Genomic DNA, 72,089 nt, shown 5'->3' on the forward strand with positions numbered 1-72,089 from the left:
GAAGGCTATTTGGGAAATTATTTGGGAAATTTGGCCAGGTTGTTGTTGATAACTCCCCTACCTTCTGTGAAAAGACACATGGAATGTTTAACCTCAATCACCTAATGCTGGGAGATGGGTTCCCAACTTCATGTCCATCTGTGTGACATCTGGCTGTGTGACCTCCATCTGTGCGACGTCACACTTTCTGATACAATGCCTGTGAAGAACCAATCCGAGAAGCTAACCCATACTAGATAGTTCAAAGTTAAGTATGTTATTTCTGCCTCCATGCTGAAACAGAAATGCACAACAAAGATAAAGAAAGAAAACTTAGAGGTTCAGATCAATCTTCTTCTAACTGAGGTTCGAAAGCGATTGTAGATTTTGCTCAAATGTCCTGATAATTCACAAATATTAGTTGGAGACATACACTTTATCTCAAGCAATGTTGAATTTACAAAAGGGGTCAAAATGGTACATATTCTACCCAAGATAAATGATATAAATTCAGATATGTTTCAAGGTATTTGGAAAGAATACATCAAATCTGGAGCTTGAAAATATCTGTAATGTGATCAACTTTGATGATTCAATTAACAGTATTTGTATGAAAGTGACTTATTTGAATGGCCAAAAAATTCCAAACATACAATTATTAATATGGAGGAAAGTGACAATGTTCTGTGAATGATCCATGATATTATTTGATACCTGTCGACTTCCACTACCTTCGGAAGTCATAAGAATATTATATTGTGGGGATCACAGTGACAATGGCTCAAGGATTGACGACTCCTTAATTCCATTTACAACATTTTAAAGTAAAATCTTGTTGATAATTTTGTCTGTATGTTCCATGCAATCCAAACAATTGATTGGCTTTTTGTGGCATCGTTAAAAAAAAAGAAGATTTTAAATGAAATGACATATCAGAAACGGATGGTTCTACTTTTGGAGTGTCAGGAGAATAAGACAGCAATTCCACAAATTTGTTAACAAAGCCAAACATGACTGCCCAATGTTTTATTTGTCAAATCAATTTCTATCCACATATTTGCTTTATTTGTACATGTATGCAACATATCCAAGCAAGTCGTGGGATACAAACATATTTGCCAAATAAAATATTTAGGGCAATGTTCAATGTGTGCGTGTTTGTAATACATTTATTTCTGATACATAAACGACAGCAAAAGAAAGGCTTTAAGGAGAGGTGATGAACTTCAAGAAAATTATCATATTTTGCGTTTAAAGTTATTTTATTCATTATTATAAGAAATACATTACATAATGAAAACAAGTCAAGTGAATCCACTTGGATTCCGCCCAGGTTGGCACATGGAAATTATGATGTAGCATAATTATCATCTCGGGTCAAGATTTGAAATTATGCCATGGTTTTTGTAAAATTGCTACTAGTATTCACATTATGTACTTTCACCAAAACATACATCATCATAGAAACATACATAGAATTTGGGTCCTCTGGGTCATTTGGGTCATTTGGGTCCTCTGGGTCATTTGGGTCCTCTGGGTCATTTGGGTCCTCTGGGTCATTTGGGTCCTCTGGGTCATTTGGGTCATTTGGGTCATTTGGGTCCTCTGGGTCATTTGGGTCCTCTGGGTCATTTGGGTCCTCTGGGTCATTTGGGTCCTCTGGGTCATTTGGGTCCTCTGGGTCATTTGGGTCATTTGGGTCCTCTGGGTCATTTGGGTCCTCTGGGTCCTCTGGGTCATTTGGGTCCTCTGGGTCATTTGGGTCCTCTGGGTCATTTGGGTCCTCTGGGTCCTCTGGGTCATTTGGGTCCTCTGGGTCCTCTGGGTCCTCTGGGTCATTTGGGTCCTCTGGGTCATTTGGGTCCTCTGGGTCCTCTGTGTCATTTGGGTCATTTGGGTCCTCTGGGTCATTTGGGTCCTCTGGGTCATTTGGGTCCTCTGGGTCATTTGGGTCCTCTGGGTCATTTGGGTCCTCTGGGTCATTTGGGTCCTCTGGGTCATTTGGGTCCTCTGGGTCATTTGGGTCCTCTGGGTCATTTGGGTCCTCTGGGTCATTTGGGTCCTCTGGGTCATTTGGGTCCTCTGGGTCATTTGGGTCCTCTGGGTCATTTGGGTCCTCTGGGTCATTTGGGTCCTCTGGGTCATTTGGGTCCTCTGGGTCATTTGGGTCCTCTGGGTCATTTGGGTCATTTGGGTCCTCTGGGTCATTTGGGTCCTCTGGGTCATTTGGGTCCTCTGGGTCATTTGGGTCCTCTGGGTCATTTGGGTCCTCTGGGTCATTTGGGTCCTCTGGGTCATTTGGGTCCTCTGGGTCATTTGGGTCCTCTGGGTCATTTGGGTCCTCTGGGTCATTTGGGTCCTCTGGGTCATTTGGGTCCTCTGGGTCATTTGGGTCCTCTGGGTCATTTGGGTCCTCTGGGTCATTTGGGTCCTCTGGGTCATTTGGGTCCTCTGGGTCATTTGGGTCATTTGGGTCCTCTGGGTCATTTGGGTCCTCTGGGTCCTCTGGGTCATTTGGGTCCTCTGGGTCCTCTGGGTCATTTGGGTCCTCTGGGTCATTTGGGTCCTCTGGGTCCTCTGGGTCCTCTGGGTCATTTGGGTCCTCTGGGTCCTCTGGGTCCTCTGGGTCATTTGGGTCCTCTGGGTCATTTGGGTCCTCTGGGTCATTTGGGTCCTCTGGGTCATTTGGGTCATTTGGGTCCTCTGGGTCATTTGGGTCCTCTGGGTCATTTGGGTCCTCTGGGTCATTTGGGTCCTCTGGGTCATTTGGGTCCTCTGGGTCATTTGGGTCCTCTGGGTCATTTGGGTCCTCTGGGTCATTTGGGTCCTCTGGGTCATTTGGGTCCTCTGGGTCATTTGGGTCCTCTGGGTCATTTGGGTCCTCTGGGTCATTTGGGTCCTCTGGGTCATTTGGGTCATTTGGGTCCTCTGGGTCATTTGGGTCCTCTGGGTCATTTGGGTCCTCTGGGTCATTTGGGTCCTATATTCCTATCCTATAACATATATATCTCCTATAACCTATCCTATAAATATAGATTTGATGACGTCATGTTTACACATCTGAGCGACAGAAATGAGCGACAGAAATGAGCGACAGAAATGGGTGACAGAAACTAGCTTCACTTTTGAGCGCCCGAAATTCCCAGGCAAACGCTATAACGCACCAGGTTTACAACCTGTGCGTTAATAATATTCAATTGTGAATTGAGATTACCGCACAGAGGTTGATAAATCTACAGAGGGATTTAACTGATAAATTGGTTCACAAAGGGTTTTCTCTTTCAAAAATTAATGAGACTCTCTTAGAAATCCAAAAGCATCTTCTTTGTATTACATTATGAAAACTAGAACAGCACTTGGTAAAACACATACCTCCACCAGGCTCGACAGTATACATTTTATATCCCACTGATAGGCCGGGTATGCCTTCGGACGATTCGTCCTTATCACACAACAAAATCGAATTGGTTTGTTATTTTCACCTACCCAGTTCATAAGTTTTGTCATAGTCCATCCACAATTTTTTGAAATCTCATGCTATATATCGTTTTTGGCCCCATCTCAAAATGGTGAAGAATCAATTCACAAATTTAAAAAAATTCTCATGACCAAATCCAGATCGGGATCATCACCAAAATTGAATGAATTTGTCCTGTCACACACCCAACCTGTCCATCTAGTTTTGACACACAACTTGAGATATCCTGCTATATATCGTTTTTGGGCCCCATCTCTAAATGGTGAAGAATCACGTTTTAAAAAATTCTCATATCTGGATCCGGATCCAGATATTCAGCAAATCTAATGAATTTTTCTTTTTCTCCACAACCAACCTATCCACCAAATTTCGTCTGAATTTGTCCAGAAGTTTTTGAAATATCCTGCTCAAGGGAAAACAAGGAAAAAACGTCATGCAGAGCACAATATCTGCAAGATCGCACCCCCCCCCCCCCCCCACTCCAAAAAAAAAAAAGTTATGGATACATCAAATCCTCCATTTCATGAAGATTGAAATTGATGATCTTAATCGAAGCTCGAGTCAATCGGATTAAAATTTGTTTGACCTTGAGTTGACCTTTTGACCTCAAAAAATAGTTGGTTTCCCAGTTCAGTGAAGCACTATGTAATTGCTGTTCAATTTTCAAGTTAATAGGACGAAAAGTGAGGATTTTTCAGATGGAAATTGATGATTTTAAAAGTTCGACCTTGAGTTGACCTTTGACCTTTCGACTTCAAATATAGTTGTTCTCCCAATTCACTGAGGCACTATGCAATTTTCAAGTCTTTAATCTTTCCTCTTCTCCAATGGCTTGATCTCTGATCATCAATTTGGTTTCAGACCTGGACACTCCACTCTGGACATGCTGCTTCTGCTTTCTCAACAATGGATGGAGGTCCTCAATGCCAAACAGCAAATTAGAGCAGTCTCCCTTGACATATCACGTGCCTTCGATACGGTCTGGCACCCTGCTCTGCTCACCAAACTCTCCTCTTTTGGTATCCATGGAAGTCTCCACGCATGGCTGGCGGACATCCTCTCCAGTCGTAGTCAACGTGTGGCCCTGAATGGGTTTCTCTCATCTCCTCTTCCTGTTCAGGCTGGAGTTCCCCAAGGCAGTGTTCTGGGCCCTGTGCTTTTTCTGGTCTTCATCAATGATCTCTCTGACTCTCTTGAAAATCCTCTCTATCTCTTTGCTGACGACTCTACTCTCTGTCGCTCCATTCTTCATCCCTCAGATCGGCAGTCTGCAGCCTCCTCACTCTCTGCAGACCTTGACAAAATCACAGACTGGGCAAACAAGTGGAACATGTCTTTCAATCCTGACAAATCTCACATTCTTACGATGTCTCTCCGAAAAGACCGACTGGACAACCCTCCCATCCACTTTCTGAATAATCCTCTCCAAGAAGTTCTGTCACTCAAGCTTTTGGGTCTCACTATCTGCCATGATCTTTCCTGGAAAAAACACATTTCAAATCTGGCCTCCAAAGCCAGTCGCCGACTGGGCATCCTCCGTCGTGCGAAGTCCTTCCTTGGCACACCTGAGCTCCTCACCAAATACAAGGCTTTCATCCGCAGCTCAATGGAATACTGCTCTCCCCTCTGGGCTGGTGCTCCTGCCTCACACCTAGCTCGCCTTCACGCTGTTGAAACCAAAGCATTCAGAATCATTGGAATCTCCCGCGATGAAGCTAACTCCAAGGGCCTCTCACTCACTCACCGCAGGCAGGTTGGTGGTCTTTCCGTCTTCTACCGACTCCTCTCTGGCCTTGCCCCCCCAGCTCTCTCTGGGCTCTGTCCCGCAAATATTCCTACAGGTCGCACAAGATCTGCCTGCAACCCTCTTTTGGTTAAACTGCCAAAATCAAGACTCTCTGCTCACCTTCACTCCTTCATTCCTCTTTTCTCCCGCCTCTGGAACAAACTCCCTCACTCTCTTCAATCCCACTCCACCCTCCAAGTCTTTAAAACAGCTGTTCACCACCATCTCTTATCTTCCCCATCCAAAACCTTGATCTTTTCTACCCCCGCTAATTTCACCCCAATTCCACTTTTTGAAATACCAACTTTTGTCCTGGAAGTCCTTGGTGTCCTTGTGCTTTATACTTCTCCCTCCCCCCCCCCCCCCTTCCCACGCCTCCTCCCCCCGGGCCCTCTCCCTTCCACACATCTCCCTGCTCTCGGATGTTGTGTGTGTGTGCTTCCCCTTTTCTCCCCATCTTGTCTTCCGCTCCCTCTTTTTGTGTATTTTGTTTGTCTGGTGGATTTGTTTGTGAAGTTAATGTTAGCTCTTTCACGAGCCTCGATTCAGTATACAAAAAAAAAAAAAAAAAAAAGTCAATTAGATGAAAAAATGACAATTTTTGAAATTTGACCTCAAGATGACCTTTGATGGCAAAATCAATAGGCTTCTCAGTACCTCTACAGCTTGGTAAGGTTTCATGACGGTTGGTTTGGAAATGTGATGTGTAGGCGATTGAGACAGACAGACAGAGATAATAACGCACAACACCAACCAATATACTTGAAAAATCTTTGATTTTGCAAGGAACAAACAGAGAGGGTTGAAAACATAACCTCCATCCACCTTTGGTGGCATTGATGACACTGGTCAACAGCCAAATTGGTTCTGACTTATTTTCAACTGTTTCTAACTAATTTGGTGCCCACAAATCCGAATCCGACCTTAAAATTTCGCAATCACGTAACCTTGACGTAGTACATCATAAGTGTGGAAAAAATCTTTAGAACATGCGAATTTCTTGATTAAGTCTCAATAAGTCTATTTATTGTCACAAAAAATAATATGAACTTAAAGTTTTTATTCATATCACATAAAAAAATGTAAATCCCCAAAAATAATATGAACTTTAAGTTTTTAATTACATCACATTAAAAGTGCTTCTGAACTTTACTTTTGCGTTTGTAGGAGCAATCACTTTCACGCTGTGCAGTCCAACAGTAGTCGCCCATCATGTTTGGATTGAATCGGCCTTGATATCGAGTCTCCATGATGGCAATTTCCTGGTGAAACCTTTCTCCATGTTCATCAGTGACATCGCCAAGATTTTGTGGAAAGAAGTCCAGATGAGAATGGAAGAAATGTATCTTGAGTGACATTCGAGCACCGAGCGCCTGGTAACTCTTCAACATCTTGTCCACAAGCTCTTCATAATTTGGTGCTCGAACATTTCCAAGGTAATTGTTAGCAAGAACCACAAAGCTATCCCAAGCAACGCTTTCCAGCTCAGATAGTCTCGTTACAAAGTCCTGATTAGTGAGTACAAGACGAATTTCGGCTTAGCTGTGGCTGATATTCCTATGGTATACTGGTTCTCAAAAACTGGATGTGCTCGTGAAAATTGGATATCATATTCGAAATCTACAGGTTCATGTTGGTTAGAATCACCTCAAAATATACTAGAACCATAAAACTTTAAAAATTTTGTTGACCAGTGTAATTTATTTCAGGTACAAATCTCTTGGAGTTCTGACAAATATATTGTAACGATTTTGAGAAGTGTAACGGGTTTTGAGAAGTGTAACGGGTTTTGAGGAGTGTAACAATTTTGGAGGAAGGGTAACGGATGTGAAGAGTATGGTTTTGGTATGGTAACATCCTGGTAATGTAAATAATGGTCGCAGCCGTCCTCCTAATTAATTTCATAGAACATACACGCAGGTCACGATATATCTTTTAAATAGTGTATTTCCTTATTCCATGTAGGCTAAGTATGTGTTTTCCACTAGATTGACTTTGCATTGTATCAAACAAAATAAGCGTAGGCCCTTCCAATTTCCCCAAAACCTCCCTTCCATTTGCCTTCCGCATTTTGGTCGGTTTTTCTCTTCAACCACCATTGGCCACGAGGTAAGGTTGGAGAAGAAAGGCGTGGCTCCACCTCGTCAGAAGAGGGCAGGAGTGAACCGGCCCTAACAGCCAATCAACACCGTGGTGAGTGACCCGGTAGGCGTGCCCTCGGAGCCGGCGGCTTAATTCCGCCGGAGGTGATAAAAGCGACTGCAGGGGACTGCTTTACCAGTCCAGATGAGAGATGACTGGAGATGAGCTGGAGAGGAGCAACGAGGCTGCACCAAAGAGAGGCCTTGAGAGATACGCTGGGGGATGACCTGGAAGAGGAGCGCAATCCACCGCAAGCCCTACCTACCTGCCTGCAATATCCCCTGTCGTTGGAGAGACGCGCTGAACGGAGGGAGACGGCTCCACCCCAGGAAGAGGAGCAGGTGTGCCGAGCCAGCGCGTGACGGCCGCGGATACGCGACGGAGGTTTTCCCGCCAAAACCGCGAGGGGTTGAAAGCTGCTGCCTCCGACCTTGCCTTCCTCCCAAGCAATCAACCTCGAGCCATTACCTGCCTGCAAAATCCACCGTGTGAGTGTGAACGTCCTGTCCTACTCGTTTGTCTTGGGGATTAAGTAAATGAAATAGAATAAGTTAACAATGCACTGTGTGACTGCTCTTTTCCATCTATTGCTGTAAATAATATTGGTCGCTCTAAAATATTGCTTGTGTGTGTATAATAAATCTGTTCTTCCTCCAAACTCTGTCTTTCTTCTCTCTTCTTCTCTTTCGGTCGCTTTAGAGGTTTCCCAATTGAATATCTGTAGCGCGATTAGTCAACGTTCGGTTGGAATCGGGTTCTAATCGGGGAGTAACTGTTCGGACGCGGTTAAATACACCACCGCTCGGTAAAATAACATCCAAAAACCGTGTCCGTAACAATTGGTGTCGAGGAGTCGGATTCGGACCCGGGACTAAATTTGTTAGGCCCAAATTTTAAAAAAAAATTTTTGGTCAAAATTACGAGCTGCCGAAATTGTGTTGTTTTATAAAACCCGAATTTTGAGATCGCGCCATGGACAATCAAGGCGATCGGATGTCGGTGGGGGAGATAGACGGGTTAGGGGTAACCCAGGAACCAGGGGAAATGTATGTGGAAGAAAGGGAGGAGGAAAATGGCAATGTGGTTGCGGGAATTTCAGGTGCACAAATTGGCGCTCTCGCGCACGTGATTACAGCGGCGCCACATTTAGCCACGCCCATGGTCGCGGTAGTCGAACCGGAGATGCCAATGGATTTGAACCTTTTTTTTATACAAATGAAGGCCCTTATGGCCCAGAATAGTGAGCGATTGGAGGGCCGGATGGATGCTCAGAGTGAGCAATTGGGGGTAATGGGGAACCGGATGGATGCTCAGAGTGAGCAATTGGGGGTAATGGGGAACCGGATGGATGCTCAGGGTGAGCGATTGGAGGGCCAAATGGGGGTAATGAGGGACGAAGCGAGGGGTACCGGTGAGGGGTTAGACAATAATTTTAAGGAGTTAGACAAGAAATTAATGGGGTTAGAAAATAGGATGGAGGACAAATTGCGGGAAATGGGGGAACAATCCGCCCGGGAAATCGAACAGATGGGGAACCAGATGGAGGAAATACGAAGAGGGATGAGTGAGGAGGTCTCGGGGCTACGCGAGGAGGTAAAGCGAGGCGAAAAGCGTATCGAGAAAGAGGTGAGAAATAATACGGTAAAGTTACAGGGGGGAATAGAAGATCTGACGAAAGGAGTAGAACAGCTGACGGTGGGACAAAAAGAACTAGCGGACCAAGTGGAAAAGAACACTGCAATCATCGGGGGTTTAAAAGCAACACAAAAGGACATTAAAAATGAATTAATAGCGACACAAAAGGAATGTCAAATGGTACGGGAGGAACTGACAATGAGGGTGGAGGAGGTGACAGAGATAATGGAGACAAAGGACCGGCAGGTGAGGATGCACATAGAGACGGTCACGGTAGCCTTAGAGGACGAACTTGAGGAGACGCACCGAGAAATAAAAGAGGTTAAACAAAAAGTAGAGGAAGTGGAAGAAGGGGTGAGTGAAATTAAGAAGAGACGGAGGGAAACTAAGAGGGAGATAAAGGAGGAAGTCATGGAATATGTACAAGGTCTGTGTTCAAATCATGATGCAGTGCTCACTAACCAAATAAAAAGTTTGCAGGTGGCAGAGGAGGTGCGACGAGGTACGGAGGTGAGTGGCAATGTACATGATGTGAGGGGAGATTCATTCGGCTTGGGGATTGGTTTGGATCCGGGTGTTCGTGAAAGGCCGTTGGTGAAGTGTGTGACAGGTCAGGTGTGCGAAAAAAGAGGTGTGCGAGAATGTCCGACCATGGGGTGTGTGAGAAAAAAGTGCACGCCGAGGAGTGAGTGTGCCGTCAGGAGTGAGCCGGTCGAAGCGCGTGTGCGAGGGGGTACATGGAAGCGCGGTGTGGTGAGTGTTACAGAGGATGTAACGAGAAAGTGTACGTCTGTGGTGAGTGTTACGGAGGAAGTAACGAGAGAGTGTACACCTGTGGTGAGTGTTACGGAGGAAGTAACGAGAGAGTGTACACCTGTGGTGAGTGTTACGGAGGAAGTAACGAGAGAGTGTACACCTGTGGTGAGTGTTACAGAGGATGTAACGAGAAAGTGTACGTCTGTGGTGAGTGTTACAGAGGGTGTAACGGGAGAGTGTGCGCGAGAAAGGTGTGTAACGGACGGGTGCATGAGGAAAGAGTGTGCCGTCGAAAGTAAGGGTGAGTGCGCGACCGGGAGTGGAGGTGAGAGTAGTGAGAGTGACAAGGAGAGTGAGCTGGTTGTGACAGGTGAGCGAGGATGTACACCTGGGATGGAAGGATGCACACCTGGAATGGTAGAGCGTGTGTGGGAAGGCACATTTGAGTTGGTGGTGAGGCACGTGGTTGGGTGTGCGAATGAGGGCACACCTGTGATTGTCACAGAGGAGGTGACCGAGGAGGGGGCGCGAAGCGGTGTATTGGTGAGGTGTGCGAGCAACGAATGTGTGCCAAAGTGTTCGGTGGTCAGGTGTGTGACCAAGTCGGTGAGCGGAGTGAGTGTACCGAGGTGTGAAAGAAAAGGTACGAGGAGAATGGGAACGGCTGCATGTATGAGCAAGAAAGAGGTAGCGTATGCATGTAAGCCTGCAGGTGAAGCGTCGACGGTAACCGGGTTAAAGGTTAGGTCGACTTTTAGCCGGATCGGGCCCTCGGTGCGTGCCGGGCTTCGCGTGCCGCGAGAACCAGCGGAGATCCGAGCCACGGCGGGTTCGAAAGGACCGCCGTGCGCGATCCACGCTGGGCCTCGCGTGGAGCGGCCGCGTCCGGGCTCCACTAGGCGGAGCGGGCAGCCCGATAGGAAGGGTCGTCATGGCGACCACTTTCTATTGAGACGTGCCGGCAGGTCGAGATCGGGACATTGGATGGCTCCACGCCGAGGTGGTGCATGGGATCTCGGCCCGGGTAAGCCTCCGTCCCTGCCCCGAATGCGGGACGTATCCAGCCGCTGGCACAAAAGAACCCGCGTTCATTGCTCGGCTGTACGAAGCCGGGCTGTAGATGTGAATTGGCGCACCGAGAGGATGTAATAAGTAGACGGGTGATGGTGATAGTGATAGTGATTTAAAACGAAATTTAGAAAAGTGAATAGAATTGGCAGTAAATGGAAAATTTTTGAATTGTTGGATTTGGACGAGCGAAATTGGTAGTGAGAGACCCCCGATGTGGTGGGATGGCAAATCCCCCATCCCTCACAGGTGGGGGCAAATGCGCAATAGTTTATGGGGTGGCTATGACAACCGAGCCAGGGAGGGCTTGGATAATGATAGGGATCTAGAAGAGATTGACATTAGGTAACGTTAAGTTTAGTTAGTGACTGATACCTGTAGTGGGGACGCAGGTAGATTAGTGTGGATTATAATGACGTGGGAGCGCAATAGTTTAAAGGGACGACTGGGAAGCGCAAGTTTCAGAGGGGAGAAGTTAGCTGAGATGATGCCGTGTGTGTGAGGATTGAACAGGTGAGAATGGAACAGGTGTGATTGCACAGGTGTGCAACTGAACAGGTGTGTGGAGCAGTGTATGAGTGAGTAGTGGTGATTGCGTGTTGTGTTGACCAAATGGTCCAGGAAGAAAGGAGGGTGCAGGTGGCACCAGGTATGATTGCACAGGTGTGCAACGACAGGTGAATGAAAGACAGGTGTATGGAATAAATGGTATGGAGTATTGGAATGGATGGTCGTGGAGTGAGTATGGTGGAAATTGTGGAGTGGAGTGGATGGTGCGAAGGTGTGAATGGGGGAAGAGTGGACCCCCATCACGGATACCCGGGGCGGGTAGTGTAAGTGTTAGGTAGAGGGTATAGGTAAATTGTAGTTGGATATTGGCATCTGTGGTGCGGGTGACAGAATGGTATGTGGATAGGTGCGTTGGTGTTGTGGAAATGGCTGGGCGTGTAGCCTGTTAGTGTGTGTAGTTGGTTTGGGCACTCCACCACTGTAAGGATGTCGGCCAGGTGAGGCCGCAGGTGGGCTCTGGGAGCCGGTAGTAGTTGTTGTGGATGGGGCCCGAGGATCCGGAGGACGGACCCGGGTAGCCCAGTGCCAGAGGGCACCATGGGGTGACAGAGCCAGGAGAGGGGCTGTCCCCAGGTAGTTAGGTTAGGGTGAGGAGCTAGGTAAGCTCGGGTGGCAACTACAGTGGTGGAGGTGTGCAGGTGGGTAGACCTGTTGGGAGAGGTACACGTCGCAGCCCAGAAATTGTGCTAGAGCACCGGGAGATGAATCGGGGGAGTGAGACCCCAAATTGAGGAGCACCACAGTTTGGCCAATGGGAATTGGTTATTAGAACCCATAGTGTAAGTTGGCCAATGAATTGGCAGGGAAAGACCCCGGGTAGTGTAAAGTGTGTTAAAGTCATTTAGAGGATAGTTAGGATGAAGGATCTCCTCGCACCATCTGCATCCACTCACCTGAGGTGACAGGTACTCCACACCATGCCATGTTTTGATTATTTTTTATGATGCAAATGTTTGGATTGTGAGACGCATCATGACGTGGGTGTGACATTGTGCTTTGATGTTCCATCTCTGCCTCCTTATGAGGATTGATGATGAATTTGGTGATGGCAAATTTTGAAGTAGAGGGATTGTGGTGACGAATTTGGTATAAGGGAAATATGGGGAAGACGTGACAGTAGTGACGAATTTGTAAATGGGTAGATTTTGTAAATATGGGGTAAGAGCAAGGGTAGTGTAGGTGACAGGGGGGTGACGTACGGTAGGGACGAGCTTTCTCACTTCGCCCTCCGTACGCATTTCACCTTGCATTGCCTTGTTTGACGTGTACCCTTGTGACCTTACCCCTCGCTCAATTGTCTTTCTTTTGTCTCCCACATGACCTGTGCGCCATTGGGTGCCGAGGGGAGCGTGCGTGAGGTGGCCATTGTGCGCCCGAGATTCCCAGAACCAGCACGCATTGCGTTGATGTACCACTTTATGGACCGCTGTTCGGCGGCCAAGTACCACTTGATGGACCCCAGGTTCTGGGGCAGAGCACCTCTGTTGGAGACCGGCCATAGTGGCCAGGGAATCTTGCTTGCGGACCTCGGTAAGGTGGCACCTATGCCAAACAGGTGGACCATCCTTAGTTGGCCCCTGAGGCCCTAAATAATAATAAAAAACGAACACAAGTTGTGCTTTTTATTATGTCCAAATAGGCCGCATGAAGCCAGAAGACGTCAGGAAGAACATCGGCCCAGCAGACAAGGAGAAGACCACCACCAGTTGTTTTGTTGTGTTTATTATGAACCATGGTGACTGCGCACCGAGTGGTGCTTTGTGGTGCTGGTGGTGCTTTTGGGTGCTTTTGGGTGCTTTGGTGGTATTGGTACTGGTGCATCGATGCAATGCGTGCTGTCTCCTCCCTCCCAACAGGAATTTCTTTCTCTTGTTCCCTAAAAAGAAAAGAAAAAAACACACAGGTCCTGGGTTGCGTTGTAAATAAGAAATCACGTCATTGTAAATAATGCTCCCCACCGTAAATGTATAGTTTCAGAATAATTCCGTAATTCGGTTAGCTGTGGGCTTGAGTCTGTTAGACAGGATGCAATGCAATAGGGGGACATACTTATTTGTGTTTTAAAATTGTCACACTCAGGGTCAGGTTAATTGTAGAGGGAATTACACCTACATGTCACACTCAGTTAAGTCTAGTAGGCCCGAGGACGTGCCTGAAGAAAGGAGGGTGCAGTGTAACGATTTTGAGAAGTGTAACGGGTTTTGAGAAGTGTAACGGGTTTTGAGGAGTGTAACAATTTTGGAGGAAGGGTAACGGATGTGAAGAGTATGGTTTTGGTATGGTAACATCCTGGTAATGTAAATAATGGTCGCAGCCGTCCTCCTAATTAATTTCATAGAACATACACGCAGGTCACGATATATCTTTTAAATAGTGTATTTCCTTATTCCATGTAGGCTAAGTATGTGTTTTCCACTAGATTGACTTTGCATTGTATCAAACAAAATAAGCGTAGGCCCTTCCAATTTCCCCAAAACCTCCCTTCCATTTGCCTTCCGCATTTTGGTCGGTTTTTCTCTTCAACCACCATTGGCCACGAGGTAAGGTTGGAGAAGAAAGGCGTGGCTCCACCTCGTCAGAAGAGGGCAGGAGTGAACCGGCCCTAACAGCCAATCAACACCGCGGTGAGTGACCCGGTAGGCGTGCCCTCGGAGCCGGCGGCTTAATTCCGCCGGAGGTGATAAAAGCGACTGCAGGGGACTGCTTTACCAGTCCAGATGAGAGATGACTGGAGATGAGCTGGAGAGGAGCAACGAGGCTGCACCAAAGAGAGGCCTTGAGAGATACGCTGGGGGATGACCTGGAAGAGGAGCGCAATCCACCGCAAGCCCTACCTACCTGCCTGCAATATCCCCTGTCGTTGGAGAGACGCGCTGAGCGGAGGGAGACGGCTCCACCCCAGGAAGAGGAGCAGGTGTGCCGAGCCAGCGCGTGACGGCCGCGGATACGCGACGGAGGTTTTCCCGCCAAAACCGCGAGGGGTTGAAAGCTGCTGCCTCCGACCTTGCCTTCCTCCCAAGCAATCAACCTCGAGCCATTACCTGCCTGCAAAATCCACCGTGTGAGTGTGAACGTCCTGTCCTACTCGTTTGTCTTGGGGATTAAGTAAATGAAATAGAATAAGTTAACAATGCACTGTGTGACTGCTCTTTTCCATCTATTGCTGTAAATAATATTGGTCGCTCTAAAATATTGCTTGTGTGTGTATAATAAATCTGTTCTTCCTCCAAACTCTGTCTTTCTTCTCTCTTCTTCTCTTTCGGTCGCTTTAGAGGTTTCCCAATTGAATATCTGTAGCGCGATTAGTCAACGTTCGGTTGGAATCGGGTTCTAATCGGGGAGTAACTGTTCGGACGCGGTTAAATACACCACCGCTCGGTAAAATAACATCCAAAAACCGTGTCCGTAACAATATGTTTGATATCTTGTGGGGTGAAAGTGATATGGGCTCAAATATAGGCTGGGATGTAGAATGAGATGAACAAAGTGCTCTTGAGAATCTTGATGATGTTGGAGATGGTATTGTTGCTAAATGGGTCTAATGGGAAGGATGAATACACACAGAACTTTCTTATGAAGAAATAGGAAAATAACAGCACTAACAGCAGAGAATCAACAATAAGTTAAAATGGGGGACATTGGTTGAAATGAAGATATCCAAAATTTTTAACCAGGACCATAATAATAATATTTTTAACTAAAATGCAGTTATCGCATGTGTGTACGTAGTGTGTGTACAGTATGTATGTAGCTGAAATAGCAGCTCATGGTGGTGTGCATGTTTTCTCAGGAGTGGATGAGAAACTGAACCTAGAATTCAATTGTAATAAGCAATGTGCACACAAAATAATTTAATTTTAAACTAATTAAATAATGCAACTCTCACAGAACATGATTATATGAACTGTTTGAGAATAACAGTACAGTATTTAAGGCCCGTTTGTAGACAGGCCCCTTCCGCTAGTAGTAATAATAATGATATAATTAAAACAATCTATATAATAATAATAGCGTAAGGACTCGACTTTGTTATCCCTTTTACGCCGCACCCAGTGACCCGATGCCCACGGCACTAATGGATTTACGATCTACGAACCGCGCTCTTTGTTTATCATGTACAGACATACTCGAAAAATCTGAATTAGCCGACGTTGGGGCCCAAAAGCATCCGATTAACGGCGGATACGACGCCATCGTATTGGCGTCTGCTGGGTGAAGGCGCAGCAAGCCGTCCGCTGATTGGACAGTCGAAGGCGACAGCAAGCCGTTCGCTGAGTGGACAATCCAGAGCATGCATTCCGCCATTTGTGCCGGTGTCATCGATCGCGGTGTACGCTAACCTCATCAGGTGGGTTTACCATAATTTATTCCATATACTGTGATTACGACGAAGTGAAACCGATCAGCAGCCCATCAGTATCATATAAAGCAATAAATAACAAGGCTTCAGCTTCTGAAAGCTTAAAACAAAGTGTACTTCGCCGAGTGACGAAACGTAGGCGTAGGCCTAGGCCCTACCTATCCAGTTGTGTTTCCGTTGTGGCCATGATCTCAACAAATGGCGTAGGCCATGTGGCGTCGGGTAGGTCATGATCAGCCCTCCCCCCCCCCCCCCCTCTTTCGTTTCACCAACTCCTGCATCTGCCACCGTTCATGATTATCAAAGTAGGCTTTACCCTGTTCACGATAAGGTAGAAATCAGTAAGTTGTATACGAAGAGATAAAAGGATGGCATTGACTTCAAGACGGTACGTGATATTTTCAAAAGTATATCGTAGCGTTGTCATTTAAGTAGATTGCAATAAATACGTTGTTCATATACGCACTCTTCATTCTCATCTTTCTTCCTAACTCTTACTCGGACAAGGAAATCCCCTATGCCATCCATAATGGTACACTCTATCCATACACCACATCCTCCCTTCCGTGGATGTTCCACGGGTTTCGGCTAGGCGAAAGCAAGCCATCCACTGAGTGGACAATCCAGAGCATGCATTTGTGCCGGTGTCGGCGATCGTTGTTCATATACGCACTCTTCAGTCTCATCTTTCTTCCTAACTCTTACTCGGACAAGCAAATCCCCTATGCCATCCATAATGGTACACTCTATCCATACACCACATCCTCCCTTCCGTGGATGTTCCACGGGTTTCGGCTAGTAGGATAATAGTGGTGCAACTTAGGGCCTGTCTCAACTCTGAAAACCAGTTGTCCAACTGATCAAATATCTTGTTGTTGAGTATCCAAATACTTGTTGCATAAATATCCAGGTAGCAGCAATTTAGGTTGTAAGGCAACCAAGTTACACAACTGATTCATACTCAGGTGTGAACTTTGCTTAACCTCTGGAGAAGATCTATAACTAGGGCATATGAAGCTTGGATGGCAAACTATTGTTTACACCGATAACATAATGCTAGATGAAAACCATGAAGCTGAAAACGAAATGTTACATCATAAGTTATCCCTTGCCTGCCAGCTTCCCTCTGCTCTATTGTTTATGTGTTAGCCTTTCATCCATTCTTCAGTTATTTCATAAGCTTCAATTTCTGTTAAAAAAAGATACAACATGAACAGGAAAGGTAGACAGGTTTATTGGGGAAAAAAAACTGACAGGAGCAAAATTTAAACTGGGGCTTGGTAATGAACCTTCATTAAAAATTTTAAGCTCTGATGATGTTAAGGCTGAAGGGCAAACTAAAAGGCAATTGGTTATGGAGTTTACATAAACAGGGTTCGTGCTTATTAAAGATTACACAATATATGAAGACCTAAGATCTGGAGAATAATTATGTGTCATCTCTGATGTCCTCATTGTCTGTGTGAATGACTACAGGGTGTTTAACCTTCCTTTGATAATGTCGAGTAAACGTGACATATTTATCCCTTACAGTCTATCTTATTACAATATTGGTTCCTCATTGTTGTAAAATTATTTGTGTATGATGAGCATCAATTGCATTGATTAAATAAATAATTTCTAAACATATGTTTGTGATTACTGTTTTTTACCATATATTTACCAGTCTATCAGGAAAGATCACGTATGTAGCAATAATGACTTTTAAAAGTGTTGTTTTCTGCATTTGTGATGTGAAACAAATGAACAATTTTATTCATTTTGAATGTTACGATATGCGAGCAGATGGGTGGTAGGAATCGGGAATGTTGTGTAAACACTTTCTTATTATCACTGAGTGAATAATCATTAACCAAAATATCATTCTTATCTCAAACTTTTAAATATATTCAAGGCTAACCAGGTATGATATTTCCATAAATTATATTAAAAGTTCTTTCTCGTACGGCCTGTAGTTGCTATATCTCTGCATCCCTATTAGCAGCATGTAATCTTTCTAAAATCGGACAAAAAAATAAAATTATTTCCATCATTGTGTTAAATATTTATTACAGCCTTTATATTTTTTATAATCATAATCAACTCCGAAGAATTGTGATCTTTTCTAAAGTATTGTTTTTTAAAGATGTAAAGATTTTCCAACGATCTTGGTAAAGTATTATTTTCAAACAATTGTGATCTCCTGTACATTTGAAAGTTCAGCATTCTATCTTCAAGTAACTCAAATAAAATAAATGACATTTTCATATTCTCCACCATTATTCAAACCCCTTAGAATTATACAGGGCTATTTCACATTCAGGGCCCGATTTATAAGTGCATTTAAGTAATCTTTTCAGTTCAGTACAACTTAAACATTTTCCTTTGAAAACTGCCATTTAACACTAAACTACATTTATCAAAAAAAAAGAAAAGAAAAGTCGAAATCAACAAAAAACCATATTGTTGAACTTTTTAATTTTTTGGAACTTGTATCATGTGGGATAACACATTTTATTTATCAATGGCTCGTTTATTACTTTGTTGTGAGTTAAAAAGCCGATTTCTGTTATGCCTTTCACTCTCCCTACCTCATACTACAGATTTAAAAAAAACTCTCATGACAAGATAAATCTTACATCCCAATATGAATCATCTTTTGTTTTTTATTCTATGTTGTTAATTAAAAGTATGATTTTTTTTAAACGTTAAAAAAATTTGATTTTATTAATCAAGTGTCCCACAGATTCAGATCGAGATAAATGTTTTTTTAAATTTTGCACAACTATTTTTTTCCATAATATTTTTCCATTATTTATAAGTTGCTTTTTTAATTTACATTTTGATTTATATTTCATTTACAAGCTGATTTACATTTTCTGTCATGGTAGAGTTTCTTACAATAGATAAATTTTACATCATAGTAGCGAGGGTGTATTTCTCATGCCAAGTGTCAAGTGGATGGGGTGTCAAGCAGTGAGAATATTTTTGGTCTTTAGAAGCCATAATATATATGGAAGAAAAAGTATCACAGTTTTACTGCTTATTTATACACAATATAAAATATAAGTAGTTACTACATTAAAATTAGTCTTGGAAGGGGCATTTACATTTACAAACGCTGTTAGAAGTTGAAAATGAGATGCCCACCAGTTATGCAAGCCTTGTTACCCTGCGCTCGCGAAGCGAAAAGCGAGGTTAAGCAATCGGTTGCATACCTGTGCCGTATGTGTGCCGTGTGCCGTACGTGCGCCGTGTCTGCATTTTAAAAATTCATTTTCTCGGCAACCGTCGGTCCGATTGACATGAAATTTTACCGTAGCATCTGCCGGTCTGCCGGCATCTGCCGGTCAATTTTTTGCTGATAATTATGACGCCATAGGTCACGTGGTACGGACGCCATATTGGAAAAACGTTACACCTCTATATCTCCCAAACCGCTTAATGGGAAAAAAATTATAAACATGGCTCATTGTCAAGTACACCCCATGGGGAATAAGATATGTTAATGATGATGTCATAGGTGCCTCCAATATGTCGTCATAATTTGACAAGTACAACGCTTGATCTGATCAGTATGAAAAAAAAATCCTCTACAAATGTTAGTCCGATGAACACGAAATTTTCAGAATATGAGCGGCTCCTCCTGTATAATTGTTCTAATGATAATTATGAAGTCATTGGTCACGTGGTACAGGGGCCATCTTGGAAAAATCGAAAAAAGTTGCATCTCTATATCTCTGAAACCACTCCATGGAAAAAATTGAAATATTGCCCAATGTCAAGCACTCTCTTTGGGGAATAAGATATGTTAATAATGATGTCATCAGTACCGTAATAATGACATCATAATTCGATAAGTACAACGCTTGATTCGATAAGTAATGATTTTTTTTTCCTTAGCAACTGTTGGTCCGATGGACACTAAATCTTCACCATGGGAGCACCCCCTCCCGTATAATTTTTTAAATGATAATTATGACATCATAGGTCACATAGTACAGGTGCCATCTTGGAAAAATCGAAAAACTTTGCACCTCCATATCTCCGAAACCTCAACATGGAAAACAAGAAAGAGCAATCAGAGATCGCAGACCCTCGCCAGGATGTGTTTTTTTTTTCTTAAGGTTTTTGTGTAAAAACAAATATGGCGGCCGCAACACGTGACCAATGATATCATTTTTTTTTTCTCCACCAATTTATCCCCAGATGATGCTCAATAGGTTTCATCTTGATCGGATGAAGTTCTGTACTTGTCGAATTATGATGTCATAATGGAGCCACCTATGACATCATCATTAACGTATTTTATTCACCATGGAGAATTCTTTAAAATGAGCCATGTCTCAATTTTTATATGCAGCGCTTTCGGAGACATAGAGGGGCAAAGTTTTTCAAATTTTCCAAGATGGCGGCCGAACCACGTGCCGGATTACGTCATTATTTTTTTTTCTCCACCAATTTATCCCAAGATGATGCTCAATAAATTTCATCTTGATCGGATGAAGTTCTGTACTTGTCGAACTATGACGTCATAATGGAGTGACCTATGACATCATCATTAACATATTTTATTCCCCATGGAGAGTTCTTTAAAATGAGACATGTCTCAATTTTTCTATGCAGCGCTTTCGGAGATTTTTCAGTTTTTCCAAGATGGCGCCTGTACCACGTGACATATGACGTCATACTTTTGATTGAAAAATTATACAGGTGGAGTTGCACCTATGGTGAAAATTTCCTGTCAATAACCTTCTGCAATTTCGAAATAAAGGTTGATAAAAATGACATATGTCACGTGGTCTGGCAGCCACATTGGATCTAAGCAAAAATCTTTGAAAATATTCTCCTCTTAAACTGCTTAACCAATCAATGCAAATCTTTAACTAATTGATCAACTACCATGGGAAATATAGTTTGATAAAAGTGACATCATCAGTCACAGTCTGGCAGCCATATTGGATCAAAAAAACAAAACCCTTAAAAAACAGAAGAGTTGGGTTGCACCAAGTCTTTCTCAAGACTGAGCAGGGTAAGTATTCTATGAATACCATCTAGTTCTTTATGAAACTAAACAAGTAGTTGGAGGAAAAAAAAAGAGTATGTCTGAGGATGAATATACCTGGGCCCTTCGGTCAGACAACTGCAAGACAATATGTCAATCACTTACTTTCCATGCAGTGCACTGCTGCCCTCTGGAGGCATTAACCTCTTACCTTTTTAAGGTAACTTAACATTTAAAATAATTTTCAAGCCGATTTGAACCAGTTTTCGTCCGATGCCATTTGTCACATGTTGGGAGGCCAATGGAATTTCTCCATCGCTAAGTAATCACGTAGCTGGATGCTGAGGTTGTCTGGCAATGGCTGGCAGGTGAATGGAATGGTCTCATTGCTACTTAACAAGCTGCCCATTTGCAATGTGTGAGAATCCAATCATCAGCAGCAAGTCAAAACATCTGTTGCAGGCTGGCAGGTGAATGGGATTTTCCATTGTGTTTCTGCTGGGACATTTTGGCAGATAATTTGCCATATTCTTAGGTACATTGGAATCAACATAAGTAACCTATATGTTTATATTTTGGAAGGTATGTCTTTGTTGGAAGAAAATATGGTCGCTCAAAGCAGGACGTAAATTGATGAGGATGATTGATGGCATTAAATTTCCAAAATATGCCATTTGAAAAAAAAGAAAAATAAAGATTTTTGGGAAGAATCTGAAAATGACAAAGTTATTGATGATAAATGTAAGGCATAATTTACACAAAAGTTGTTTAAAATGTGAAGAACATGTTGCCATAGAAAGTGAGAAATAATATAATATTGGATGGTTAAAGAATTGAAAAAACATCTAAAGAAAGATCTGCAATAGACAAAGAGGAGTGAAAATGAAATAAAATTAGGGAAAGATAGGCAACAATGAGATGAAGAAAGGAAGATAAAACAGGTAACTATACAGATCATAATACATATCCAGATTGCATCAAAATTATTAACATGAAACACATGAAATAAAAAACGCTATATTAACAACATTGAGAGCAATTACAGCATACGTGGCATTGTTGCAACATCGCTGCTGCTTTGTCTCTCAGTGTCTGGCAACCACCATGTGCAGCAAGAACTATGAACCTTCAAATACAACCCACATGTGGCCAGACATGTTACCTTGTTGAGCCAGGACCCTCACCAGGATCTACAGTGTATGGGTAACAGTAGTTCGGCACTGCTTTTGGAGAGATTCCAACATTGCTTACGTCATTGGCACAGGGCGCTTGGTGCCCCACCTTTGCCGGTATCTCTTCAGTGGTGTCACGCCAAAGCAGATCAATTGAGGGTTTACAAGAATGTGCTGTACGTTTGGGACGCACTTGCTCTCCTGACATGGCACCAATACGTCGACTGGGTGATGCAGCAATCTTTATCTTCATGGCCGCATCCACATGGTCCACCACAGTATAGGCCCCGACACTGCCATCCTCAAAACCAATGACAATGTTGAGGTGCCTTTTGGAGATGATGAGGAATGAAGGAACCTTGTATAATGTACAAGTACCAATGCATTTTCCATCCGCAAGACGCACAACGCGCAAGCATGTGCTCAAGCCATCCTCATAGGGAGCATCACGACGCTTCCGAAAGCATGCGTATACTATGTAACGCCCATCCATAGAAAGTCGTTGCTGCCATACAGCACCACCGGCAAGCACTACACGCAGCTTTCCACTCTGTAAGTCAAGCACATTGAGTGTGTCATCACCTGTTGCTAGGATCGCCAGCTTTCCGCTCGGAGAAATCTGGAAATCCTCAAGACGCTTGTGAAGGTTCACGGGAAGCTGGACACGACGCCTCACGGCTTCGTCTGCGAGGCTCCATGTGTAAAGAACCCCTGCAGATGTGACAAGAGCGACATAATCTGGACAGTCAGGCAGCAGCTTGTAAGCCAATATGCGAGTTCCATCGTCACATGTGAACTTTTTGGAGACACTTCCAGTCCACAAGTTAATAGCAAGTAGTGCACTTTGCTGTACTCCCACCAAAAATGTGTTTGCAGCTGTAATTCGGGCCTGAGTCAAATTACAAGGAATGTTGCAGACTTTATTCCCAGTACCAAGGCGCCAAACACGTGATGCCTTTTTCTCACAGAGGGAAACAACAAAAAGATCGTTGTGAGTCACAAGTAGCTGGGAGACTCTTGGGCCAGAAATACGAAAGAGGCATTCCCCTGTAACTGTGTGCCAAACATATTGGTTCCCTCCACTATCAGCTGAGATCAGAATTTCAGCTGAGGAGGTCAACACAAATTGCTCCACATTGTGGTCATGCCGTAGTAATGACTCAATGAATCCGGAATGTATGTTCCATTTGTAGACATTCTCTGTACCGTCAATAGTAAACACGGATTCACCCCGGCTTGGAAGAAGAATAGATCTAATGGCCTTGCCAGTCTTATCAACTGCAGAAATGGCATCGATAGCCTCCAAATCCCAAATTGAAAGAACACCCTTAGAAGTAACGGTTAGTAAAAAGTCATTGACTGTTGTTTTGATGAGCTTGCATATTGTCCCCGAGTTTCCTGGCAAAGTGGCAAGGCATTGACCCGTGTCCCTGCGCCAGATGAAGATAGATGGCATGAGTTCAATAGCAGCTATAATTGACTCACAATTTCTTGAGAGCACTGCACACAAAAACCTCTCATTTCTCCTTGCTTTAAACTTATCAGTCATTGACCAGGAAAAGGTGTCCCATACTTCCATGCTCAGGTTCTTGCAGATAAGAAGTGTATGCAAATCTTTAGCCAGCTCCACACTTACTACATCTCCAGCTTCATCTGCCCGACAGTCAAACTCCTCCAACAATTGAGGGTTTGAAATCTCCTCAAGGTCCCAAACAGTTAAACTGCCACCACAGTCTACAGTGTAAAGCTCATGTGTTTGTGCTGACACCAAAATGGCATGCACATAACCAGTGGAGTTCTCAGATGTAACCGTCGCGAGCCGTTCACCACTCTCCAACAAGAAAATGGATGTCGTGTTGAGCTGCTGACCGCAGAATGCATATGTGCCATCATCGGAAAACTGTGCACATGTGACCTCATACCAACAATGACACATGCAGAGAGGCCAGCCATAGTTTAAGTCAATGACATGGACTTCAGTGCTCCGTTCCAGCCAAGCCAAAGCATGGTTAGTGGAGAGAGTGAATCCTCCAATGGACGATTGGTGGTCCTGAGCTGTCAATTTTGAACCCTTGACTTCAACCTCATACAGTAGAGTGGATGAGCAGTAGTCAAACACAAGTAGAGTGTTGCTGAGAGTTGATGCCACAAGGTATTTTTCATCGCGATTGAGCTGGACTCCAAGAACCTGGGCACCATGTGCTACAGTGTGCTTGAACGGCTGTCCAAGACCTAAGTCCCAAGTGCTCGTTGTTCCATTGTCTAACACTGAAATTACTGCATTGGGTTTGGTTGTTGGAAGCACATCCATTATACGTACAGCATTTGTAGTGAGAAGCACACGCTTTGGTTCATTTAGCTGGTCCATCGGTGAGAGAAGAGTGACAATAGAACAATATCGTAGGCCCTCTCGGTCACATACCTGCATGATGTGGCGGATCTTTGGATAGACACGCACGAAAGGCAGCATTCGCTGCTGCAGCTCCGTTGAAAGTGAATATGGGTCTTCGAGGATAGCAGGTGAGACACTGCGAAGTGTGTCAGCGAGGAAGCGCACATCCTTGTCAAGTGTCAGGGAATGTGCAGAATCCATCTCGGCAATGAGAGCATGCAGCCTACCTGACAAAACCATGGCATGCATGTAGCTGAAGTCAAGGATAACATTGTAGACAAGCTCCTCAGAGCGACCACATTTTGTTAGGTGATAAGGCAGCTCCTTGAGCTTCCGTAAATTTACAAACACCTGGCTTATCTCAAGTAAGCGACAATGGAAATCCCAAGGTTGAGAGATGACTCCACGCTCAAACTTTGGTCCACCATGGTTGTTCTTGTCTTCCTTGTGATGCCTTGAAGCGTTTCCAGACTGAGACCATGGCTCAGAAGGGCAGTAGGGTTTTGGCCGACCACCGGCCCACTGGCCCATGAAGTAGTCAGCCAACACATTGTGCATGTACTGAACTACTTCAGATTCTCCCAGATAAAGCTTAGTAGCCATATGGAGCAACTGCCGATTCGCCCAAACAAGTAAACCAGTGCTATGAACCTCTTTCTCCAGCAAATACCCCCTGAGTTCTTGTCGGAGTGTGGCAATCTTGTGATGTGGAAAACGTGCAAAAGAGTCTGTTTTTTCAGGAGCCTGGTCCCGAATAGCATGATCATCCAGTGACAACACATCTTCAAGCTCAGTCTCACTTAGTCCATCTTTGGCAAGGGTTATGTACCCAAGTGCTCTAGCCACAAACTGAACACCACATTTTTCCTCAATCCTGGCAAAAAGGTTTTCAATAGCTTCGTGGACTGTACGGCAGAGCGTTGTTTCATCTACATCCTTGTGTGATCTCCAGTTAGATATCTCCATGAAAAGTAGATTGAGGTACAAAGGAAGTGGGCACTTCAGCAAGGCTTCATTTATATAAATTTGCTGTCCTGATGTCACCTTCCGCTTAATTTGACCCAGCCTAGACTTAAGCAATTGATTGCAATTTTTTTTTGACCTGGGAACCATTTCAATGCAACTCGAGTCATCAGGTACTACTTTTTTCAAGGCCTGTAGGATTCCAAACTTGTTTGGTGGGGTAGATAGCACCAGACGCACAGATGGTGGTAGTGTTTGCGGCACCCACCACACAGTCCGGGCCCCATCTGTCTCCATCAACTGGTCTATTCCATCGAGCACGATCAACAATGGGCGCTGTGAGGTTGATGCATGAAGGAGACCGACCCATATCTCCCATAGTTCACGTACTGACTCCGGCAGTGGACCAACGAGCTTGGCATACACCCAAGCAAGTTGCTCACATATGCTCTTTAGCAAATTTCGAATAGATGAACTCTCCTCTGTATGCCCCACAAATCGAATGACCACGACGGGCTCAGAATCTGATCCCGCTGCATCCTGGTACCATTTGTATGCCTGCAACAAATTAAATGGGAAAGGGGGAGGGAAGGGAGAAGATCAGCACATGGACTTATCAAAGCCTCTTTCACAATCTCAGCAATTAAGTTTACAAAATGGGGCATCTTTCTATATACTTCATTCTTTGTAAGAAGTGATGTTAATTTTTCTGCACATTATACTTCCGGTTTTATCTGGCTTCTATTGGTGGATCACTTTGATAAAGTATTTTGGGTGGCCAATGGTAATTCCACGAAGCGTCCTGAAGTCGTATGGTTAACTTCGAAGATAAACCCATACAAGAAATCTGAATTTTGGTCAGGGAACCCGTACCAAAGACTTGCGTTTTGTAAAAGATGCAAATGGGTTGCATATGGAGAATATAAACAAATAGAGCAAGTACAGATCTTGGGAACTTGTTGAAACAGTGTACTCTTTGCATGGTACTCTGAGTGAACGTGTTGAAAAAGAAAAGGGAATATGTGTCAGGTGGTTGTAGAAAACATAACAACAGAACCTTTTTTTCCATGACGGATAACATAACCTCGATCAACACCCTGGTGATTTCATCCATTGTTGAACCTGTCCGTTGATGCAGATCGAATCTGGCATCGTTCTCTGGCCTAGCAAGGCTAGTTCTTTGTACTTCTTTGAGTCTCCTGAGATCACCAACCCCAAGAGGCTGATTGCTGAGTGTCAATAATTTCGCCAGGGATCTGCGCCACTAAATTGGAAGCTTTCTTGAACCCTTTCTGTCAGCAGCGATCCAGCATTCCCTTTAGCCACAGGTATCTTTGCCAAGATTAACTTGTGCAGTCAAATCAACTTTATCAGCTGCTGTTTAGAGTCTACAATCATTCCAAAAGGTTTTATTTCCACATTCTACTGATCCATGTTTCCCCCTCTAATGTAAGTACAAGATGTAAAGGGTGTGTTTTGTGTACATGGTCGAGGCTCGTGGAAGAGCTAGAGCAGAATGGAAGGAACAAAATTGAAAGGGGAAAACGCCAACAGTGGATGAGAACGAAGATCAAGGAGAGGGAGGAAAATATGAGGTTAACAGTATGCAGCTGTAGATGGGAGTTCGTCAGCAATGGAATCAGTAGTTACTCTTGTTGATTCGGCTCCAGAAAAAACTCAATCTTTGGCATCAATCTTTTCTTGGCGTTTTTGTGTGGATTTTTCTAGGAACTTCATTTTGACGTTGTAATATTGTTTTCACATAGCATGTTCTCCCTCAAGACTGTGGTGTTTCTCTCCATCACCTTAATACCCAACTCAAACACAATACAAGGTACCCGCTACATCCTTTGTTCAGTCCACCTCTTTTCCCAATTGTAAAATAATCTGCCTGAGTCCGTCCGGTCATATTATTCCCTTCACTCCTTTTAAATGGCAGGTCATGGCCTCTTCCTATTCCTGATCTTTTCTATTTTCACCGAATCACATCTTCAATCCATTCTTTTAAAAATTTACCCTGTTTGTCAGCTTTCTTTGTCTGCTCACGTGTCCTTTGTATACGTATCCCCCTCTTTTTCTTCCTTTACAGGAGCAAGGCTTATGGAAGAGCAAGGTAGAACTGACAGTGGGACATACATCAAGGGAATGAACGAACAGGAAAATATGAGAGGGATGAGGGGGTAAGGAGGATGGGGAAGGGGAATGACACTGAAAACAGCAAGTAAAAGGGTTGGGTTAGGAAAGGTTAATGGGGATAACAAAGATCATGGGTCAGAGTTTGAGATGACCTGAGGTGAGGGTGCACTGCTTGATTGAAGCCCTGGGGGGAAGAGCGAGACAGAGAGAGAGAGAGAGAGAGAGCAGGCCTGTCCGTGCGTCCCTACTTAATATGCTTCCTGTCTGTTCGTTCCTCGCCCTAGCTTCCATCCCTAGTCTATCATTTCTCCTGCAGTCTATTGTTGCTATGTCAACCTCTAACCCCTGTCATTCAGCTCTTCCAGAACATCGCCGTATAATAAAAATGTGTGAGGCAGACTGCTGGCAGAAGCACATGGCTGACAGAAATGCAGATGATGGAGTTCTTGAAATCATTTTTCAGCTCCTTTGTATAAACACTATTTAAGTCCCAACAATTTGATATTTTCAAACATTTAAAATTATTTCTACCTTTTCAGAAAATACCAATATTTTCAGAAAGAAATGGCCAAGATTGGGGCAGCACACACTACATATCTAACTAGAACAGTATTATTTTTAAAAAAGCCAGCTTACCGGAGACCTCAAAACCCCAGGTAACCCCAGGTAGAGCACATACTTAACATATATATATATATTTATTTTTTTTCTATTTTTTATTTATTTATCAATAACGATAGATGTTCCTCTGAGCGGACCGTCATTGTCGATAAGGTACACTTGTATCAAGTGTTATGGTCCACATCATCACTTTATGTTGAATTCCCGTTTCTACACTCTCCACAAAATTGCTCATTTGAGGTGAAGCATTTACGAACCTGTCGGAGACTGGTACCCTGATAGTAACCTTAAAAATATGTTAAAATTGTATCCAAATCAAATCGTAATACAGATTTTTGCTTTTTTAATTAGGTACTATCTCAATCCCCATCTTAAATGAGAAAACGATTTCATTAAGGGTTTTCTATACTTTACTTTAAAAAATCATAATTAACATTTTCAAAACTATTTGCTAGAACATTTATATGACAGTAATTTATGAAGACCTTTTGACTCTGCTCTATAACTGCAAATTTCCAGGCAGATTGATCATGGCAGTATAAGTTTTACGTTTTTTTAAAAGAGGGAACGAGAAGGAGATGGAGATCAAGAAAAATTCTTATAATTTTCAACTTTTCCAGCTGTTTAGGTCTGCAAAGGAACAGCACATATTTGAAGGCCTTATCACATAAGTGACATTGTATTTGTCTGCAAGTGGGTTCAAGCAGAATGTAGTTGAATTCATTGGTAAAGCCATTGGAGAAGTCCCAATTTACACAATGGGAAATTTCAACATATATAGACATACGTGAAGGTCTCCTGCGTATTTGACGTTGTAACGTAGTGACGATCCTGATCACTGTAGATCAGTGAGAAAAGAAAATCTCAATTTAGTCCATTTCAAATTTAGGCTGTAACACAAGAAAATGTGAAGAAAGTTAAGGGGTGTGGATACTTTCTGACGGCACTGTACAGTTTTGAGGGTGCCTTCTCGAGCTTCAGTCTTTGGCTAGAGTCAGTGCAGTGACTGCAGATAATCACAACAGTGAGGAAGAAGAAGGTAATTACATTTTTAATGCAGCAATTAGGTTTGGCAATGAATGAGGAAAGTTAAGCAGGAAAGTCGGTATGTGCAGTGTGCACCCACCTTTGAACCATCTCGCCTGAGTTTCAATCAAGACCAAGCTATAAACTGCCATCCTGGTGTTTTGCAGGCAGGGTGAGGGATCAATGTTTGTGCCGTCCCTCGGATGGACGTTAAACTGGGCATCAATGGGGAAGAATCTTTGTAAAATAAAAACTCTCGTATCCAGATCTGGATCTTCACCAAAATCGAATCGATTCGTTTTTGTCATACACCAAACCTGTCCACCAGGTTTCGTCCGAATCCGTCCAGAACGTATTTTGCCCTATCTCTCAATGGTGAAAAATCACTTTTAAAAATTCTCGGATCCAGATCCACATCCAGATATTCACAAAAATCGAATAATTTCATCCGTGTCATTAACCCAACCTCTCCACCAAATTGCGGCCAAAATTGTCCACAACTTTTTGAGATATCCTGTTCAAAAACAAACAGACAGGGGTGAAAACATAAACTCCATCCACCTTCAGTGTTGAAGGTAATAAAAAAAAATCTCATATCCGAAACCGATCTCGGATCTTCACCAAAATCGAATTGATTCGTCCTTGTCACACTCTCAACCTGTCCACCAAGTTTTGGCCAAATCCATCCATACCTTTTTGAGATATCGTGCTATATTATTGGTTTTAGCCCGATCTACCAATGGTGAAGAACCACTTTAAAAAATTATCTGATCCGGATCTGGATTCGAATCTTCATAAAAGTTCAATCGGTTCTTCCTTGTCACACACCCAACCTGTCCAACAACTTTCGTCCAAATCCATCCATAACTTTTTGAGATATCCTGCTATGTATCGTTTTTGGCCCTATCTACCAATGGTGAACAATCATTTAAAAAATTAAATAATTCTCATATCCGAATCCATATTCAGTTCTTCACCAAAATCGAATCCATTTGTCCTTGTCACACACGCAACCTGTCCACCAAGTTTCCTCCAAGTCCATCCACAACTTTTTGAGATATCCCGCAATGTATAGTTTTTGGCCCTATCTCCCAATGGTGAAGAATCACTTAATAAAATTAAATAATTCTCATATCCGAATCCATATTCAGATCTTCACCAAAATCGAATCGAATCGTCCTTGTCACACACCCAACCTGTCCAACAAGTTTCGTCCGAGTCCATCCACAACTTTTTGAGATATCCTATTCACAGACAACCAGACAGGGATGAAAACATAATCTCCGCCCACCTTCGGTATCGGAGGTGATAAGAAAAAGGTCGAACTCCTCCACATTCTCTTACGGAGTGTAAATGATGTAATTATCACATTCTGATGCTCTTAATGAACCCCTAAATCTCGCATTGTCAAATAGTTTGTGCCAGAATCGGTGGACAGATATGATACCCTCATCTCCTGAATTCCTTTTGATTTGATTTTTCGAATTTCGGTTTCAGTTTTATTCCTATTTTCCTATTATTTCAAAATTTAGTTCACATCACGGCAGATTACCGAGCGACGAGTAGTGCCTGTAAAGAGGGGGGAGGGGTGGGGGGGGGGGGGGGGGGAAGAAAGAGGAGATTTCGGAGAAAGACAAAAGCGCACATCTTATATCCTTGTAGGTTTGAGGAATGCTCCGGACAATTAAAGAAACAATGAAGAAAGCAGCTTTGTGTAAATTTCTTGTGTAGACAGAAAGATTTTCTCCAAGGAATTATAGCCATTACTTTCCGGTACACCAAACATATAAAATAAAATAAAAATTTAAAACAATATATAAAAATGAAATTGAAATAAATATATAAAATATTATATAAAATAAAAAGATATAAAAGAATATATTATAATATATTATTGTATATAACATTAAAATATATAAAATACTATAAAATAAAATTGATATAAATAATATATAAAATAAAAATATATAAAATATTAGGTGTACACAGCTTAAAAAACGACATTATTTTCCAGTACACCTAACATATAAAATAAACTAAAAATATAAAACAATATATAAAAATGAAATTAAAATAAATATATAAAATATTATATAAAATAAAAAAAGATATAAAATAATATATTAGAGTATATAATATTAAAATATATAAAATACTATAAAATAAAATTGATATAAATAATATATAAAATAAAAATATATAAAATATTAGGTGTACACAGCTTAAAAAACGACATTATTTTCCAGTACACCTAACATATAAAATAAACTAAAAATATAAAACAATATATAAAAATGAAATTAAAATAAATATATAAAATATTATATAAAATAAAAAAAGATATAAAATAATATATTAGAGTATATAACATTAAAATATATAAAATACTATAAAATAAAATTGATATAAATAATATATAAAATAAAAATATATAAAATATTAGGTGTACACAGCTTAAAAAACGACATTATTTTCCAGTACACCTAACATATAAAATAAACTAAAAATATAAAACAATATATAAAAATGAAATTAAAATAAATATATAAAATATTATATAAAATAAAAAAAGATATAAAATAATATATTAGAGTATATAATATTAAAATATATAAAATACTATAAAATAAAATTGATATAAATAATATATAAAATAAAAATATATAAAATATTAGGTGTACACAGCTTAAAAAACGACATTATTTTCCAGTACACCTAACATATAAAATAAACTAAAAATATAAAACAATATATAAAAATGAAATTAAAATAAATATATAAAATATTATATAAAATAAAAAAAGATATAAAATAATATATTAGAGTATATAACATTAAAATATATAAAATACTATAAAATAAAATTGATATAAATAATATATAAAATAAAAATATATAAAATATTAGGTGTACAAAGCTTAAAAAACGACATTATTTTCCAGTACACCTAACATATAAAATAAACTAAAAATATAAAACAATATATAAAAATGAAATTAAAATAAATATATAAAATATTATATAAAATAAAAAAAGATACAAAATAATATATTAGAGTATATAATATTAAAATATATAAAATACTATAAAATAAAATTGATATAAATAATATATAAAATAAAAATATATAAAATATTAGGTGTACACAGCTTAAAAAACGACATTATTTTCCAGTACACCTAACATATAAAATAAACTAAAAATATAAAACAATATATAAAAATGAAATTAAAATAAATATATAAAATATTATGTAAAATAAAAAATATATAAAATAATATATTATAATATATTATAGTATATAACATTAAAATATATAAAATACTATAAAATAAAAACTCTGTGTTGCCATTTTCTCAGATGGCTGAACAGATGTTCGTCAAACTTTCAGAGGTTCATCAGTGAGTGTCGGGGAGTGTTTTTGGGCAAAAAAAAAACGTTAAAATTTCGAGAAAAAAAAAGTTCGATTTATTTATATTTTTTATCGTTCTCCGGTGCCTGAGCCTGAGCCTTTGTAGCTATGTGAAAGGTAATATTAAATTATCCCCGATTAGTGTGTGTGTGTAATATCATTATTTTAAATATAAATTGTCCTTAGTGGGTATAAGGAAGTGTTTTAGGCACCAACAAAAAATAGAAAAAAAGAATATTGATTTATTTAAAATGCCAACAACGTTAGAACATCACGGGGCAACACCAGGTACTCCTGCTAGTCTCAAATAAAACGTTACTCGGATATTCTGCGATCTGCGACTCATGCTTTGGAATTGAAATAAACATTTCACTATGGATTCAATTGCATCAAGGATTGACGTGTAATGTGTTCACACCGGGCCCGTTACGTGCGTTATAATGTGTTGCACAAGCAGAAATTATTTAATATCGTGTTGTTTTTCATCGTTTAGTTTTTTTTATACATCGTGTTGTTTTTCCCTCGTCTTTCTTGCTACGAATCAACTTTAAATGCTCTTAAGTTGTTTTAACCATGGTAACAATGGCCAGATGAGTAAATCCATGTGTCCACTCATTCCGCATTGCAGAATCAAAATTGCCTCATTGAACGATATAAACATTTCTGGGATCATTTCTTACCTGTGCAGTCACTTCTGCCATCAGCACAGTCTTTCCACTACAAGGCCCTCCGTACACAACCAATGGAGAGCTTTTTGTCCTCCGCGTTCCTCCCACCACATAGTCCTTAATGGATCGTAGAGCATCAGCAGGATACACGTACAACGCGTGTAGGCTTCGACACAGAGATACATGATGGACAATTTCTTCATACGCTGGATCTGCGTCTGCCTCATACGCCTTGGGTACGGTAATTTCGATTAGGTCGATCATGTCCTCGTAGAACTGGCGACAAAGACCTTCCACGTACTGTTGCTCACAAGACTCTGTGTATCCAAGGCGAGCGTCACACACCGTCTTGGAGGAGTACACTCGCAACTTTGATTCGCTCACACATGTTGGAATGAAAGAGTCTCGAAGACGATGTAAACGTTGTACGGCCTGCGGGTCACGTCCCGTTTTGATGCCGCCAGGTAGGTCGAGGAAGCGTGCCATTTGTGGTATTGCAGCGAAGCGTTCGACATCTTGGATGGTCCGGATGTAGCAAACGCAGCGCTTCGCCAGTCCTGGTGTCGCTCGCTCTCCCAGCGCAAATGTGAACTCTTCCTCAAGACCTAAAAACAATGGCAACAAACAGTTACTCCTGTGAACATAATCTTACCATGCTGAACAGGATTTCTTTACGACACCAAACCTGACCTTGATCTTTTCTACCCCCGTTAATTCACCCCAGATCCACTTTTTTGAAATTCCGACTTCTTTCCTGGAAGTCCTAGCAGTGTCCATGTGTTTTATACCTCTCCCACCCTCCCTCCCCCTTCCCATGCCTCCTCCTCTCAAGCCCTCTCTCTCCCACAGATCTCCCGATGTCCCTGCTCTCAAATGTTGTACTTGTGTGCTTCCCTCTCTCTCCCACAGATCTCCCGATGTCCCTGCTCTCAAATGTTGTACTTGTGTGCTTCCCTCTCTCTCCCACAGATCTCCCGATGTCCCTGCTCTCAAATGTTGTACTTGTGTGCTTCCCTCTCTCTCCCCATATTGTCTCCCGCCCCCTTTATCTTATGTTTTATGTGTCGGTTTGACTTTTTGTGTGATTAATGTTAGCTCTTACACGAGCCTCGATCTTGTATACAAAAAAAACAAAAAAACTAGAACTCCACTCAGTCGAGAGCATACTCCCACCGTGGGTCAAGTTCGAATAGTACGATTTCACAAAAGTTTGAGTAGTTCAGTGACAACAAGACAACACAAGACAGACACTGCACAGATATAGGCCTATATTTAGAATATATAGAAGATAATGTTAAAAACAAAAAGGCAATTTCACTTACATTTTCGGATTCAGCGTTCAATTCTATATAGGTGAGTGTATTTTGAGGCATGTGTGACTTCAAATAAAATTGTAAGCCAGGAAAACGTTCGTTTCATTCCTTTGGGACACAACATGTAAAACTGGCCCAAACGTCAAAACAAAACGCGCTCATTTTAAGTCGTACAAGATAATGCGACCACTCATTCTTCTGGGAAGAATCCCGTGCACATGCTTGTCACACTTATAAGTCACCTAAGTCTTTATAAGTTCATCAAATACTGACACCGCGATTGACATTCGCTGAGGTAAATGTTGATATCTCTTCTGAGGTTAAAAAAAAAACCCCCCCAAAAAACCGTTTTAAAGCATTATACGTATCAAACGATACATTTTATGAAACGGATAAACCGAATACACTCTTTGGTGGTTTTAAAATGACAGAATATGTCTTTATTAGAAAAAAAAAACCTTGAAGACGACGCTGCTAACAAAATACACCACTCTAACGCATAACCACGAGTTTAAACTACATTTACAACAAATATGAAAACTATTTTCATATCACAATGTTAAATATAGAATATATAGAAGATAATGTTAAAAACAAATGAGCCCTATCTTCCAATGGTAAACAATTCTTCAAAAAATTCCTGGATCCGGAATAATATCCTGAGCTTCACCAAAAACTAATCAATTCTTCCTTATCCCAAGGGCAATCATCCCACCAACTTTCATCCAAATCCGTTCAGAACTTTTCCAGATATCTTGTTCACAAACACACAAACACACACACGGACAGACACGATCGAATGCATTACTCCCTGGCGGGAGTAAAAAAACAACCTACTGATGACTTTGAACAGTCTGAATAATCTAAAAGTCGAAGCACCGTTACAAATCCCATAGGACACAAGTACAAGTTCCATGTGCAATGTTAACGACCCTGCATGCAGCAAATGCAACATTGAGGTGTTACGCTTTTTGTCATTTGAGGGGAAAGGTGAATCAAACCTCTCAATCTGTATGGCTAAGCATGTACAATACCTGAAATGAAGTACTTCTGTGTCTGGTTAATCGACAGGTGGCCTTTGGTCTGACAAACGGACGCAGATGAGCGCAGCAAGGCCTTGATGTCAGCTGAGATACCCATCCATTGCTCATGATCTGCAGCCATTGCTTGGGCATCTGACTGCCCGAGTCATAACGCAAACGCAAGTGTCAGTTGAGGCTAAATTTCAAACGACTAAGTTAACTATAACAATAAATAACAAAATAAACCTGCAGCAATAATGGCCACAAAGACAAAAAAAATGATCGCCAGTATGCATGCGTATAGCTCAGGATTAATGAGAAAAATTGAATACAACAATGTGTGGAATTACATCATGATGATGAGATCATAATCCCAGATTCAAATCACAAACACTTTGATCAAATCATAATTCTCCTTTGTACATCATGTTATATAGAAGTCATCATGATAGTCTTCACTACAGCCATTTATAATATTATACATTATATTATAGTGAAGGAGCTATGCTCCAACGCGAGTCGGAAGGATTGACGCGACCAAAGACGGAAATTCGTCCGAGTTGCTTTATTGCACGTATCAAACTCGGGTACTCTGAAAAGCCCGTTTATCGGGCAGCAATATATATACACATTATGCCGGAGCGTTTGCCCTGGAAAGGTGAGGATGGGCGTGCCCGGGCGTCCTGAGCGAGTCCTGGAAAGGCGAGAGCGGGCATGCCCGGGCGTCCTGGGCGAGCCCTGGAAAGGCGAGAGCGGGCATGCCCGGGTGTCCTGGGCGAGCCCTGGAAAGACGAGTCTGGGCATGCCCGGGAAAGACGGGACCGGGCGTGCCCGGGAGGCTCGGGCGAGCCCGGGGACAGTGAGTCCGGGCATGCCCGGGAGAGGCGCGTCTGGGCCTGTCCGGGCGGCCTGGACGAGCCCGGCATGGTGATTGCTCCCTGGCCGTGTCCTTGGTAGGTGCAAGGCGATTGTGTACACCCAGCGGTAACCGCTACACACGCCCCTCCAGAATCGACTTGCACCGGCAGGGTCAATTTAAGGGGGGTCCTGATGACCCGGCCGAAGCGACCCCTGGAGGGTCGTGGGGGGGGGGGGGGCGATGTGGTGGTGGGTGGTCGAGCGGGGGGAATTGTGGATGGGGGGCGGCCCCGCCGCGGAGGAGGGGCCAACCGTGGTGGTTGGTCGACATCCACGTGTGCCGGCTTGAGGCGGTCCACTGAAATCCGGTCCGACCGGCCGCCGAAGTCGATGACGAATGACTTGTCGTCCCATCGCAGGACCCGGAAGGGCCCGTCGTACAGCGGCCGGAGTGGCCCCCGGTGTGCGTCATGACGCACAAAGACGTACTCCGCTGTGCGAAGCGCTGGGCGGACGTAGGACTGGGGGCCACCGTGGCGGGACGTTGGCACGGGGGCAAATCGTCGGGCGGCCTCCTGGAGGTCCGAGCGCTGGCGAGCTGCGGACCAGGTACTGGTAGCGTCGGGCACGAACTCGCCCGGGACGCGGAGCGGCTGGCCGTAGACGAGCTCGGCGGTGGACGCCTGGAGGTCCTCCTTGGGGGCCGTGCGGAGGCCCAAAAGGACCCACGGCAGCCGGTCGGCCCAACCGTCGTCCTGAAGGCCGGCCATGAGCGCGGCCTTCATGGAGCGGTGAAAACGCTTGCACAACCCATTGGCTTGGTGGTGGTAGGCGGTGGTAGGGTGGAGCTGGACACCCAGGTTGCGGGCGACCGCGCCCCACAGCTCGGAGGTGAACTGCGGACCGCGGTCCGAAGAGATGTCTGCCGGTGCGCCAAAACGGGCGACCCAGGTGGCGATGAAAGCCTGTGCCACGTCGGCGGTGGTGGTGGAAATGAGGGGAACGGCCTCCGGCCACCTGGTGGTCCTGTCCACCATGTTGAGCAGGTGTGTGAAACCCCACGAAGGGGGAAGGGGGCCAACCAGGTCCACGTTGACGTGGTTGAAACGCCGTTCGGGCACGGTGAAAGGTGCCAGCGGGGCCTGGGTGTGGCGGTGGACCTTGGCCCGCTGGCAGGCCGTGCAGGCGTTGGCCCAGTCGCGGACATCCCGTCGAAGGCCGTGCCAGACGAAACGCACCGACACCAGCTTCTGAGAAGCTTTCCGGCCCGGGTGAGAAAGGCCGTGGATGGAGGCGAAGATGCGGCGCTGCCAGGTAACGGGCACGATGGGGCGAGGCTGGCCTTGGGAGACGTCGCAGAGCAGGACAGTGTCCGCGAAGGGGATGTCGGCCAGGCGGAGGCCCGTGTCCGCCGCCCGGAGGGCTTGCACCGTGGTGTCGGTGGTCTGGTCGGCCGCCATGAGCGTGAAGTCCACGCCGGGGTGGACCGCGTTCGCGCTGGCCCGAGAAAGACAGTCGGCCACGGCGTTGTCTTTGCCGGCGACGTGCCGGATGTCCGTGGTAAATTCCGACACGGCGGAGAGGTGGCGCTGCTGGCGGGCCGACCACGGCACCGTGACTTTGGCCATTGCGTAAACCAATGGCTTGTGGTCGACGAAAGCCGTGAACGGGCGGCCCTCCAGGAGGTGGCGGAAATGGCGAACGGCCAGGAATAGACCGAGGAGCTCGCGGTCAAACGTGCTGTATTTTAATTCGTTCGGCCGGAGTTGCCGGCTGAAAAAAGCGAGTGGCTGCCAAACCCCGTTCACCCATTGTTCAAGGATGGCACCCACCGCGTAGTTGGAGGTGTCCGTAGTGAGGGCGATGGGAGCGTTGAGCACCGGGTGAGCCAGCAGCGTTGCATCGGCGAGGGCCCGCTTCGCGCTCGTGAATGCCGCGTCCATGGTCGCGGACCAAACGATGTCATGCTTGGCCTGCTTGCCCCGGAGGGTTTCGTAAAGGGGCCGCATGAGCTGAGCAGCGCGGGGCACGAATCGGTGATAAAAATTCACCATGCCGAGGAACTCTTGCAGGGCCTTGATGGAGCGGGGACGCGGGAACTTGGTGATGGCCTCGACCTTGGTCGGCAGCGGCACGGCCCCGGTCTTGGTGAGGCGGTGGCCCAAAAAGTCAACGGTCGTCGTGCCGAAGTGGCATTTGGCCGGGTTGACAATTAAGCCGTGCTAGCTGAGGCGTCCGAACAGCGTTCGGAGGTGGAGGAGGTGCTCGGCCCTGGACGTGCTGGTGACGAGGATGTCGTCCAGATAGACGAAAAGAAATGGCAGGTCGCGCAGCATGCCGTCCATCAAGCATTGGAACGCCTGGGCCGCGTTCTTGAGGCCAAATGGCATCCTCAAAAATTCGAACAGGCCGAACGGCGTGATGATGGCCGTTTTTGGGACGTCGGCCGGCCTGACAGGTACCTGGTGGTATCCCCGTATCAGGTCAATTTTTGAAAAAATAACCCGTCCCGCCAAACGGGCGGAAAAGTCTTGGATGTGCGGGATCGGATACCTGTCGGGGGTGGTAGCGTCGTTGAGGTGGCGGTAGTCGCCACACGGGTGCCATCCGCCCCCTGGCTTTGGCACGATGTGCAGTGGTGAGGCCCACGCGCTATCGGAGCGCCGCACGATGCTGAGGCGCTCCAACGCGTCGAACTCGGCTTTGGCCATGGCGAGCTTGGCCGGGTCGAGGCGGCGTGGTCTGGCGTAGACCGGCGGGCCCGTAGTGGGTATGTGGTGCTCGATCCCATGTCGCACTGCGACAGCCGAAAACGTCGGCCGCGTAAGGGCCGGGAATTCCGTGAGCAGGCGAGCGAACTCGTTCGCCGTCGGGAGGGCGCATGCCAGTTCGGTCGGCGCGGAGCTGCTCATCGTACATGCCAGGGAGCTGAAGGTCTCGGCGTTGACAAGGCAACGCCGTTTGACGTCAACCAGCAGCCTGTGCGCGCAGAGGAAGTCGGCGCCCAGCAAAGCCATGGGGACGCTAGCGGTCACAAAGGTCCACTGAAAGCGCTGGCTGCCGAAGCAGAGGGTGACGTTGCGCGGGCCGAAGGTGCGTATGGCCGATCCATTAGCAGCGACCAAGGAGGGGCCGCAAACGGCGTTCTGCCTGTCCTGCTCGGAGGCGGGTATGACGCTCAGTTGGGCGCCGGTGTCACAAAGGAAACGCCGCCCGGACGCTTTGTCCTTAATAAAAAGCAAGTTGCCCGAGTGGCCGGCGCTCATGGCTGGTAATGAACGCCGGCCCCGCCGTTTCCCGACTTGCTGAAAGTGCATGGGGGTCGGCATGTCCGAGCCTTGTGTCCGAACCTGGCATGGTAATGACACCACGCCTGGTCAGGTGGAGGCCCCGGCCGTCGTGTTGGGAGTGGTCGGCACAGCGTAGCGGCCGCCAGTTGCACCGGCAGTTCGGCCTCCAACCGCGCAGGGCGCTCGGGCGTCATGGGCGTCGCCTCGGACGGCGGCGGGCTCCAGGTAGCCGCTCCGATGTGCTGGCCTGCCGAGGAGATCTTGTCGGCTTCCCTGGCGAGGGCGCGGGGATCCGTGATCGACGTGCCTGCCAGGGCGAGGCGTACCTGGTTAGGCAGCTGGCGGAGGAACAGCTCTCGGAACAGAAAATCCGGAGAGTGCTCACCGAGCAACGAGAGCATGTAGTCCATTCGCTCGGACGGGCGCGTGTCGCCGAGCTCGGGCAGGTCGAGCAGGCGTCGTGCGTGTTCCGCCGGTGAGAGGGCGAAAGCGTCGAGGAGCGTCTTGATCGCGCCATACTTGTCAGCAGCTGGCGGGCGCTCGAGGAGGCTCAGGGCGCGGGCCGCGGTGGCGGAGCCGAGCGCTGCTACCACATGGTGGAAGCGGGTGTCGTCGGCGGTGATGCCTCGCAGGGCGAACTGGGAGTCCGCCTGGGCGAACCAAACAGCCACGTGAGCCTCCCAGAAGGTAGGCAGTTTAAGGGCAACTGCCGTGTCCATGTTCGGGGTCACCAATGAAGGAGCTATGCTCCAACGCGAGTCGGAAGGATTGACGCGACCAAAGACGGAAATTCGTCCGAGTTGCTTTATTGCACGTATCAAACTCGGGTACTCTGAAAAGCCCGTTTATCGGGCAGCAATATATATACACATTATGCCGGAGCGTTTGCCCGGGAAAAGCGAGACCGGGCATGCCCGGGCGTCAAGGGCAAGTCCTGGAAAGGCGAGTCTGGACCTGCCCGGGCATCCTGGGCGAGCCTTGGAAAGGCGAGGCTGGGCGTGCCCGGGTGTCCTGAGCGAGTCCTGGAAAGGCGAGAGCGGGCATGCCCGGGCGTCCTGGGCGAGCCCTGGAAAGGCGAGAGCGGGCATGCCCGGGTGCCCTGGGCGAGCCCTGGAAAGACGAGTCTGGGCATGTCCGGGAAAGACGAGACCGGGTGTGCCCGGGAGGCTCGGGCGAGCCCGGGGACAGCGAGTCCGGGCATGCCCGGGAGAGGCGCGTCTGGGCCTGTCCGGGCGGCCTGGACGAGCCCGGCATGGTGATTGCTCCCTGGCCGCGTCCTTGGTAGGTGCAAGGCGATTGTGTACACCCAGCGGTAACCGCTACAATAGTATGATATAATCCATCATGTTCGGTTAATTTAAAACCAAACCAGATGGATTATATAATCATTCAAAAATACGCAATTTGGTGTCTGTCTGTCTGTCTGACGATTTTTGACCGTGATACATTCGGTGGTTACTTATCCAATCTCAACAAAACTCGACAGGAGGACTAAGTGTCACACAATGAAGGTTGTAGCGAATTCATTTGTCCCCCCTCCCCAAGGGGGTTTTCCCCACCAATAGCGTTGCATGTTGAGGTGTATATCTGTGTTAAGATAGCTTTACCATGGCGTTTTTCAAAGGACGGTTCTACTAACAAAACTCATGATAATAGCATAATAATAATGTTATTATAAAACAATATTAACACTAATAATATCCCACCTCCTCAAAGGGGTGTTTCCTCCTTGGCCAAACGCCATATTAACATGTAGAAATAGCTAATGCCATTTTCGTGGGAGCACCTCCACCAAAAGTAAAAATATTATAAACCACAAACACGTATGATTACCTTTTTAAACAGTCCATAATGCTGTTTAACACTAAATTGAAATATATTTGGAGGAATGTGGACATCAGTCTATGCTATTCATGTTGACTAACGCACCTGATTGTAGATCTACTGTAGTCTATATACCCCACAAAGGTTCATAACACCACCCTTCCTGCTGTTTCCGTGGAGTTCTTCGAAAACGTTTTTCGTGGCGTTTTTCCAAAGCCGCTTCTCATTACAAAAGTAACAAGAGCAATGAGAGATTGCAAACCCTGGCCAGGATGTATTTTCAGTGGTTTATAAGGCTTTTGTGTTAAAGCAAATATGGCGGCCGAACCACGTGACCGATGACTTCATCATTACCTTTTTTCTAAACTAATTTATTCCTAGATTATGTTCAATAAATTTCATCTTGATCGGATGAAGTTTTGTACTTGTCCAATTATGACGTCATAATGGAGGCACCTATGACATAATCATAAACATATTTTATTCCCCATGGAGAATTGGCTAACCCCCGCTGTAGCAGGGAAAATGGCCTTAAAATGCCTGTTGTTGTATTCCCCATGGAGAGTTCTTTACAATGAGCCATGTCTCAATTTTTTCTATTCAGCGCTTTCAGAGATATAGAGGTGCAAAGTTTTTCGTTTTTTCCAAGATGGCGGCCAAACCACGGGACCTATGACGTCATAATTATCATTAAACAATTATACAGGTGGAGTTGCACCTATGGTGAAAATTTCCTGTGAATCGGACAAACGGTTGCAGAGAAAATCATGTTTATTCTGTGCGGACAAACAGACAGACAAACAGACAGACAAACAGACGGACTCAAATGAAATACCTTCTCCTCAGGCGAGGGTAACAACACTTAATGATAATGGCATAATATTAATGATATGATGAAACAATGTCCTCCCACCCCAAGAGGTTTGTGACTTAGTGATATTAACCCCCACCCCTCCCCCACCTCCGACACCCTTACGGAAGTAAATTATATTTTCGGAAATTTCGAATGGTGAGGCTCGGTCTGATCTTTTCAATGATCTGATGTAATATAAGTAATAGTAATAATATTTGGCAATAATAATAAGGATAATAACACATGATTCCCCCTGCCGCTCCCATAGTGAGCGGATGTACTAGCTTGTTGAAAATGTACTGAAAGTCTGAAAGTATTAGGATATGACGTGATGTTTGGCTATCTTTTGTGGGTAAAAATTAGATTTTTCTAAACAGAACAGCTGGAGGAGTTGCCACTTCTGTCAATAAAGTATATAGTGCCTGCATGTCAATAACATCAGATCCAAATACATAAGTGATGTCAAAGATCTAGGACCTTGAATAACCCAATCAGGAAGATCGTTGTAAGTGCATTGACTGAGCTACAGCAAATATAATCTGGGTATAATCAAGTGCAGGATATGCTCGATTTACACAGTTGTCAAAGTTTTTGAGCAGATGAGAGCGAGGAAGGAGGTAGTATGCTGGCGGTACTGCATTCTCGTCTCGACGGTACCACGTGTCCAATAAGTGGGTGTCCAGTCCAGCAGAAAGGGCCCCCTCGAGCAGACGCTCAAATTCAGCTGCTTCAATTTGCCCTGGAAGCACTGGCTCTCCATACCGCTCACCTAATAATCCCTGTAACACATGGGCAATATTGTAGCTGTTGCATTCATAGAGCTAATAGCTTTTTTTTATAATGGTGGAGCAAACAAAGAAAAAGGAGAAGGCCAACAAAAGATACTGAAAAAAACAAAAAAACAAACGCACCACAAAGCAGGGTCCTGTGGATGTACGAATGCATTCATCGAGAAGACTCATGCGCAGTGCTTGAATGCGAGCATCATCTCTGTCTGCAAGCTCCACGCCCCAGTACACATCCACCGCCTGCCATACATCCAGTTGCTCGTCAATTACAGCAATAAAATGGGGGACAAAAGCAAATCTGATATAAAGAATATGCCTTAAAATAGTTATGGAAGAATTTTACATCTCAAATCGAAGTAGATCTGAAAGGTATTGGAGATAGTTGCCAAGAGATCACCCAAATGTTGAATATATATATATATGATATGATGCAACAACAATGTTATGCAATAGTGCCAATTGTGATTACACAAGAGTGATTCATCAATCCTTGAGTTGAGTCTTCAGGATTGGTTCATGAGTCGAGGTGCGACATGTAGGTATAATGATGTAATGATGATGATGTAATTATGTGGGTGTAATGATCATGGGTCCTCCAGCCTGGTGTTGGCTTAACGGTTAAGGGGGCTGGCTTAAGATATTAGGACTACCCAAAAGGCTACTGAGGAAGGGCAAAGCGTTTTGGACAGTGACTGACAATTATGACGGGACTGGATCAAACCCACAAGGAAATCCAGTTGTTGAGATTGCCAGAACTGAAAGTCAAAGTCTGAGCGTGTCATTCACAAAATTGGAAAAAAAACATGGAAAAATCAACAAATCAGAGAAAATTAGATGTAACAAGGAGCTGTTACTCTAGGTCTCCTGCCTTTTGGGTGGTATGAGGAATAGATCTGCGTAATATGAAAACTAAATGTTCAACGTTTTTTGAAATATCGTGTACACAAGCAGAGCTACCGAGATGGTTGCCATAGCAACATAATTCAGCCAATCAGCGCCATGATCTAACCAAGTTGAGATAATGTCATGTGGAATACAGTAGACATCTGCAATATGAAAGCTAATGTTCAACGGTTGTGAAATATCGCGTTCACGAAAGTACATGGACAGATGATCAGGTTGGTCGGTTAGTTGTCAGGTGTCAGGTGTCGGTTGGACAGAACTCATTTTAATGTTCTCCATCTCAGATCTTGTCAGAGGGGCAGGGGACAATAAATGAAGTGGCGTGATTTGCAATAAGAAGAGGGCAGCATCACTACTTGGATATTAGTGAGGTTGAAAGGACATTCAGTGAATACCACCATCATTCCGAGATATGCTCCAACTTCTGCAGCAGATGAAGAAAATGCGGGGAAGTTTTTTGCAAAGTTGCAGAAACTGGTAGAACAGCTGCCAAATCTCCATTTGTTGTGTTTTCATTTTATGTGAGATTGGAATGCAATTATTGGAGAAGCAGGAGCACCAGGGATTGCAGGAAAGCACAGAATTGGTATCCAAAATGAGCCAGCAGAGCAAATTCTGGAGTTCTGTGTGGACAATGAGCTCGTAATCACAAACACATGGTTCGGACGTCTCGAGCGCAGACTTTAAACATGTACTTCACCTGGTGGGTAAGATATAAATCAGATACACAACATACTAATCATCTGAAGATGGAGAAGTGTGATGCAGTCTGCCAACACACTGCCAGACACAGACTATGAGACAGATCATGAACTCCTTGTGGCAAAACTTGCTTTAAACTAAGAAATGTTAAAAACTAGATGGTATTCATAGAATACTTACCCTGTGCAGTCAACCTGGTGCGAGCCAACTCTTCTGTTTTTGAACGTTTTTTTTCTTTGATCCAATATGGCTGCCAGACCACGTGAGCGATGACATCATAATTTTATATTCTCTAATTTTATATTCAAACTGATCAGACCAAGCGTTGTCCCTGTCGAATTATGACGTCATAATTACGGCACCAATGACGTCTTCGTTAACAACACCTATTCACCATATGGAGTTCTTTACAATGAGCCACGTTTCAATTTTTTCCATGGAGCGGTTTTGGAGATATAGAGGTGCAACATTTTTCGGTTATTCCAAGATGGCGCCTGTACCACATGACCTATGACATCATGATTAACATTAAAATATTCCACAGGGAGGCTCCTATGGTGAAATTCTACAGGCTCCTATGGTGAAAATTTAGTGTCCATAAGACCAACAGCTTTTGAGAAATAAAATCCATGAATGGATAAGTATTGTACTTGTGGAATTATGACATCATAACGAAGGCACCAATGACATCATCATTAACATATCTTATTCTCCATGGGGATAGTTGGCAATGAGCCAGGTCTCAATTTTTTTCCATGGAGTGGTTTCAGAGATATAGAGGTGCGAACGTTTTCCAAGATGGAGCCTATACCACGTGACCGATGACATCATAATTATCATTGAAATATTCTACAGGAGGCGGTTCTCCTATGGTGAAAATGGTGTCAATTGGACCAAGAATTGCAGAGAAAAAAATTCATACTGATCGAATCAGGCGTTGTACTTGTCGAATTATGACGTCATAATTAAGGTACCAATGACATCATCATTAACATATCTTATTCCTTATGGGGAGAACTTGACAATGAGCCATGTTTCAATTTTTTCCATTCATCGGTTTGGGAGATATCGAGGTGTTACGTTTTTCCAAGATGGCATCCGTACCACGTGACCTATGACGTCATAATTAAGAATAAAAAATTGTACAGGCAGAGGCACTCCTATGGTAAAATGTGGTGTCAATCGGACCAACGGTTGCCGAAAAAATGAATTTTTAAAATGCAGACACGTACGCCACACATACGCATGTACACAACTGAATACCTATCCCTGCTCTTCACTTCGTGGGCGCAGGGTAAAAATCAAAAACTCCTACCAGATATGACATTAAAAACATATCTGAACAATATGCAATACAGGTTGAAAACGTTTTGTACAGCTGGACTTGGTTGGCAGAATGCCAGACGAATTGTGGCAAGAGGTTGAAGTCATTGTAAAAGAAGAGGCCAAAGACAACATCCCAAAGCAAGCAGAAAGAAGACCAAATGTCTGTCAGAAAAGGCAATAAATATTGCAGACATAAGAAGAGAGATGAAAATCAAAGGCGCATCAAGAGCGGACATTAAGCTGCTAAATGCCGACTTGGAATGACAAGCTAGGGAAGAGAAATATTTTAAAGATGCATTTATAGATATAAAGTGACAACAGAGCAGGAAAAACAAGAGGTGTTTTAAAAAGATCAGAGCAATCACAGGAAAGTTTACATCTCGGATTGGAGTCCTTAAGGGTGCAACAGGAAAATATCTGATAGAAGAAGCACAGATGAAAGAAAAGGGGAAGGACTATATCGAAACTCTATACAAACGAGATAGCAAAATGATATGACCTATGACAACCTCAGAGACCTCAGACAAGAAAGAGAATATGAGCAAGAACCAATAGTGATGGAATGTGAGGTAGAGCCTTGAAAGAGTTGGCAAATGGAAAAGCACCAGGTCCCGATGAAATTCCAATATAACTCTAAAGTACTTGGGGAGGAGGCATTCAAATTTTTAACAGGTATCTGTACAGTGTACACACATCTGGAGCAGGATTGTGCGGCCCAAAAGGTGGAAGCAGTTAGTCTGTATACCATTTCCATTTCCAAGGAAAGGGATCCAAGAGAATGTTCAAATACCCTAACATTGCCTTGCTTCCACATGCCAGCAAGATATTACTAAGGATTTGACGTGGATCATGAGAAAAGCAAAAAAATGTCAAACGAAGGTGTATCTCAGTTTTATAGATTATAGCAAAGTTTTCGCTTGAGTTGAGCATTAATGGATATGGATTTTGTTGAGAGAATTGTGGATGTCAGAACACCTGATATGTCTGATAAGACGCTGTATATTAAACAAGAAGCTACAATAAGAACAGAGTATGGAGAGACAGATGGTTTGGAATCGGAAAAGGGGTCAGACAGGGGGTCCATTATATCCCCTAACTTGTGCAAACTGTATAGTACACCATGAGGAAATCAAACTTGGATGATATCGAGACGAGTCAAAATTGGAGGAAGATGTATCAATTAATCGAAGGTATGCTGATGAAACCATGCTGTTGGCAGAAAGTAAAGAGGATTTGAGAAGGAAAGTGAAAAAGCCGGTCTTTATTTAAACCTAAAAAAAATACTAAAATCGTGTCAACTGAGAACATCGAGGTGTTCAGATTAGGAGACCATCATGTGGAAATAGTGGAAAGTTTCATCTTTCTGGGATCTAAGGTTGAAGTGAATGGAGAATGTGGAGGAGTGGAGAATAGGCAGTTATCATTGGGGAGAACAGCAATATCAGGATTGATAAAGATCTGGAAAGATGAACATGTGACAATACAAACCAAGAGGAGGTTGGTGAATGTTCTGATATTTCCAGTTGTAATGTATGGATGTGAGTCATGGACAGTGAGAAAAACAGAAAGGAACAAGAAAAAGAGCAATCAGAGATTGCAAACCCTCGCTAGGATGTATTTTCAGTGTTTTTTAAAAGGCTTTTGTGTTAAAACAAATATGGCGGCTGAACCACGTGACCGATGACGTTATCATTATTTTTTTTCTAAACTAATTTAATCCTAGATTATGCTCAAGAAATTTCATCTTGATCGGATGAAGTTTTGTACTTGTCGAATTATGACATCATAATGGAGGCACCTATGACATCATCATTAACATATTTTATTCCCCATGGAGAGTTCTTTACAATGAGCCATGTCTCAATTTTTCTCTATTCAGCACTTTCCGAGATATAGAGGTGCAAAGTTTTTCGATTTTTCCAAGATGGCGGCCGAACCGCGTGACCTATGACGTCATAATTATCATTTAAAAAATCTACATGTGGAGTTGCACCTGTGGTGAAAATTTCCTGTCAATCGGACCAACGGTTGCAGAGAAAATCATATTTAATCTGTGCGGACAAACAGACAAACAAACAAACAGACAAACAAACGGACTCAAATGCAATACCCTCTCCTCTGGCGAGGGTAAAAAGATTGACAAGTTTTGAAATCTGGTGTTGGAGACTAATGTTAAAATCCATGAACTGCAAGAAAAACAAACAAATCAGTGCTTGAAGAAATTAGACCACCAGATACATTCGAAGCGCTGATGATTAAACAGAAACTTTCATACTTTGGATACATCATGAGTGCAGAAAACGAAACTCTGGAGAAGGAAACCATGCTGAGGGAAGAAGAGGAAGGGGCAGACATTGTATGTGCTGGATGGATGGGGTAAAGGATGCAACCAAGCTGTCTCTCCCATTGCTTTGGGAAGCAGTGCAGGATAGGGATGTTTGGAGAAATATGATCATGAATGTGACCAGAAATCAGCCACAAATTGATGGAACTAGATAACTAAGAATGGTGTACCTTTCATGCATTGCCGAGTGCTTTCGTTATACGAGATGGTTATAAGAATTTTATCCCAACATTATATGGACTTGCAATATGTTTTCCAAGCTAATGATGCTTCCTTCCTGGAGGATACGACAAGCATTTCTCGGATCTACAAGTTACTGTTACATGGAGACACAATTTGGCATAAGTACTCGTATTAATTATCCGATTCCATATTTGTTTTTCTGACTGAAAATTTTCAAAAACTGGAAAGTTTTAGTCAAAATGTCCCAAGGTCCACGAGTCTTGTTGAACAATAGCGTTATTCGATGAACTCATAACATACACGTCGAGAGAACGAATGATCATCGTCAAACTCCCATGTCAGATTGAGTGAAATGAGCCTTCAAGAGTATAAATGGTATCAATGTCCAACACACCCTGACATTATCTACTTCGTCTAATTTGTCACCGGACAATCGAGCAAACTTAATCGCAGCTGGAAGTCACAAACCCATCACAAATGTGACTGTTACACTGTCACATTTGACACACAAATGTGTCACAAATGCATCCCGCATTGTTTATATTCCACCGGCATGACGACAAAAGAGGGCACCCAACCATGGCATGAAAGGATTTTAAGTGACCTGATTGTAGAACCATTTACACCACAGATATCATTTGTGCTCACAATATACATTACTTTATCGATCTCGACCATTCATATGTTGCTCAATACCCGTGCTCCATACCGTAATCACTTAGGATTTTCACTTTAAGTCACTTCATCACTTTGCAGATGTCACTTTAGGTCTCTTCATCACACTCAGCTTTGCTCTTTAAACTGTCAATTCAGGGCCAACTCCTTGACTTGTTTACAGATTTGATCCAGATACAAACAGCGAGTTTGCTCTCATTCACATTCCGTCTTTTGCTTCACCTTTGAAGGCTAATGTCCCCCCAACGATCCATGTTGATCTTGGAATTCTTGGTTTATAGCAATGACCTTTCTGGCTCTCCAGAGAATCATCTGCACCACTCTGCAGCCGACAACCTTGTGCTAGAAAAAGAGGCACCCCTATCTCAGAATGTGGATAAAATGAGTAAAAGGTGAATTTCCTGGATCATGTCATCCAATGCTGGGAACGTCTTACCACTTGACTCTTTCTCCAAAAAGAGAGGACAGCAAATCCTCCAATTTATTTCCCTGGTTATCCTCAACTTGTCTGAGGATAAACAATATAACTCAACTTGCCTACAAACAAGGTCGGTCAACTCTTCCAAATACTTCATCGTACAAAGACCTTTCTTCGTTGCGATAAACTCAAAATAGTGTTCAATACATGCATCCAAAGTACCATGGAGTATCGGTGCCATGAATGTTCGGCAGATGTGTGGTGACCTCCTATATTCCACCTTCAGTACCTTCAGTTTGTTCCACAGGTGAGAAAAAAGAGGAAGGAAAGAGTGGAGGTGAGCAGTGATCCTGGATTTAGGTAGTTTCATCAGAAGGGGGTTGATAGTGTACCATGTATGACCTGCAGAAACCTGGGGGTGGGAGGTGTGAGAGGTGACATGGGGAACAAAGCATGGAAAGAGCAGAGGATGTAAGACCAGAAATGTGGTGGTGGAAGACAGAGAGATCATCGACTATCTGTAATGGCGAAGTGATAGGCCCATAAACTCAGCTTCAACATGAGAGACTCCAACAAATTTGAAGGCCTTGGTTTCCATGGCATCAAGCTGAACAAGATGTGAAGCAGGCGAGCCAACCCATAGGGGAGAGCAGAGAGCTGATGTAAATGTTCAACAACTCTGGTAGGTATATTGTTTTGGTCCTACTTTCTTGAATGTTCTGTGACATGACATGCCTACTACACTTCTTCCCAGCTCCTTTGCCCTTTTCTGGATTCTGTAATAGGCTGTGTAGTGGTTAGGCCACTTATGCATAGCCCTGCACAAATATTCTGTAATAACCAGCCAGACCAAAGAACACGCAAAGCTCAGATAAAAGTCTAAAATGTAGGTTGTGAGATCTGCTCTGTGACGTCGTGCTCACTGAAGAGGATCATGCAGGAGTGCCTGTCACACTTTCGCACCAGAACTATTAAACCTCTCTTGTGGACTCTTCCATTCCACTTGTTGTGGGGGTGGGAGGGATGCAAGTTGTACTTGGACTGATCAAAGGTGAGGGAAAACAAACTGGAACTCCCATTGACTCAATGCAGTGGTAAAAACTGCTCTGACACACTCGTTTATTTTGAAAAAATGAACGTAAAGAAAACTTCCATGATATTGTTACATGGAAGGGAAGGGGCAAGGGGGTGGGGAGAGTTCCATAGCTAGACTGTGGTAAATGTAACATGGTCCGTGTGTTTCAAGTAGGTTAGATTGCAATGCACCAGGGACCTGTCAGGGTACGTCATTTTGTTACACATGATGCTGAGGCAGCATATGTAATTCATAGACAGGAAAGTAAGGGTAATATTGTATGAGTAAACACCTCTTGTTTGCAGGCGGGACCAGGTGAGGACTTCCCATCACAAAAAGGCACACGAAAAAAGTGTCACATACTTCAAAAAGGGCGTCACCATCCCTCTGGCTGATGTGTTCAAACCATGGTAGTGTAATGCACTGTATGGTCCTGAAGCAGGGAAAATCATTTATTTTTATTGGGCATGGGCGGGACAGCCTGGTCCGGCCAGAAGTGCCAGACGTTCAAGATATGAAAGCCTTTCAAGATATGCCTTTCAAGATATAGCAAAGCCTTTCAAGATATGAAAGGAGGAGAAAAGGACTGGCGTGTGAAGAAGAATAAGCAGGGTGGTTTGAGACGAAGAAGAAAGGCCTTGAAAGGAGAGAACGGACACCATAGCTCCTGGCGTGCTGAATGAGGGTTAATAAGAGGTGCTGGATTGTCTCGTCTTTGACTTACTTTGTCGCTGGCCTCCATAATGGGCTATATCATTGCCTACCATCCTGTACATCATGCCAAAGGAAAGTCCATGCCTGTAATTTTAATGTTTGTGCAAGTGCTATCTGTGGTGCCTAGTGTAGATTATGTGTTATTTATTTCTCATCCATGTACATGAGTTTACGTGTCCCCATTTCCCTCTGTGTTTTTGTTGATTGACATGCTTTGTTCTGAACTGCTCAATCCCGTCCACATTTTCCCCCAATATTCTTTATAAATAAACCTTTAAAAAGGTAAGAAACATGCTCGATCCATCTGCCTCCAATCCAATTTTGGCTCATTTGGGCGACCTTGGGGAACTGTAAAGTTGTAAATGAAGGTGAACATAGTAGTAGTTCGAAACCGTTTGGTCGTTTCCTGGGCCAAAGGATCCCAGCGCAGGCAGCCCGTATGAACGGAGGCCGTCTGACGTGACAATATTTACAAGAAGCTATTTATCGTAAAAACAAAACACTATTTTGTTGACAATGTGTAAGCATGATATTATTGCACAACAGACTATAACAGAACTACAATGTGCTGAATAATCAGGCAATAGGTGTTTTGTACTTTTACAAAGCAAAGCTTTGCTGTCACTGGAAACTGTAAAGGTTGTGTTAATGGTTCCATTTCCAGAGATAACCCAACCCCAAGGGTTGCTGTATTGGAAGTCCCCTGTCTGGACTGAGGAAGCAATGACCATGTACAACTTCAATTATGTTGGAACTTGTATTCCCACTGGGACGCCATTAAACCTGAAAATAACAATGTTCAATGTTCCTTAATTAGAAACTGTTCATGTGAGTATTAATCTGCTTGAAATCCATTTTCAATTTGGTTTTTACCACATATTACTAAGTGCACACATGATCCTATCTTCACTCCCAAAATGGTCTTTTCTCCAGCCTGTGCCATGTACTTTCCAATTCAAATAGAAATGAAGGACATCTCATTTGTACTTTCTGTACTGTTCTCGACTTATCTATTCTGTATTGATAAACTATTATTTAAATCTACTCTAATTTCTAACTGTCATCCTAGGGTATTGTATTTTCCATAGGTAGGGTATTGTATTGTCACGTCTGAGGCTCCAGTTAACACAGTATACCTCAGCACTGAGACCATTAGTCTCGGGATATGGTCAAACAATCTTTTATTGCATTGCGTTCAATAAATTCTGCAACTTTACTGTTACCCAAGGATCATTCAATTGGGCCGAAATCGATGGTAAATACACACAAAAAGCAGATATCACAAACACATTGTCTTACCTTATAAAGGGTTTAATTTGTATAGAAAAGTACAGGGAAGAGGATAGACAAGACGTTATAAATAACGGTACAAACCAAGCGAATCAAGAGGACACAAAGAGGTAAATGGGAACACGCAGACGTATATACATATATGAGAAATAATGCTGCCCCTAAGCCACAGATCACACTTATGCAACAAGATATGAAAGCAGGCGAGACTTCCCTTTGTCTGCAATGTGCAGGGTGGACACATGACTCAATGCAGTCGGATTTGGAAACCAAGTGCAAGATGAGAGCCAGTGACAAATTCGGTCCAAAGACGAAGTAACACTGCCACGAGCAGCGCTAGCGCCGAGTAATATCTAAGATGCAGAAAGCCAAACAAACAAACATGCTCTTCTTCTTCACCACTCCAAGTGACGTGGATTGTTCCCCTCTTCAAAAACAAGGATCAAGTCAATTCTACACAGACAAAGCCATGATCAGTCTCCTCACAAAACTCCTCCATGAACACCATGCTCATCACACTTCCACGCGATCCTCTTCTTCCTCCTCCTGGATGCTGTTCTCTGGGCAGTCGTGCCCACGGGATGGCCCCGATAAAAAATAAATTTACATTGGCACTTCCGGCCCCACAGCACACTGCACCATCGTGCTTGACACACACTGGCCAGTCAAATCATAACGGCCTGGTAGCACATGTATGTGCCCCTGTGATGGGAAATCCTCAACCAGCCCCGCCCTCAAACAAGAGGCGATTACTCATTCAAAATTAATCTATCTACCCTATCTATAAATTACATACGCTGCCTCCTCAGCGTCACGTGTAACAAACGACTTACTCTTGCAGGTCCCTGGAGCACGGCAATCTAACCTACTCGAAACACACAAACCATACTACACTTACCACAGTGTAGCTATGGATCCTCCCTTACCTTTCCTTCCATGTAACAGCATTATAAGTGAAAGGACATTGAGCTGCTTGCTGTATTTGCTTGCACTTTCCTTGCGAGCATAAAATATTCAAAGATCTAGTCTATTAAGCAAACAACCATCCCATCTGTCATACTGATTATATATTACTACAGTTTGTCGTATCTATAGGATGTACTGCAGAAACTCACCCTCCCTGCTCCAGCACTCCTCCCAGCCAGACAACTTGTATCATCAGAAATGACAAGAGTGATGCCATTCCACTAACCACACCACCTCCAAGTTACGCTTCAAGTCACAAATACTCATGACGTATTATATTAGATGTGTTGTCATTCCTTATCACCATATCTGGATCAAAATCCTGGAATGGCCTTCCAAGTATCATCACATGTTAGCCATCCTTACAGGAATTGCAGCCATTTAAAGCAAAGGCCCACTACAATCTTCTCAGAGCAACTTAACAGTGAGCACTAAATGACAACTATAAGCAACACAATTTAATCCTGTAAGCAGATTTTTAGCCTGGTGTTGGTTTAGCGGTTAGGGTGCCGGCTTGGGATCCTCGGATCCTGAGTTCAAATCCTGGTCGATTGCTGAATTAATGCCAGGGGGGTTGACTCAGCCTGTCATCCTTCCGAGGTCGGCAAATTGAGTACCAGCTTGCTGGGATGAATGATCCCGGTGTGTACCCCGGTTTAGAATAGGTACACCGTATCCCTGCGCATCGTAAGAGCGTGACCAAGGGTTGGCGACAGGAAGGGCATCCGGCCATAAAAACATTGCCTCAAACAGGGAACCATGATTGTCATTGGGCCCGCAAGGCTAACCCCTGCTCTAGCGGGGAAAATGGCCTTAAAACGATCATTCATTCATTCATTCATTTTGAACGAGAAAAAATATTTAAGAAAAAACTCTCACAAGGGTAGGCCTTTAGTTCAGTACCCTGGCCAGTGATGCTGAATTCCTGCCTCTCCATTGGACATAATCATCATTATATCTGCAGTGTCTGTGCCATCAGAACATATGAAGTGATGTTCTAACACCATATATCGCTTCAATGTCAAGGTTTGATTACCTCAATCAAGGAAAGGTGCTCATTTAAAATAAAATACAGAGAAAATACTGAGGTCAATATACTGAGATAATAACTCTGCTGGGCAAATGACCAGAAATAATGACAACAGAACGTATTTTAACTCTGTTGCTAAGAACGCCTAGTAATCAATAATTGCAGGCATACCTGGAAGTCCAGGCCGTAGTTGTCCCGGCAAAACTCACGGAGTTTGGGAATGACGTGCTGGTGAAGTGCACGGCGCTCAGCCTCAGTGTCTGGAGAAGCACAAATAAGTTCCAATCAAGCAATCTTTTCTTGGACAAAAAAAGGCAATTTTTTTTCTTCTGATTTTTGACATACTGGAAAATGTTAGTTAACATGACTCAAAAGATTACACAAGGCAAAAGGTCCAGCATCAGTGTAATGGAACAATCATAAATGTAGACAAAATATTTTAAGGTGGAAAAAGATCATCGTCCAACTTCCTACGTGTTCCCTGTTTTGACAATGCCAATTGACCCTCATCGTGCCTCTTTAAATGATCAAAAAGCAAAACTGGAAAATGTTGTAAAATAGAAGAAGACCAAGACATGCTCAAGCTTCACAGATGACTCAACATCATATTGTGTTCAAATACTCACTCTTTACATTCGAACCATCTACCGTGTCTGTCCCCCTTCATAAGGACGATTTGAGTCGGGTTTTAAAGGCCAATCTTTTAACATGAATGTGTGTTCACTATGGTCTATCTTTGTGGATAAAACAAACTTGAAAAACATTTTCCATAAAAGAGTAATTACATCTCTTCTATTGGAATTGCAGACGGTGACTTGCAAACCGAGCCTCAAGGGCGGTGTACAGAAGCATCTTTTTTTAAAATAACAATAAATACAAGGTGCAGGGAGATGACATTTTCTGCACGTGATGTACAACACACGCAGAGTAAAACGAGTGTTCATTTACATCCGTAGGATGTCTAATAAATAAAAAAAGATATAAGCACACCTGAGACTAGGCCGAGGCTTCAGACTTTGGCACGCTCACTTGGCTGCACCGTCGAATAAACTGTTCCAACCGGTCATTTTTAAAGTGCTTTTAGATTAGCTATCTTGTAAAAGCAGAGCAGAAAGGAGGCTAAACAATCGAACATGATAAATGTTGTGGATTGAGTGGAGGGGAAAACAAAGTTGGAAGGGAAGAGTCACTGGTCTACCTTGCTATAGGCCTAGTGTATTCAAACTTTACCCTAGTCAGTTGGAGGCTGTACAATGAACGATTGGCCAATATACTCCATTTGTATCATGGGTGAACGATCAATATGGTTGGATGATCAATCTCATCGAAGGTAATATCACGATGTTGGATCTGGTGTGAAAACTTATGTGCTTAACAACTTCGGAATAAAATTTATTTTAAATTCAAGTGAACTTTATCCAAAGATTAGTTGAGTTGGCAAATGTTTTTGGAACTCAGCAGCACAGAGTTCCCATCTGCGCATGCACCGATCATAATGCGCTGTTTCAAATCTAATATGCTATGTGTGCATTTGTCTGTTGTGTGCTAATGTCTTTGTAATTCATGTAAATGTACATGGATGTTCACTCTACTCTACTTATCCTGCATGTGATATGTGCACAAGCTCCTGCATAGGGCGAAAACACTATAGGAACCAAATCCCACATTAACACCGGGTCTTCACCATTGCAACTCTGTGATAACATCATGAGATGCATCATAAGAATGAATAATACACCATAATAATACTACGAAACTAAAGTAAACTAAACTCCCCCCTCGCCTCGAGTGAATAATACTAAACTCCCCCCCTAACCCCTACCCTCCAGAACTCCCCCCTCACCCCTCCCTTTCAATTCTCCCTCCTCACCCCTCCCCTCATAAACTCCTCCCTCACCCCTCCCCTCCTAAACTCTCACCTCGCCCCTCCCCTCCTAAACTCCCAAATCGCCCCTCCCCTCCTAAACTCCCACCTCGCCCCTCCCCTCCAAAACTCCCTCCTCACCTTCAAAAATCCCCCCTCACCCTCCCCTCCTAAACTCTACCCCCATCCCTGTTCTAATCTCCCCCCTACTATCTTTCTCCAATTCTCCCCCCTCCTCCTCAAAGCTGCCTCCTACCCACTTCCTTTCCCTTCCATCACATACCTCCACCTCCTCCAAACTTCGACTTTGCTCTGTCCCCCCCTCAAACAACACCTCACTGTGCCTCTTCCCATCACCATCAAACCTTTTGTCCTCCTCATCCTTCCCTTTCGCCTAACTCTTCTGCAATCTCCGACACACAATCAACAGCTCTCCCTACCTCTCCCTCTCACCCCTCATCTTACCCATCCCTCCCCTGTCCTGTACCCGATGCTCCCCCTCCCTCTTCCTTAACGGTATGGACCTCAAACATTTGGGGCCTTTGCTCAAACCTGATTGATCTCTCCATACAGGTTGTTTCTGACAAACCAGACGTAATCTGCTAAACAGAAACTTTCCTCCTTCAAGATGTTCCTGATTCCTTAATATCTCTTCCTGGTTACTTCCTCCTCCGATATGATAGACCTGAGCCTCGTCCTGGAGGTGGGGTTGCTATCTTTATCAAAAACGCTCATCCTCACTCTCCTTGAACTGCCCTCTCTCCATCCCACCCCCAGGAGTACCTCCGGCTACGGCTTCCTTTCTGCTCCCAAATTTTGTTCATATGACATATGTGTTCTGTACCATCCTCCAAACAGTGATGACTCCATTTACATTTCCCTGTCTAACAACATGGACCAACTTCTATCCACTCATCCCAACTCTCTCTTCCTCATATGTGGCGACTTCAACTGTCATCATGCCAGCTGGCTGGGTGTGGGTTCCTCTCTCACCAGTCATGGCACCTCAGCAAAGGACTTCTGCGACTCACTGGGACTTTCACAATCTGTCAATTTCCCGACACTGTTCTCAGTAAATGGAGTATCTTCTCTTCTCGACTTGGTCATGACTAACTACCCTGCAAATGTCTGCTGCTGTTCTTCTGCTCCAATCGGTTCTTCTGATCATTTCCTTGTTAAAGTGGACATGTCTCTGGCCATTCTCAAAGAGCCTCCTCAGCGCCGACGAGTCTGGCATTTCACTCAGACTGACTGGCACTGTCTTCAAGTGGCCATCAATCATCTGGACTGGTCTCCCATCTCTACTGCCTCTGACATCAACTCTTCCTGGGAATTCTTCCAAAGTAAATTGCTCTCTCGCATGCACAGATTTATCCCATCTCGTCTTCAGTTGTCATACCCTTCCTCCCATCCATGGTACACTGAAGCTTGTGGTGAGGCAGTTGCCATGAAGCAACTTGCCTTCACCTCATGGAAGGCAAATCCAACTGAAGGTAATCTCAGTTCCTTTCACAAAGCTCAGAACAAGTGTGTGTCTACCCTCAGGAGAGCCTGGAAACAATATCTCTCCACTCTCAAACCCTGGTGTTGGCTTAGCGGTTAGGGTGCTGGCTTGAGATCCTAGGGTCCTGGGTTCGAATCCTGGTCGATCGCTGAATTAACGCCAGGGGGGTTGACTCAGCCTGCCATCCTTCCGAGGTCGGCAAATTGAGTACCAGCTTGATGGGATGAATGATCCTGGTGTGTACCCCGGCTTAGAATAGGTACATTGTATCCCTGCACATCATAAGAGGCGACTAAGGGTTGGCATCAGGAAGGGCATCCGGCCATAAAAACATTGCCTCAAACAGGGAACCATGATTGTCATGGGGCCCGCAAGGCTAACCCCACTGCAGCGGGGAAAATGGCCTTAAAACGATCATTCATTCATTTATTCATATTCATTCTCAAGACTGAACTCTCAAACCTGTCTCCCTCCTCCAAATCCTGGTCGCATCTGGTCAAATCTGTTTCTGGTGTTTGTTCCCCTTCAATCCACACCCTTACCTCAAACGACTACACAGCTGACACCACACGTGAAAAAGCCGAATGTCTCAACTCTGTGTTTGCCTCAAAATCTTGTGTCCCGAACCCATTTCTCTTTGTACCCACCGTACCCAGTCCGACCCAGCTGCTCCTGGACTCGGTGTCCTTCTCTCCTGAAAAGGTGGAGAAGTTTTTGTCAAACCTCAACTCAGATTCTGCAACTGAACCAGACGGCATCAGCCCACGGGTTCTAAAATCCTGCTCTTCCGCTCTATCTCGCCTCTCTTTTGCTCAAGGTAATCTGCCATCTGCTTATAAATCAGCTAACATTACCACTTTACACAAAAAATGTGCAAAAATAGATCCTTGCAACGACAGACAATTCAGCCTGCTCCCAATATTCAGCAAGGTCATTGAATCAATCATTGCTTCTGACATCAAATCCTTCCTCTTCGCCAATGGCTGCATCTCGGATCATCAATTTGGATTCAGACCAGGTCATTCTACTCTAGACATGCTGCTTCTGCTGTCTCAAAAATGGATGGAGGTCCTTAATGCCAAACAGGAAATCAGAAAGCCCTGAATGGAATTCTCTCATCTCCCAAGCCTGTTCTGGCTGGAGTTCCCCAAGGCAGTGTTCTGGGCCCTGTGCTTTTTCTGGTCTTCATCAATGATCTCTCCGACTCTCTGGAAAATCCTCTCTATCTCTTTGCTGATGACCCCACTCTCTGCCGCTCCATGCCTCATCCCTCAGATCAGCAGTCTGCAGCCTCCTCACTCTCTGCAGACCTGGACAAAATCACAGACTGGTCAAAAAAGTGGAACATGTCTTTCAATCCTGACAAATTTTACACTCTTTACAAATTTTAAAAGACCAACTGGACAACCCTCCCATCTACTTTCTGAACAATCCTCTCCAAGAAGTTCTGTCGCTCAAGCTTTTGGATCTCACTATCTGCCATGATATTTCCTGGGAAAACCACATTTCAAATCTGGCCTCCAAAGCCAGTCGCCGACTTAGCATCCTCCGTCGTGCGAAGTCCTTCCTTGGCACACCTGAGGTCCTCACCACAGACAATGGTGAGGCCATTTCATCCGCAGCTCAATGGAATACTGTTCTCCCCTTTGGGTTGGTGCTCCTGCCTCACACCTAGCTCGGCTTCACACTGTTGAAACCAAAGCTTTCAGAATCATTGGAATCTCCCGCGATGAAGCTAACTCCAAGGGCCTTTCACTCACTCACCGCAGGCAGGTTGGTGGTCTTTCCGTCTTCTACCGACTCCTGTCCGGCCTAGCTCCTTCAGCTCTCTCTGGGCTCTGTCCCCCAAATATTCCTACAGGTCGCACAAGATCTGCCTGCAACCCTCTTATGGTTAAACTGCCAAAATCAAGACTCTCTGCTCACCTTCACTCCTTCATTCCTCTTTTCTCCCACATCTGAAACAAACTCCCTCACTCCCTTCAATCCCACTCCTCCCTCCAGGTCTTTAAAACAGCTGTTCACCATCATCACCGTCAGTTTGTCTTTTTGTGATTAATGTTAGCTCTTACACGAGCCTCGATCTTGTAAACAAAAAAAAGAAAAAAAAAGATGTCAGCATTATCCATGTTTAGTTTGCATTACTGTTAGAAGAAGAAGATGAGGACCAGAATGGAAACTTGAATTGAAAACTGTTATTGAATGACTACTTGCACTTGTAGTGTATGAATTTATTGATCAGCTGGCTTCATTCAAATGTATCTATATCTTGGCTTTACTACTACAATGTCGATTGCACAATGTGATGGTAGAAAGACGGGGAGGGAAAGGAGAAGAAAATACAAGAAAGGAAGAAGTAAGAGGGAGAGTAAAGAAAATGAAAATAACTAGAACTACACTCGGTAGAGCGCGCACCTCCACCAGGTTGCACAGTTCACGTTTTGTATCCCACTGATGGGCCGGATCCAGAACCAGATGTTCACCAAAATCGAATCGGCTTGTTCTTGTCACATACCAAACCTGTCCACCGAGTTTCGTCCGAATCTGTCCAGAACTTTTTGCGATATCGTGCTATATATATAGTTTCTGGGGTCCCATCTCTCAATGATGAAGAATCACTTTTAAAATGCTTGCATCTGGATCTGGATCTTCACCAAAACCTAACCAATTCGCCCTTCTCACACACCCAACCTGTTCACCAGGTTTCCTCCGAATCTGTCCACAACTTTATGAGATATTGTGCTCACTGACTGACAAACACAGGATGAAAACAGGGATGAAAACATCCTCCGTTCACCTTCTGTGATGGAGGTAATAGATGAAGGAGAAGGAAATCGAGGATGAAACAAGTAGGGGTAAAAAAGTGGGAGAGATTTTTGGAATTGGGGAAGAAAATTAGAGGGAGATGAGAGGGGAAAGGGGTGGGGTAGGGGTGGGACTGTAGAGAAGGGAAATAAGAGGACAAGAGGTAAAAACAGGGTGGACATGTTTACCACTCCCATCTTAGTCATTGGCTCACGATGTGGGGAAGCTCGGTTGAAATCGTATATACCATCTATGTTTTTCCATTACCAGCACTAATGTCCTTGCAATTCATGGAGAATCCACTGATGTCTACTAATGGATGAAATCAATGGAACATTGATCGAGGTATGATAGCCACCATGGGAAGCAAGAAGAGGCTGACATTTTGGGTGTTAACCCTCCATCAGAGCAAAAGAGGTTAACAAAGTTCTTTCTCATTTTAATGACATCAAACACTCCAAGCGTAAGTTTTCCTTGCTCCCAACGGTGGTTAGCATACCTCGATCAATGTCCTGTTGCTTTCATCCATCGTTCCACCTGCCCACCATCACAGACCGACACTATACTCTGCACCATCAAGATAAGTTATTCATCCTACACTGATGTCTACTCATGTCTTCGTCTTGTGTGTTAATGTGTACAAGGTCCACCATGAGCGTTAGATCACTGAGAAATGAAAATGTGGGGGAACACACAAGGGACGGTAGATATAGAGAAAAGGAATCAATGTGAAGAGGCTGAGAAATGGGCAGTAGAGATGCAAGATATTTAGTAGCAGACTAGCTGAAGTACCTGGTGTTGCCCGGGGGTGGGAGGGGTGGGGGAAAGGTGGGAGGAGGGGTAGGGGATGGGGAGGGGAAGGATAGCGGATGGGAGAGAGGGGTAAGGTGGAAGGGGGAGGAGAGAGATATACTGTATATCCATATATATGGACAAGATATATCCAAGGATATAAGGACAAGATATAACCATATATCCAAATGATATGAGGACAAGATATATCCTTTAGCGGGGATGGGGAGGGGGGGGGGGGCTAAATGTACCTGTGCGAATAGTGTGCTTTAACCTCAGCGTGGCCCAGGTACAAAAGGAAATTGTAATACCCTCTGCCACCACCACCAGGTGGCGCTACACGGTATACATTTACATAGAGAATTGGTGCCCCACCCAACCCCCACACACACCTCCACGTGAGGCTGCGGCCACATAGCCTACATTACCCCCCGAGTTTGGACTTTGTATCTTAAAAGTTGTGGCCGTGCACAGAACACATACATACAGAGAGAGAGAGAGAGAGAGAGAGAGAGAGAGAGAAAGAGAGAGAGAAAGAGAGAGAGAAAGAGAAAGAGAAAGAGAAAGAGACTTTTGCCTTTTATAGGTATCAATGGTCATGCTCAGATACTCATATCAAGGTTTCTCTCTTTTTAGTTCAAGATACGAGGTGATTCTAGCTTTCATGTTGTTTATCATCCAGAAAGGAAATTAAAGTTGATCGATTTGGTAAATCCGTGTGACTAAGGCGTACTGCCCCCTTTATGGCTGGAAGATTAGCTAATAGGTTTTACAGGTATGCAAACTAATCTTTGAGTGGTCTAGCCTGGGTTTGAATCTCTACCTAACTGTATACAGGGTGTTTCAAAAAGATGGACCTGATTTGAAATCGCTATATCTCTGCAACCACGAACCGCCCATAAATGAACCTCTTACCACTTGAAAGGGCGGGGCATAGAGTTTCAAATGACCACCGCTAGATGGCTCTCCCAGCGCACCAACAGCCTCTAGCCTCAGTCGTTCGCAAGATGGCGACCCGCAACACAAGGCGTTTTGCGTTCTGCATTTCAGCAAGACTGAATCCGTAATTGCGGTGCAGTGTGCGTTTCAACGGCGTTTTGGCATTGATCCGCCAATGCCAAAGAGCATTCGTCGTTGGTACCAACAATTTGAGGAAACAGGCTGTTTATGTAAGGGGAAGAGCCCAGGGCGACCACGCACTTTAGAGGAAAACGTGAGAATAATTCAAGAGAGTTTTCTGCATAGCCCGCGCAAGTCCACTCGTCGTGCCAGCCGAGAACTTGCGATCCCTCATACGACTGTCTGGCGTGTGTTAAGGCGACGTTTAATCCTGAGGCCATACCGGTTGCAACTGGTACAGGCTCTTCGTACAGGTGACAAAGGAAAGTGTGTAGAATTTAGTGATGCGATGTTACAGAACATGGAAGACGACAGCTTCTTACCGCATTTGATTTTTAGTGATGAAGCAACGTTTCATCTAAGCGGTAAAGTTAACCGTCACAATGTGCGCATATGGGGACTAGAGAATCCACAGGAAACTGAAGAGCATGAGCATGATTCCCCGAAAGTGAACATGTTTTGTGCCGTTTCTCAAATAAAGGTTTATGGCCCTTTCTTTTTCGAGGGAAAAACAGTTACGGGGCAAACCTATCTCGAAATGCTGCCGAACTGGCTCTTTTCACAACTTAATGAAGATTCCGATGACTTCATTTTTCAGCAAGACGGAGCACCGCCACATTGGCACCTGCAGGTTCGACGTTTTCTAAATGACACACTGCCTCAACGTTGGATTGGTCGCACCGGACCCCAAGACTTGGCGCTACACTCTTGGCCCCCAAGATCCCCAGACATTACACCCTGCGACTTTTTCTTGTGGGGATACGTCAAAGACCGTGTTTTTGTGCCACCATTACCGACTAATCTGGATAACCTCAAAAACAGAATCACGGCAGTGGTGACTTCAGTGAAAGAAGACACTCTGAGGGACGTTTGGGACGAATTCAACAATCGTCTCGATGTTGTCCTTGCAGCAGGTGGAGGGCACATAGAGCATTTATAAAATGGTTAGTAAAACTTGATAACTCATTAAACCATTTGTAACTTTTTGTGTAATTGTAACATGTTGCCATCATGAAATATACTGCTTTGAAATTGGGTCCATCTTTTTGAAACACCCGTATAAACTGTCACTCTGGTGTTTTGCAGATAGGGTGTTGGCCCCCAATAAGTACAACCCCAAGGTAAACACCTTCACTAATCTCAGCAGTAACCTTAACCCTAACCTTAAATGTTGCCTTATTCAGTATCACCAATGTAGCCTGTGTACCCACTAAGCACCTTCTAATTTATCATTGATGTGAAAAGAAAAATTAGATTGCAGATATCGTTTGTGTACTGTAATGCAGTATAGCATTTCGGTTTTAATTGTCATGGAAAAAGGTGATCACCTCTGATATGAATGTGCAACCACTTTCTCAAAAACACTTTTGGCCACACACTAAAATTCCTGCCACTCTATAAATGTGAAACTGCTTCAAATTTCCTGTCTGTTGATGCAGATTTGCCTTATTTGATTAATGGGTCCATAAAGGTACAGTCTACAATAATGAGATGTGCTGAAAGTGCAGATAGTCAATGTACAGGAAGTAAGTTTGGTACAGGGCTCCATGGTTGTTGCAAATGCTCTGCAGAGATGTCAACCCATCATCTCCAGAATGGCTTGATCCCCACCATGTCCATTTGCATAATTCTTAACATAAATCCTTTTGTTTTTTTCTATTATTGTATTCAATGATTCATTTACATTTACATTGTGATTGTGAATTCCTGCAACCTCAACCCTTCCCGCCTCAACCACAAGTTCTCAACCTCCCCCTCCCAACCCCAAGTCCTCAATGCCTACTCCAAGCCTTCAAACCCCCTCCACACCCCTCCACCACAACTCCTCAACTCCTCTCCCCTCCAAATTGTCCCATCTTCTCTTTCCTCCCCTCTCCCAGCCCCAAGTCCTCATGCTCCCTGTCAATCCCCTCCCCACTTAATGCCTTCAAAACCCCTACTCCACCATCTCAACTGCCCTCCCCCTCCACCAAAAGTCCTCAACCTCCAAACTCTGTCCCATCTTTTTTCTCCTCCCCCTCCCACCCCTAATTCTGTCCTCTCCTCCTTACCATCCTTCCTCTCATAAAAATAAATCGGCATTCCCACATCGAAACAGTGGAATATGTATCGCTTTCCTATCTCCTATCATGCTATGAAGAACTTCACATAAACCGCGGTTGAAACAGCTCATACATGTCATGGCCCGTCATGGTCGCCTGTCCAACTCATATTCTCACGAAATATGCAGAAACCAAAAATGTGAGCATGAGCAGGTTAATTGTGAAAAATAAATGACCCAAACAAATTAACTTCTTCCTGATGCATATATACACATCGTTAAAAGTAAATGATGACCATGGACAAACACCTTCATAATGGCATGGGTTAAGCCCTGATTGAGAGAATGCCCCATTGTTATTTGGGAGGTGTATAAGGAAACAGACTGCTGCCTCAATCGCTGAGGCCTTTTTTCTCAAGGCTTGTGACGCCTATCGGCTCAAAATCATTTTAACTGTCGCTTTAGTCATTTTACACTGACGGGGAAACCTTTTCATGGCAATTGTGAATACGACAGCTCCAAAGAGGTCTTTGGCTTCATATTACAGTAAGCACCAATATGGCGGTTGTAAGATTTATCATTTGGTTGAAATTGTGGGTGGAGTAAGCAAGCTGTCCAACCAATGGGTGGATTGGAATGTTACACACAGACGGCCGAACAAATGTATTATTTTATGGATAATTAAAATCTACACTATGAATGTCAATCTGTCTGCATATGTGTTACATATACACTCCTAAACTTTTGAACGGATTTTGTCACAGAGGTAAGAGGTTGCCAGGTTTAAATGGGGTTAGTGGCTCCTTCGGCCTTACAATTTAAACCCCTGGGAGACATGATGGGGTATATACTTCCTCGCTGTTGCAATTGATTTGAATAGCGCCACCTTTAGTGGTATAGTGGAACATAAAAGTGCTGCAGCATGACCAAAGGTGAGCCAAGAAGGGTGCTCCTGCCCATGGTGGGAGTGCCACCCAAAGGGTGAAGCAGAACTTGGTCATAAACGACACATTGTTCAGTCTCCACTTTCTCGTGTGTAGAGAGGACGCTGCTGATTTAGTGCTATGGAAGGGGGAACAATGCCCTCGAAATGAAAGTGGAAAGGGGAAGCTTGGAGGTTGTGCATGGGAGAATGGGATTTGCGTGGCATGTTGGGTTATTCACATCAGGCCGGAAGTTATTTGGGTTGCAAACGCAAGAGAGAGCTGACGCAAATTACTTCGACGTGTTGACGCAGTTGAGCAAAATGCCTCTAAAGAGAAAGAGTCGCCTTAGGATGGCATGCTCGCTATAAGTAATCGGCAGTGGAAGGAGACTTCTGGAGAGCAGGAACGGCATTGGAAGTGCAACAGCAAGAGCCCGTGCTGCAGAAACCGAGGAACAACGACAACTGCGTTTCACGATTCTGTTGTCAGGTGAGTGTGAGGGCCATGAAGCACCTCAGCTGCCTACACCGGGAGCAGATTGACGAGCGCCACCCAACACCCTACTCAAATTTCTGGATACCAACTGGTGGCCGGATTCAAATTCGTGAAAGTCAATGGCTTCGCCGATACCAAGAGTGGCCCGAGAAGTTGTCATTTCCCCACATGCCCAGCTGCTGTGTTTGTCTGAAGTCAAGTCTGGTGTTCTCTCATGTATTTGTCTACAGGTGTGCATTATTACGGTAATGTTGCAGCTCCTCCATGAGCATTAGACTGTTATAGAAAACAAAGAAACATTTCCTGTCTTCCAATTTATTCTCTCTTACCCTCTTATCCCCCTTCAATTTCCCCTGACATTGCTATATGAGTGCTGTGCTGCAAACATGTCCTCACCCTCTACATTCGCACTGATGAACACACGGACACAGCGGGCTGGAGTTGATATCAAGAATGTTGACGACTCTGCACACAGCACACCGTGCCGTGGTGCACCAGGCCTGCACCCAGCCATGCCTTGGTGTCCGTGCTGCCACAGAGGCCTTCAGGGCTGTGGTCCCATACACATCTGAAAAGTGACCGAAACAAACACCATACATTTTCAGGCCATTAAGCATCAGTTGCTAATAAAACGATTTAACTGGGGATATCAGGGTTGGGGATAAAAAAGGGGCCAGGCAAAACAAGAAAATGTTTTTTTCCCGTAACATCAGGTTCATGGGAGAGCAAGGCAAAATAAAGTAAAAAGCCAACATAATCACTGTGGGGCTGTGGGGCCCTAGGTGGATGGGCGAACAAGGGAATGAGCGAAGAATGAGCGAAGAATGACAAGGAGCCCTAGATGGATGGGTAAACAAGGGAATGAGCGAAGAATAAAAGAGAGGGGAGGGGAGGCAAAACATAACCTGCAAGTAAAAGGGAAGAGTGAGGTAAGGTTAATGGGGGTTGAAAATATTGTGGGTATGGATGGGGGAGAATAAGAGATGGCTTGAAGCCATGGTACAGTGCAATTGAGCCCTCCCAGAAAGCAAGTTCCATAAGTGGGAGAAAAGCGGAACAGATGAATGGAGGTGTATGGTAAGAGTTGAACCCGGAGAATGTTACTAGATCTGGACAGGAAGGGGGTGGGGGGAGTGAGGAAGCAGAGGGAGCTCGACAAAGATGCTTCCGACCTGTCGGTAAAATAAGAGCCAGTCGGCTTTCAGTTTTGGCCTCATCACGGAAGTTGCAAACAATGTTGAGAGCTTTAGACGAAGACAGTGTGGGTTCTCAGAGCTATGATTTCAGAGCTGTAGCATTATGAGCACTGAGGTTTTAAGAGCTAAGGCTATGAGAGATAGGTGTTGACATCTCTAGGATAATCAGGACTGGGGTTCTGAGAGTGAGGATTGTGAGAGTTAAGGTCATGAAAACTAATATTATGACAGCAAGACTTGTGAGAGATGTGTTTCCGAGACCGAAGGTTCTGAAAGCGAGCCTTAGGAGAGCAAGGTTATGAAAGAAGCAAATGTTTGAGAATTAGGGTCTTGTGGGCAAGGTTTACAAGTTGTGAAAGATAGGGTTATGAGTGCTTGGCTTGTGAGAGCTCGGTTTATGAGATAATATCGTGAGAGCTGGGCTTGAAATTTAGGTTTATGAGAGTTAGGGCTGTGAGATCTAGGGCTATGAGATCGAGGGTTGTGAGATCTAGGGTTGTGAGATCTAGGGTTGTGAGATCTAGGGTTGTGGGATCTAGGGTTGTGAGATCTAGGGTTGTGAGATCTATGGTTGTGAGATCTAGGGTTGTGAGATCTATGGTTGTGAGTTCTTGGGTTGTGAGTTCTAAGAGTTGTGAGTTCTAAGAGTTGTGAGATCTAGGGTTGAGATCTAGGGTTGTGAGATCTAGGGTTGTGAGATCTAGGGTTGTGAGATCTAGGGTTGTGAGATCTAGGGTTGTGAGATCTAGGGTTCTGAGTTCCAGGGTTGTGAGATCTAGGGTTCTGAGTTCCAGGGTTGTGAGATCTAGGGTTGTGAGATCTAGGGTTGTGAGATCTAGGGTTGTGAGATCTAGGGTTGTGAGATCTAGGGTTGTGAGATCTAGGGTTGTGAGTTCTCGGGTTGTGAGTTCTAAGGGTTGTGAGATCTAGGGTTGTGAGATCTAGGGTTGTGAGATCTAGGGTTGTGAGATCTAGGGTTGTGAGATCTAGGGTTGGGAGATCTAGGGTTGTGAGATCTCGGGTTGTGAGTTCCAGGGTTGTGAGATCTAGGGTTGTGAGATCTAGGGTTGTGAGATCTATGGTTGTGAGTTCTTGGGTTGTGAGTTCTAAGAGTTGTGAGATCTAGGGTTGTGAGATCTAGGGTTGTGAGATCTAGGGTTGTGAGATCTAGGGTTGTGAGATCTAGGGTTGTGAGATCTAGGGTTGTGAGTTCCAGGGTTGTGAGATCTAGGGTTGTGAGATCTAGGCTTGTGAGATCTAGGGTTATGAGATCTTGGGTTATGAGATCTTGGGTTATGAGTTCTTGGGTTACGAGATCTAGGGTTATGAGATCTTGGGTTATGAGATCTAGGGTTATGAGATCTAAGGTTCTGAGATCTGTCGGGTTAGGAAAGCCAGGGCTATGAGAGCTGTATGGTTAGGAAAGCTAGGGTTCTGAAAGCTGTAGGATTAGGAAAGCTAGGGTTCTGAGAGCTGTAGTATTATGAAAGCTTGGGTTCTGAGAGCTGCAGGGTTAGGAAATCTCAGGTTCTGAGAGCTGTAGCATTATGAAAGCTTGGGTTCTGAGAGCTGCAGGGTTAGGAAAGCTGGGGTTCTGAGAGCTGTAGTGTTATGAAGCTAGGGTAGGAAGACTAGGGTTCTGAGAGCTGCAGGGTTAGGAAAGCTTGGGTTCTGAGAGCCGTAGTGTTAGGAAAGCTAGGGTTCTGAGGGCTGCAGGGTTAGGAAAGCTAGGGTTCTGAGGGCTGCATGGTTAGGAAAGCTCAGGTTCTGAGAGCTGTAGTGTTATGAGAGCTTGGGTTCTGAGAGCTTGGGTGCTGGAAGCTTGGATGTTGGAAGTTTTGGTGATGAGAGCTTGGGATATGCTGAGCTACATGGATGAGATTTAGGGTCTGAGAGTCAGGTTGGTGAGGTTGTAGGGCCAGGAGATCATATGAGCACTCTGTTGTGCTGAAGATCCCCGAGGGTGAAATTATTTCACAGATTTGCACATGTCTCTTTCTGTGGAATATTGAACCTGCCATTATGGTTCTTAAAATGCCTGAGGAGCCCACTATGGGTCACACTGATCCGTCATTCTGAATCCTCAGCTTGATCCTTTTCCCCTCCACGTTCTAAAAAAATGTGTACAACAAAAACTCTTCACTACAAAAAAACAAACAAAAAACCACAATTTGCCATTCACAGTTCCTCCTTCTTTCTCTGTGCCTTTCCTTTTTCAATATCTCCAAACTGAATCTTCATTGAGTGAAACGTTTCTTCCTTAGCTCGGACTACTAAAATTTTCGAAAATTCATAAAAAATATATGAAAATGCCTCACTCTCATTAGTTCTTCGTAAGGAATGACTTATGCAATCTTCTTCTTCTTCTTAATCACAATCTCTTCCTCTTCTTCTTTTTCACAAGGCTGATTTCACAAAATATTTTCACTCTTAATGCTTTGTTCATCCACCATCCTCTCGCACTTACAGCTCCACTTTCCTCTGTGCCTTCAATTGAGAACATTTTCCCACCCCTCCCATAAAGTCTGTCTCCAAATGTCCAGTTTGAGAATCCTGAGAAGTCAATTTTACAGTGGTTGTGTGCACATGACAAACAATTCCCCTGTGCACCCATTAATGGTGTCAAACCCCTCAATGTCAGTAATCTCTCAACCCAGGCCACTGCTGATAAACTGGACATAATCTGCTTAACAAAATTTTTCCTCCCACAGGATGTCCCTGACTCCTTCGTGTCTCTCACTGGCTATTGTTGCCTCCAGGTTGATTGACCTGAACCCCTTTCTGGTGATGGAGTCGCATTGTACATCAAGAACTCAGTTTTTCACTGTCCATGTACTGCTCTTATACCTCCCAAACCCCAGGAGTACCTCTGGTTATGACTTCCTCTCCCCTCCCTCCCACATCTTGTTTTTTGTGTTGTATCATTCTCCAAACAGTGATGACTCAATCTACATCTCTATCTCTCTCTCTCTCTCTCTCTCTCTCTCTCTCTCTCTCTCTCTCTCTCTCTCTCTCTCTCTCTCAACATGGACCAATTTTTAACCACTCATCCCAAACCTCTCTTCCTCATATGTGGTGATTTAAATTGTCACCATGCCAATTGGCTGGGTCTTGGTACCCCTCTCACCAGCCTTGACACTTCAGCAAAGGACTTCTGTGACTCCATGAGACTGTGAACTCAATCTGTGAACTTTCCGACCTGGATTTCTGCCAATGGCAAATCCTTCCTCCCTTCAGACTGCACTGGTGAAAAGGCCATATGCTTCACTTCTGTTTGTTTCCAAATCTTGTGTTCCCAAACCCTCTCTTTCTGTACCTACCCTATCCTGTTGCACCCAACTGTCCCTCAATCTGTCTTTTGCATCTGAGAAGGTGAAAAAGGATTATTGCATCCCGCAACTCTGATTCTGCAACTGTACCAGAGGACATCAGCTCAAGTGTACTAAAGACTTGCCGTGCTGCTCTTGCACATCCTCCTTCTGCTCTGTTCGCCCTGTCATTTGGCCAACGTTACCTTCCATCTGCGTGGAAATCTGTCAACATTACCACATTACATAAACAAGGTATAAAACCGATCCCATTAACTACAGATCAGCTTACTTGCAATTTTCAGCAAGACCATGGAATCCATCATGGCAGTAGACATCAAGTCCGTCTTCTCCTCCAATGACCTGATTTCTTCCCATCAGTTCAGATTCAGAACAGTTCAGAACAAAACATCTCAAAAAGTTATGGATTTGGACGAAACTTGGTGGAGATGTTGCGGATGTGACAAGGAAGAATTGATTTCATTTTCGTGAAAATTCTAATCCGGATCCGGATCAGATAATTTTTGAAGTGATTCTTCACCATTGAGTGATAGCGCTAAATACGATATATAGCACGATATCTCAAAAAGTTATGAACGGATTTGGACGAAACTTGGTGTACAGGTTGGGTGTGTGACAAGACCAAATTGATTCAATTTTGGTAAACATCTGAATATGGATTCGGATAAGATAGTTATTTAATATTTTCAACTGATTCTTCACCATTGAGAGATCGGGTGAAAAGCGATAAATAACATGATATTTAAAAAAAGTTGTGAACGAGTTATGTCAAAACTTGTTGTTGGTTAGGTGACAAGAACAAGCCGATTAGATTGTGGTTCGGGTCCGAATCCAGATCCGTCCTATCAGTGGGATACAAAACAAACTGTTCAGCCTGGCAGAGGTATGCTCTCTACCGAGTGCCGTTCTAGTTATATGTCTGCATTTCATTTTCGATTATTTTGTAAAAAAAATTCTGAAAAAAAAATTCCACTGACATTATGGCGTATTGTTTGTAGATCAGTGACCAAAAAAATCTAACTTTAATCCATTTTAAATTCAGGCTGTAACACACAAAATATGAAAAAGTCAAGGGGTGTGAACATTTTCTGAAGGCACTGTGTATATGTATATGCATACACTATATATACCTTGGCACGCATTGTCTCTTATTCTCCTATAAGGCCTTCATCTGCTGCGTATTGGAGTGCTGCTATCCCCTATGGGTGGTCTCCCCTGCCTCACACCTTGCTCAGCTTGACGTCATGGAAACTATGGTCTTCAAGATCATTGGAATCTCCCGTGCTGAAGCCGAGT

The 72,089-nt window shown here is 44.0% G+C and overlaps 1 protein-coding gene across 1 annotated transcript; it reads right to left on the reverse strand.

Moving 5' to 3' along the window:
* Positions 1-21,882: 21,882 nt before the first annotated feature.
* Positions 21,883-54,995, reverse strand: NWD2 (NACHT and WD repeat domain containing 2; the record flags this gene model as incomplete). The annotated part of the gene is made up of 6 exons (XM_078775233.1): positions 21,883-25,843; positions 33,161-33,753; positions 35,496-35,640; positions 42,884-43,087; positions 43,220-43,336; positions 54,894-54,995. Coding segments are annotated over 6 exons (5,088 nt in total), but the record flags the coding sequence as incomplete, so codon positions are not given.
* Between the last annotated feature and the right edge of the window lie 17,094 nt (positions 54,996-72,089).

This window comes from Myxine glutinosa, chromosome 4 (genome assembly GCF_964187855.1).
Source record: "Myxine glutinosa chromosome 4, kmMyxGlut1.1, whole genome shotgun sequence".
NCBI lineage: Eukaryota > Metazoa > Chordata > Myxini > Myxiniformes > Myxinidae > Myxine > Myxine glutinosa.